Here is a 57,388-nt window from a genome sequence, read left to right as displayed (position 1 = left end):
CTGGAGAGGGATACCAAAACAGGCGACGTACGGACAGAAAAAGAAAAGAAGCTGCATCTTGTTCTTTCTCAACCGAAGCTGATATGCTATGTAGCCAAAGCATATATCAGAACAAGTCATAAGCATAACAGCTCATATTCAAAGAACTAAAGCAAAGTACACTGAGAGTTTATAAAGAAATAATTGAAGTTAAATACAATTAGAAGTATAAGGAGAGAATCACATCTCAAAACCAAAAAAAATAATCTTACTCTCGAAGCATGAGGATCTAACAATGACCAAGCTAACAATATTCTTGGACTTGCAAGGTCAAGAAAACTCAAGCCATCTTTATGGGCTTGACAGAAGAAGAAAGGATATATAAGAAGGATAAGCTCAGGAGAGATATAGCCATGACCTCTATATTAACATTATCTTTCTCTGTTTTATTTCACCTTGACTCAAGACAAACATTGGTGCTACAGTTCCCGGTTGAGCCATGGTGGGAACCAGAGAGCTTGGGGGGAGGAGGACAAAGTTTTGGAGACAATAATGGCTCTTGGGATTTGACCTTTTGCTGAACAGTGCCATGAAATATACGAGGAAGATGGTGCTGCTATTTATATGCAAAATGTGGACTCAGCATGAAATAAAGGTCGAGGGTATAAATGGCTGTTCGAAAAACAGGTGGGTTGATGTGTCATTTTCCACATAGGAAGGTGCGGCTACAAAACGGACGGGAAATAGGAATATGTTATCCTGGGATTCGGTAGCAAAGCAGCAAACTATAGCATAAAGGCTTTTGAAAAATATTCCCCTGTGTAAATCTGAAACCTAGACTCAAGTTGATGTTCTATAGTTCAAAAAGAAAGAGAAGAAAAAAAGTTCTCTCATGAGTCTAAAGTAAACTTCAAAGGATATTGAACTTTCTACAACTGATTGATTAATGGATTCTGAAAATCGAGCAATTAAAGGTGGTTGTTGAACTTTAACTTGATGAATACTTGCAAAATAAGTCTTTCAATAAACTTAAAAAACTTTCTGATATTTAAGGTAGCATTGATACAAATAAAAAGAAACATTTAAAGCAATATTTGTGTGTTTACATTAAAAATATTAAAGATACAAGAGATAACGAGAGGTTAAAGAAGAGAATATAAACTCTCCCTTCTTCTATGTGTGTTTATGAATAAGGATGAGCTTAGAGTTTAATACATATCAGATAATTCATGGGTTTTTATATACCCATGAATCACGTGAATTGCAAGTGGTTAGCTTGAGCCCAAACCACTTATGTGATGGGCTTCGACGAGGCTAATTCAAATCCATCGAAGTGGTGTGAGTTCAGGTTGGTGGGACTTGAGCCCAACCTTGAGCCCTCATTGACTCGGGTTGGTGGGCCTCCAAGAGCTAGCATAAGCCCAAATCACATGAGTGGTGGGCTTGGACGGGTCTAATCCTGAGCTCATAATAAAGAACAACTTGAAATCGAGTATGTAAGACAATGATCATCGTCTTGTCTTAATTTTAGGTTGAAATGCTTATTAAATTAAATAAAGTTTTTAGGGAGCCATGTTTTTTTCGATCCAGTATATGAAGATCTCTTATATATCATGTTAACTACAAATTGCTTGTAATTAATCTGTATATTTGTTATCAATATTATCCTCTAAATTTTGTAAACAATAATGAATAAATTATGTTAAAATTGTCAAGCATATAAAATTTTCATAGAAGGAAAATTATATAAACATGGAATAAAAAGGAAATCTTAATTATATAGTGTAATTGTCTTCTTACTGAATGATTTTAGTGGTAATTTATATAAGAAAAGATTACATCGAACCTCCTATAGTTTGATTAATTTTTCACTTTACTTTCGTGTTTTGGAAAATTAAACTTTACATTATCAATTTTAATAACTTTATAACACTTTACATCTTTCAGATTTAAAAATAACAAAATTACCACCATATGATTGTTGACAAATATTTTGAAAAAATAGTTGTTTGACAATGGCTTTAAATTTACAAATATCATTATGTTCATGTTTATAACAAATTCAATCCCTCTTCCCTCAACTAGTAAACACAACCATCAAATTAAATAACAAATCAACACAATTTTTCTCAACAATTCCCCACCATTTCAAGCAAGGTACCCCACACCATTGTATTAGTGCAATTTAAACTCACTTACAACTAAGAACAACTCAAAACACACTGCCAATAATAACCCTAAATTTTGTGGCACACACAATTGAATACATGTCGTCATATTCATCAAATGCTAATAGCCTATAAACTTGCAACAACTTGAATGGACTAAAGTTCAAGAATAGAAAGTGCACAAAAGAGCAATTATTAGGATATGAAAATCAGATGCAAGTAAAAACAAGCAATTCTATAGATGAGATGACAAGCCGTGTGACAATACATTTATTGATGGGTGGAAACCTATTTATGTTATTGAATTAACTACTAAACTGAAAGAAAGTACCAATGATATCGATTGATTAATAGATAAAGTGAAGAAAATTAAAAATGAATTACGTAGGGTTTGCATTAAAAATCACAACATGAAGGCTAGCTTTGCAAGTGTAAAGTCATTATTGGTAACTAATTTAGTGTGTGTAAATGTTCTTAACTACGATATTGTTTATCATGATCAAATGAAATGAATAACACTAGTAAATTCATATTTGAGTTGCACTAAAGATAATGTAAAATCCAATGTTTAAACCTGATATGACATCAACAAATGATCCATAAAATATTGTTCACAATATCTAATAACAACTCAAAATAAAATCCATCCATTTCATATATTGTTCTTGTACATACTTCAATTAATGCAACTAGTCTGGGTTAAGTGTTGAAATGATAAAGTTCCAACACTAGAGTGTAATTTCAAATCAAATTAATTATTAGTAGAATAATTAATATCATTAAATTAAGCAAAATTGTGTTATTTTAAGAGAAGTCTAACATATATCTGAGCCGAGGGTTTAAAGGATAGACCAACAACTTTCCCACCCCCTTTGTTAGCTCTCACACCCCCTTTGATGGTATACCTTTATCTTTTCAAACATAATGCAAAAAGGTCTCTGATGTACTCCATTCTTAATGGGTTCATATAGGGCATATAAGAACCATCATCACGTGATGTTGTTTTCAGCTTCCACAACAGTATACATAACTGGAAAAAATCCATTATTGACATCTAACCCAATTACTGATAATAAAACACCTCTATATGGACCTTTTAGATGACATTCATCAATGACAATGAAAGATCTACATCCATTCACGAACCTTTATTTCATAACTTTTAAGCACACATGTACCTTTTGAAACTATACAAGTCTACGTCAAAGACTGGCTTGCATATGTACAATATGTTCATATAAGCCATACAGTCATAGCAACAATATTTTTCAATGTATGACAAGTTGTCATTATAAGCAACAATAGATGACATTTTGTATCCTAAAATGATAACCAATGAAAAATTACATAACGTTTAACAATATTTAAGATATGCCTAATCATATTAAATGGTTAAACAGTTATAGTAGGGTTCAACATCCATTGAACAAATTGCAATCTATATTATTTAATTAGAGTTTAATGATCAGTGACTAGTTAGCTACAATTTTAGGATTTTTAAAGTTTTGTGATTAAACTTGCTTAATCAAGTTAAAAAATGGTAAAAAAAATTTTATCTAATGGTTATATATCAATTAATCATGTTTTGCGTCAATATTTTAAAATTAAGGTTTGATGAATAGTGACAAGCTAACCTAAAATTTAAGGGTTTTTTTTATGATTTCTAACAATACATGATAAATTATGTTAAAAAATGACTAACACATGTTTGGTTTGTCAGTATTGTCATTATCCAAGAAAAAAATGAATTAATTATAGTTTATTCAAATGGCTTAGTATGTACTAGTCAAATCCTTAGATATTTTGCAATTTATGGTTAAATAGGTAGAGAATAACATATAATTTAACCAATTTATAGTATTTAACATAAACAAAACAGACATCCAATAATTTTTGATATCTCAATTTGGTTAAAAAACTGAAACATACCTATCAAATAATCTCAGACTTCCAAACGAGCTTTCAAACACCTTAAGGGATAATGTTTTCTTCTTCAACCATAAACATAACAAGATTCTAAGAGATTTGGTTTAAAAACATAATTCGGTTAAACTAACCTTTTCGATTTGAGGTTTTCTCAGTTTTATGAAAAGAGAATGTCGAGGAGAGAAAGAGAAAATCAAGAATGAAAGTGAATGTCCTTTCATTTTCTTAGGTTTGCAGTATATTATATATAAAAGTTGTAGCGTTATTTAATATGGTTTGAAAATTTTGTTTGACTGAGAATACACAATATAATTTTTTAAAATACAAAAAAAAAATAAGAAATCAATTAAATTATAGGAGGCTAGATATAATTTTCCTTTTATTTAATGAAATTGGTGATAAATTCACTGCAAAAACTATTATTCCCTGCACTTATTTTTTAAATAACAATTATAATCTCTTTATGTCATCATTAAGAAATCAAACAATGAAAATAACAAAAAAGGTAGTAAATTCAGCACCAACCTCACTCCCAATATAATATATTAAATATATTTGAATATGAATAAAGGGGCAACATGAAACCAAAGATAACATCGATTCAATCAATTAGTAAAAAAAGCATCGTCGGTCCATCCATAAGTATTTAGGCAGGGGAATTATTTTGCAGTTAATCCTACATCTAAAGCCCCGCTGTTTTTAAACACACTTTTTTTTAAGCCTTTTGGGTAATATTTATTATTGCAACAATTGATTATTTTTCAAAATGGGTTTTTTATAAATATATTAAAATAATATTTTATTTACGATTTAAAATTACAAAAAATAATTTAAAATAATAAAAAAAGAAAAAATCTTCTTGAACACTAAAACAAATCCATCCTTCACCATGCCACGGTTCCCAAATTGAGTTCTCAAGCTATTTTAGTTACGTTTGCATAAGCTGCATTGGGATTCGGGAAGCAATTGAACAAGTAACCATCAAGATCACCGTAAACAGGAAATCATGCATCAATGCTCATCGGTCTAATTAAATTTCATGAAAAAATATCACACATCGAAGCTGGGACTGGCTTCCTTTTTTGCTCTTCTCGTTCAATTTTTTCATGCAGACTGGAGAGAAATTAAAAACACATTGGGGTTTGGAAATAAGAACTATTATGCTTTCACAATGCAAGCACTGTTACGTTTGACCGTTGATTTAGTAGCTCTACAAATTCCTGGTGAATGAAAGCTCTGCCCACCAACCATTTCGAAACCGTCCACATCTCTCTCTCTCTCTCTCCCTCCATTGCTGACACAGAAAGAAAAGGAAAGAACATAAACAGAACCCTAGGAGTTTAGATACAAAAGGGCCATTGCAACAAGTTCCACTTTATTGACTGTTCGTTTTGTTCCTGTCTGCATTTTAACAAAGTCCAAAGCCCTAATTCCCATGTCGTGTAATAATTATACACTGCAGTCTCAGAAAATGAATGGTGTCTGCACTCTGCGTGCATTGTAAGGTCAATCTCAGTATGGGCCTCATATTTAATGCCCCTTTAGAAAATGAAATTGCCTGTGGATGGTAGTACTACAAAGCAAAAGGAAAATAGAAAAAAACAGTGGTTTTAATTTTTTCACTGATGAAGTAAAGATTTGTAAACTAGGCCGGAGTTTGTACTTGGTCCAGTGCATGTTTGCCTTGGCTGTATATATATTTTGCTTTTGCCAAATTGTTGCCGTGTCCAGAGCCAGAGCCAGAGCCTGCCCGAGTCTTTAAAGAGGATGCCTGAGCTCACCGGCCAGTCATTAATGTTTGGTCATCATGAAGCCCAGGCGTCATGCGATGTCAACCGATTCGTTTCCGGGTCCATGTTTTCTCTCGGCAGTGACTCACTCGGCCATGGCTGTGACATGGCCCATGGGTGTGATGCTTCCACAGTTCCACTTATAGAAATGGTCAATTCATTTACCCGCCAGATAATGAAGACTTCTCTTTTTCATGGCGAGCAAGACTGGTGTTGTTAGCTATTATTAAAGGAAAGGCTATGGATGAAATATTGGGAAAACTCAAATTAGAGACTAATTTTGTAACAATCCTCGAATAAAATGACTAACTAAATTCAACACAATTTCTCAATTGGACCCCTAAAGTATCAGAAATTCCTCATTTAAGTCCTTCCATCCATTTTCCTTTAAAATTGTTGTGTAAAATATCATCAAGACAAAAAAAAAAGGACAAGATTTTCAATTAATTAGGTGATGAAATACAAGTATAATATGAAGTATGAAAAAATCTATAATAAATTGAAAACACCACATTAATCATTTTTTACTCTTTTATTATAAACATAAATCACAAATTAACTTGGGAGCACAGAGTTATTTGGATGAACCTTTACAAGTAGAAATTAAATTCATTAAATCACAGTGGATATTCAAGACAGATATTTGGCTATTTCCCACATTTTTATCAGAGAAAATATTATAAACACCCATGAATATCAAATAATCATAAGATCATGGGTTAAGTTGGGTTTACCAATAGTATGGAGTCATTTTGCCAATTAGCCTAAGATAGATGATTGGATAAAGAAATTCATAAATTAGGTTCTTCATTTTTTTTACCACCATGTAAGTAAAACTGCTGCAGCTGGGCCCAGATTCCTAGGGGCCCTTTTATGGTGCAGCAAGGGGGTAAATTATGGGCTGGGCTCATTCATTATAAAACAATTGGGCTGGGCTACTTGAGCTGAACTGTTCTCAAGTTCGGGTAAAATTTGGAGGCATGTCAAGCATGGTTGTTGACATCAAAGACATAAATTACGATGAATTCCCACCAAAACGTGCATCTTTCGCAGCACCAAAAACAAATATCTGAAAGTCGAAGCAATATTAGTACACGAGGGGATTATACTATTCTCCTCCTCACGAATCTTTATTAACTGGAATATGTTTATTTTTAATTATTTTTTTTTTAATCTTTTATTAGGCTTTTTAACTTTTATACCAAGTTGATTCAATATACATTTCATCTTAATATTAAAAAAATATCATTTTAAAATTTCTTTGAGATAAATTATATTTTTATTAGTTATTCGAGTTGGTTTTAGATTTATTTAGTAAACTGAGTTATATTAAGCTAATCTTCGCATAAGTTAATTTTTGTTGTTACTAGAAAAAATATTAGTGATATCTAAATGTTTTATTTTGTGTTAAAAAAATTAATTCTAACAGTAAAATACTCAAATTAATAATCTATTCATATTTGTTTTTTATTCAATTCCAACAATGTTCATTTTTTTTTTCTTTTATGGTGTCTGTCTTCGATCTGCCCCTTACTCGATTTGTACCTTATGCTGAGGTTCTATCATGTCTTAAAGCTTAAGGGTACATTTGTTTTGTGCCAAATACATAGATGAAAAATGTTTTACATAAACCATCTAGGTAGTAGCCCAGTGCTAAGAACTTGGGATCAAGAGGTTTGTTCCCTCTGTGGTCTCAGGTTCGAGCCCTGTGGTTGCTCATATGATGGCTACTGGAGGCTTACATGGTCGTTAACTTCAGGGCCCGTGGGATTAGTCGAGGTGCCCGCAAGCTGGCCCGGACACCCACGTTAAACTAAAAAAAAAATGTTTTCATATAAATGTTTCATGTACAACAATTTACATGGAAATTCTTTTTATGTGTAAATATTTTTACAAAAAATATAGGAACAAAAATATAATAATTATGTGTTATTTTAATGAAGTGATGGTGATTATGATAATGATAATTAAGGTGAGAGTGAAATAGTAATTATGTTAATAGCAGGTGATTATAACGATAGTAAGATGAAAATGATTGAAATTAGTAAATAATATTATTTGTAGAATAATTTTTTAGTTTGACAATAAAATATTTATGTTGAATATCTTGCAAGAAATAAACACAAAAAAATATATTGAAATTATTTTATAACAAATTAACTAAATTTAAAGATTAATTATAAAATATTTATATTTAGTAATTTTTTTTATCCTTTGCAGTTTGCGCTATAAAGTGGATTTTGTCCTCTCTTGTACAATTAATTTTTGCCACGAATCCATTAGCAAGTGTAGCTTGTTCGGTAAACTTACTAACTAAAAAATCAATTGATATTATTCTCACGGAACTTGCTCTTTTTCTCTCCGTTATTGGTCCTACCTCTGACATTGCCCCAAAGTCCATGCGATAAAATGCAGTCCCTCTCGTAAAGGTCAATCTCAGCAGCTTTACGTGAACGAATAATTTGGAAAATTTGAGTTTTTTGAAATTTTAAATTTTTTTAATTTAAAATAATATTTTTTTTATATTTTTAAATCGTTTTGATGTGCTGATGTTAAAAATAATTTTTAAAAAATAAAAACAATACATTTCTATATAAAAAATACTTTAAATTATTATCATTACTACAATCCCAAACCCATATTAACAAAAAAAAAAAAAAAAACTAAAGTGAGACAAACTAACTCGTAATAGAAAGGAGAAATAATTGCCATCACATCATAACACACAAGTTCAAGCAAATTATATAAATATGGAGTCCCCGTTGTTGGATGACCTTAACGACATCTAGTCTTGACTCTAGCTTTAGCCAATGGCCCTCCCTGATTTTCTAGGAATTGCACAAGGATCATTGGGTGGCCGAGGCCGAAGTTATATCATATGTATCTCCCTAAAGACTTTTTAAAAATAAAAATATAATATAAATTCACGCATTAATTAATTTCAATGACTTTGGCTGTGGGTTTTCGTGTACACAAACATATTTTTCTCATCTAATTTTTGCTTTCAATGGTTAAATCAAATGACAATGGCATGCTGAATAAATTCAGACATGCACGAGGTTGTCCTGTCACGATATTCATATGTCATGTCATCGTAGTTTTTGTCTCTATTTTTCAAGTTATTTGGTCCATGGGTAATGGCCAATGGGTAATGGCCAATGGGATATAAGCCATAAAATCATCAACGTGTATATATATTGGTATTAAAAATATTTAATTTACAAAACCAATTTAATTTAAAAATTTAAAGATTAAATGAGTTCTTAAAATATAATTTATATTACTTTGTAACATGTTTTTTCAAATGAAAGCTATTTAAACTTGAAACTTACGCAGGTCCACAATGTTTTATACTTAATTTTGATTAAATAAATGGAGATGATGAGATTCGAACTCGTGACTGTTTGATCATCAAGGCTCTGATACCATGTCAAAGAACTAATTTAACCTAAAAACTTAAATTGTTGGTTGAGATCCTATGATTTATATTATTTTCTAATTATTATGTATAGTTTGTTGTTTTTTCTGAATGTGTGTTTGATAAAGAAATTTATATTAAAAATCTTTGTATGAAAATTATAATTTTTTTTAAATTCAAATATATTTAAGAAATAATTTAAAATACAGTTAAAACACATTAGCAACTTTGATAGGAATCTAAGAATCGTGAGCTTCAAATATTCAACGAGGACAAGTGCAGGTGATGTCAATAAATGCACTGCTGTATGCACGTAGAGAGAAAGAAAGAAAGAAAGAAATATAAAGATTCGGTAAATAAATTCGAATGTCGTGGTGGTGAAATTTAGAAGGCAAATTTTATAAGAAATCAAATTCTACAAGTTAATTCATATAGATATAGATGAATCGTGTCAGTGCAAACTTGAAAAGGTGTGGAAAATTAAGGGGTGCCGACTGCCGACTGCCGACTGCCGACCTTTAAATATTAGCCAACCAGATTGATCAGCATTTCATCTTGAAAAGAAAACCAAAAGAGGAGACAAGCGATCCTGAAATTTAAGACTTTTGATATTTGTTTGGAGGTGACACGTTTCTTGATTTGGATTCAAAATTCGACGACCATGATTTGATGGAATAATGAGGTACAAACATATTTCAAAAAAAAAAAAAAAACACATTAGCACAGTAGTATTAGAATTTTATAAATTTTGAAAAAAAGTTCTGGTGAATTAATCTTTGCAAGAGCAACAATTATATATATATATATATATTAGAGGTGATTATTTTCGGTTCGATTCGGTTTTTATTAAAAAAAATAACCAAACTGAATTTTTTTTTAAAAAAAACCGAAACCGGTTTCGGTTCGGTTTTTTAGGACAAAAACTGGTTTGGCTCGGTTTTTTCCGGTTTTGGCTCGGTTTGGCTCGGTTTTTTCCGATTTGGCTCGGTTTTTTTGGTTTCAGGCTTATAAAACCGAAATCAAACCAAACTAGTCGGTTTTTTTAAAATTTTAATCGGTTTAATCGGTTTTTTTTCATGGTTCGGTTTTTTTAGTTATTTTTTTTCCGGTTTTCTCGGTTTAATTGGTTTTTTGATTTTTTTTCTCACCCCTAATATATATATATATGTTGTATTTAAAAAACGTGATATACAATTTAATATGTTATATTTTAAAAGCACAGTATATCATAAAATTTAAATTCTTTTTCATATAAAAAAGTACAAACAAATATTTAATGGATATCACATTTTTTGACTGTGATATTGAATTAATATTGAGGTTTCGAAACATAAAATAAGCATGCCATCAATTTAATATCCAAGACATGATATTTTAAAACGTATTACTTGACTAATTTTTTTGGTCGCTGTATTACTTGACCTCATCTTTTTACTTTCTATATTAATTGCCAAATACATCCGTACAAACAACCTTTTCATGTAAAATTTCCATACGGCAAACATACTTGAGATTTACTTCTTGTCAAGAAGAAAATCATTTAAAATTAATAGAATCCATGTTTTATCGATCACTTACATGTTCACATGTAGTTTAACAGTTGCATGTCGAGTAATTTAGCTCGGTTTTGTTTTTTAAATTATTTTTTATTTAAAAATATATTAAGTTAGTATTTTTAAGTATTTTTAGATCATTTTGATATATTAATAATAAAAAATAAAAAAATTATTTTAATATATTTTTAATTTAAAAACACTAGCGTTACAATACCAAACACATATATAGATAATACTTTCAATTAATGAAGTGGGTTTAAATTTTACCGAGTTTAATTCATTTAATTATTATATAATAAAATAAGACTATTTTCATTACGCATTTAAGACCCAATAGGTGTCCTAATAAACTGGAAAAAAAAAATAGTTTATAAATGATTTCTTTGAATTGATCGATCCAAATTACATGGAATTACAAAAATAAGAAAAGAAAACCCGTAAGAATGTATCCCAAATTTTTGTTGTTGTTGAGGTCTGAAATCCAAATATTAGAAAGGCTAAGTAAACCTTTAGACGGAGCAGAGCACGTATCCCAAAGATTATCGAGCCTCCATTAGCTTTTCCCAGATATCATAAAGTTAGAAGGAATTTATAGGATTTTAATATATAGTTGCGTATGGCAATGGGCAAGTAAAGTGATTTCTCGTTGGTTGTGTGTGTAAAAATGAATTAGAAACATGCTCTTACAACCTCTGGTAGTGGAAGGAATGATGATGACCTGAGCTAGATGGAGCACAGGAGCTTTGGACCTTTGGTTAATTTGAAGGGTTTCTCATAATCACGCCATTAAAACGAAAGGGTGTTTTTATAACCTTTCTGGTTTACAAAGTTTGCACGAATTAGAGGACGAGGAACAACCTCCAGTGAGATCCGACAGCATCGAATGGAGGACTTGTACATGATGACTTTATCTATTCGTGAGATGGTAGAGCCGCAATCGTCCCTTCTTTTTAGTTTAACAAGAGCTCAGTTTTTAGTCCATTAAGTATAATGTTAAAGCTAGCATTGGATCGTTATATTTCTAAAGTCATGAGTGATTTTTATAAATAGATAAAATTTTAACTAAATAAAATAGGTCTAACAAATATATTAGACCCAAAAAACTTGGGCTTGATAATCATTCAAGCTCAAAGTAGTCTAGGTCTGACAAACAATCCAAACCTAAAACATTTGTATTTAACAATTACTAACTTCTAAAGCTATGTGTCTGATCAAGCCTAAGGTAGCTTAAGTCTGATAAACAAGCCCGACCAAAAAATCATGGGTTTGGTAGTCAACCAAGTCCAAGACAGCGTGGATCTAGCAAACATGCTTGATTCAAAGAACTTGGGCTTGGTAGTCAGTCAAACTCAAGGAAACATGGATTTGATAAATATGCTAAACCTAAAACATTTGGAATCAACAATTACCAACTTCTAAAGCTATGTGTAGACGATCCTCTAAAATAAAAAATTTAAAGACATGATAAATCATCATGCCTTTCCATTTAGAATAATCATTCATATTGATGTAATGATTTCTCTATACTCATAGGTATACACAACGTCTCGTAAGGAACCTACAATACACACCATCTCATTAATATATGTAAGAGATATTTGTCTCATTAATACCGTCGAAAGCAGAGGACTTTTCAGTTCTTCTCTTCTCTGAAAACAACAAGATTCAGGGGTATAAAAACCCCTTGAACCATCCAAGTAAGGGTTCAGAACTTTTTCTCTTGTAAGAAAAACTCTTATAGATTTCAGAGCATTAACTCATTTAAAACTCAAGAACATAAATATTTGTTCCTTAAATTTAAGGCTTTTTAAGTCATTTATTTTCTTAAGAAATTTATTGTCTTTCCCGTATATACTGACTTTATCATTGGAGTATCTTTAAGTCGCCCCGATTGAAACTATTTTTGCAGGTAATCAAGCTTTTACCATAAGCCTGGAATTCCTTAGACTAAAGAGAAGAAATTCAAGTACTTGGACATATTGATTAACCACTATCACAAACACTAAATAACATGTTATTTACATATTTTGGATTTTGAGACATCATCAATGAGATAATAATTATAAGAGCACATGTTATTAGAACTCTTACCTATTTTCCCTAATTCTGGTAAAGTCAATTATACTTTAACTAAACTTTGATTGTCCCTTTAATTTGATTTTCTTTTTGGGTGATTATCATCCAATATCACTTATTGACAAATACATCTCTAAATAAAATAATTTTTAATTAAATTGGTCATCTATTCATAGCCCAATTAACTCCACCATCAAAATTTATGACAAAAATATTATTGTTTCAAGACAATTAAGTCCTTTTTTTATTTTAATGGAGAAAAAAGACAGAGGTTAATATAAAAATTCAATAGATTCACTACCAGAATTTTTAAATGTACCTACGAAATATTCTGTTGATAGATTGACACTCAGTTTGTTAGGAAAGCTTTTATTAACAAGCTCATAGACAAATATTGTTCATTGGAAAAACTTTCCTCGGTCACTCCTATTTTGTCTGTAATTTTGTTGGTGAAATAATCACTAATGGATTTACAAACAGAATAAGCGCGTCAGACCAAAAAAATTTACTTGTTTCATTCCATCCGTATATCCCTCAATGAATATGACATATCACTAATAAAAAAACCATATGTAAATTTATTGGTGATTTTTTTAATATTACCGACAAAATTAAGTTGTTGGTGATTAAACAGTGGTAGTGATATTTATAGTAATTCTTTTCCAACTCATTGGAATATACCAATAGACTTAATCCGTAGGTAAGATCATTAGTAATGTTTTAAAAATATATTTTTTAAAAAAAATCTATTAAAAATAGTAGAAAATAACTAAAAGAAATTAAATTAAATTAAGAAAAAAATATTTATTACAAATTTAAAAATTTATTAGTTCGATTACAATTCATCTAGAATAAAGGGGCTAACGGAGGAGGAGAAGACGGGTCTTCACTGGGACCGTGGTGCCAATAAGAGAGAGCACACGTATAACCTATATGTAATTTCACCTCTGAGTATAATTAGCAGAGTTCGACCCTCTTGGTACTAAGTCATTTTGTCTTAACAACAAGACATGTTGTTCAAGCTTTAACTCTTTGGTTTAAAATTGTATCAAACTTTGGAGTTTGAGTGCTCATAATTAATCGTGGGCATTCAAGGGTTAAAGTACTTCAGGCTATCTGCAAGTCCTTAACGATAGTGTACACTCAATTTATATCGGGTCCACCAGACTATATTGCCTCCAACTACAAATCTAGATCGAGTTCCGAAAGGGTCGAAGAATCATCTATGTATCTCTTCTACAACCGGGTGTTATATGTTTCCAAAAAAAAAAAGTCAGCAAATTAAAAAAAGTAATAACTTAAGAAAAAAAATTGTTGAAATCCAACATGCCATAAAGTATTGAGCTCTATTATCTATGAGCTGCTGCATCCCTTTCTACAGTCATCATTTCACATGTGCATATTTACAAAAAGCTCTATTGGTCTTAGTTCATGTTCAAGAACCGTAGCTTGCAAGAGAAGACTATTGTTAGTTAAACATATTCATATAAAACAACAATTCAAATAATCTTACCATCCACTTCGCATGTGAAACAAACAGAATGGATCCACCGGTATACGTGGTAATGAAAGCATGAATCTACCTATTATGGTTCGCCGATAACGAAGTGCTCGAATGTCACATGCTAAATATATTTTGCCCACACAACCTCTGAGATGTGCGGAGGTCTGAAATGCTTCCAAACCGCCATGTCCTTCTAGCCTGAAAGCTTTCTTTCTTTTACATATTTTTTTCGTTTTTTTATGCGTCTCGTACCAAAAGTCACGCAACCTATATGGTACATTTGAATTATCAGTTAATAAATGAAAAATAAAATTTTAATATTTGGATAAAAAATATTTATCTTGATTCAATTTTACTTAGTTGTAGTGTAATTTTCTCAAACCCTCTTGGCAACAGCATTGTCAACTCTATCCCAGTAAAAATTTTCTTTGCAGTTCAAATTTATAAAAGAATAATTTCATTAATATTAATAAACTAATCAAATTAACATAATATAAAAATTATTTAAGTTAATAATAACTTTAAACTTTCCGAACCATGCATCATTCATAGGTTTCCATTCAGGATTTTGGGAAACCTAACTCCATTAAAACAATGACACTTCCATCGACGATTTCATTATCGATATTATTGTTTGGACAACCTCAATATTTGTAAACCTGAAACTATATTTGTTAATTAAAATTAATTTTTCAAAGATTATTAATTTTTTTTTATTTTTTTAGTAATGCATGAAAGAAAAACAAACTTACACTGAGTGGTTGGGTTTTCATTGGTCAATGTACTTCCTAGTAAATAAATCCTACTCTGAAGGGACCCCCCAGTATGACAGCATCACACTTGACGAGCCCACGATGAGAGTGGCGGCCTGTGTATCAGGTGTCTGTTTATGTTTGGCTCCTAACGACTCATGGTCGTCAGAAGTGCTGCTAGAAGAACTAGCATCAATCTTGTTTGTATGACGCATTACTGACTTTCCCCTCAACATAAAAATAAATTAAAGGATTGAGATACTGTAAAATATTCCTGTTTTAAAAAAGATTCGGCAGCACCTATCATATATGGGAGACTACTTAAAATTTATTTACCTGCAGATACACCTCAATTTAAATTCGATTGCCACAAACCATTTGATTTTACTCAATTTCTATAGCTTCTAACTTTTCAATATAAGTTTAAATTGAAATAAATATTACGATTGATCATGTAATGGAATAAGATAAAATATATGAAAATAAAACCAACAATTAATAAATGAAATCTTATAATTTCTTAAAACTTTTGTTTTTTCAAAAATAGAAACAAGCTCAATGAGCCAAGATATATGGTTTCTCTAAAACAATTTAGTGCTAAATTAATAACTTTTTAAGCCATTTGGGATTTTATCATTTTCATATTTACTAAAGTCTTTTTATTTTGGAATTTAAATATATAAATAAGGTTGTGTTTCACTTTCTTTTTTCCCCATAAAAACATACAAATTAGTTATCAATATCTATATTAATTAGCAATTTTAGCAAAAAAAGAAAAACCCCGGAAAAATATGAAATATTTAATGCTTATTCAAGTGGGGGATAATTAACTTAAATTTAACCTTAATTTATTAAATTCATCTAAAAAGAACCACATGGAAGGTATAACCTTAAAATCTTCTAACAAGAGGATTTAGTTTAGTGTCACACTAATACTTAGTTTTTTTCAATGGTGGTTCAAAAATTAAACTAAATCAATATTATTAATAAAACAATTCAACAAAAAATAAAAAAATATAATGCAAGAAAAAACCCTAAAAAAGGAGAATTAAATGAAAGACAATTACCTCTCACTCCAACTATGAGTGAAGCTTTGCTTGCAAAGAAAAAAAGAAAACAATAAATAAATTCACTTCATATGAATTAACAGAAAAAAAAGTAACACTGAAAATAAAAAAGAAGAGAAGGACACACTTGAAAATAGCATGAAGGAGAAGAGAAAAGAAAGAGTTAAAGAGGAGAGAATGTGAGAGAGAAGAGATAAAAAGAGAGAAATAAGAGGCATGCTTTGCAAAAAAAAAGAAAGAAAGAAAAAGATAAGAGTTTTTTGTCTGTTATGAAATTAGAGATTTAGGTTTTTTAATTTGGTGTTTTTTTATGATGAATTTACCAATGAATAATTAAATATTAATATTTTAACTTTTTCATTGATGATTTTATTTGTAATATTTAATTGAAATCTTCAATTTAATAAAAATATTTCAGAAAACCCTCCAAATATCACCAATTTTTCGGTTCATTAGTTATTCCATCTGTAATGGACAATAATTAACAATGTCATTGAGAAATGAACAATTCCAAAGCTCTTGAGAAAATAAAGATGGACATTAACCATTGATGATTCCATTTGTAGTGAACAATAATTAACAGTGTCAATGAGAGGGACATACCAACAAATGGCATGAAGAAGGAGAGAAGAGAAAGAGTTAAGGAGGGGGGGGAGAGAGAGAGAGAGAGAGAGAGAGAGAAACGATGGGCGTGTATTGCAGAAAAAAAAGAGGAAGAAAGAACAACATAAGTGTTTTGTGTCTGTAGCGTGTTTTGTAGACAAAAGAAGAGGAAGAAAGAACAAGAGAAGTGTTTCGTGTCTATTATGAAATTAGGAATTTAGGTTTTCTTTTAATTTGGGGTTTTAATATTGATAAATTTACTGATGGATAATTAAATATTAATATTGTTAACTTTTTCATTGGCTATTTTGTTTGTAATAATTAATTAAAATCTTCAATTTAATAAAAAAAAATTAAAAAAACCCCCAAAATATCATCGATGACTTTTGGTTCGTCGGTGATTCCATCTGTTATGATCAGTAATGAATAGTGTCATTGGAAAATGAACATTTTCAAAGCTCCTGTGAAAATACTGACGGAAATTAACCATCGGTGATTCCATCTATAGTGAACAATAATTAATAGTATTTTTGAGAAATAAATAGTTTCAAAACTCTCGGGGAAATACCGACAGACATTAACCGATAATGCCATCGATATAAAACAGCTTATATGTCCAGATTGTATCTATATTCTTTATCTATTTATCCTACAAATACATAAAATCACAGCATAACACAACACAATGACACCAGTTCTATGTATAATAAAAAAATCATAAAAAATAATGGCTTTCTTGTTATTTAATAATAAATTCATGTAATTTTCATTACATTAAAGTTAATTTTGTCCAGAAATATTACATTGCAATTAATTTCATTACACATTCATGTTGTGCAAATTAATCATATTTGTCTTTTTCTTTTTCAATTTTGTCATTGTTATCTCCATCGCATTCTTGTAAATTGATTTCATCGCTATCATCATCTTCATTGACTTTTGTATGTCTGCTAGTTCTCAAAACATTTTTTAAATCATCAACATCAACATCAACATCAATATCAACATCAACATCAACAAAAAGTATTGAGAATTTGAATTTTATTCTAAGTCAGTCGACGAAGCAACTTGATATGGATCAATTAACTTATCAAGTTGAAAGACATTATATCTCATATTTACTTCATCATTACTATCCTGAACAACCTGAACATGACGTTTAGGTCTGGTTTTCACTACAGATAACCAATCATCTCTCAATTGATCATTTCTAAAGGAAGAAATGTATGTATAATAAACTTGTTGGCATTACTTAGTGAAAACAAAGACATCGTCATGTTGCGGAGTCTAGCCTTTATATTAATTTTGACCAAAGCATAATGGGGATCAACTATGATTCCTCTATTAATGATATCATACCAATAACATTTGAATAAAAAGAAACTATATTTTACTCGTTATGATATTGTAATTCAATGACCTCTCCTATTCATAATAGTTAACTTCAAACTCATTAGAAGTCGATCACTTAACACAAACCCCCCTATTATATGTCTATCTACCCTGACAATACTCTTCAATATGAAAAACATGTTCATTGATGAAATACATATTATAGCACTTTACCTTTTTTTTAGGACTAAGACATAGTAAATTCAAAGGAATACTAGCATTCCCTTCCAATCGATAAACTTGGTACAAGAATTACAACCATTAATAGTTAGCGAGAAATGTATAATGAAATTAAGTATTCTGAAAGATAAGAATAATTAAACAGTCTTTACATGTGTTTTGAACCACATGGAAATTGTTCATCTTGTAATCAAAAGACTTGAGATTCAGTCAGTTGTAAATTTTAGGATAGTAAAAATTGACGATGTTGCCTACGAGAAATTATTCAATCTATCAGTTTATGATATTATATTGTTTACCTCTCAATAAAAGGAGAAGAAAATGAAAAAAAATTGCCTCTCAATCCAACTGGACATTCACTTGTATAACCATGATTTATTATCATCGCTTCCATAACTACATTCCTATAAGGATTACTATTGTCATCTACAACTCCATGCATATTGCTTGAATTAGAAGTTGACCCAACCATCCTTTAAATCATGGTCTTGTAAGGAACATATGGTTCTCCGTGTGAAAACCAATACAATTATTTTTTTCATGAACTTTTTTTTGTAGAAGATGCATCGTTACAACATCTAGATTGAATTTTTTTTTTATTTTTACACCTCTTAAATAGACATCTAATACCGCTTTCACTAATATTTATCAGATTAGAAAGTGCGTAATTAATAAAACTCTCAACCCCATTACAATAATCCATTATACGCAACCTTCCTGGTAAATCTCGATACATGCATAAACAATCATCCATTACTTGCATCAAACCTCTATATAGAATATTGATGATAACATGTATTAATTAATTATGTGAACTAAATAAATTAACTAACATTGGTTTAACTCAAATTTATTCAATCTATTTTAATAGTACTCTTAAATCATTATCAATTATCTACGTAAATTCAAACTTCTATATATTTACTGAATTTTTCAACTCAATACATAAAATTGACAAAATATGAAACAGACTTGTTAAATAAGTCATTATTTATTTCATTACAAAACACTTAAGTCACAAATTCAAAATCAGTTTCATCAATTTACAAACACATATAATTTTTCAAAATCTCAAACAAACCGTAACATGTGCAAATCATATATTTATACAACAAATTTCTATGGGAAAAAGCTATAAAATAAATAAACACACAAACAAACTACATATACTACAAAAATATGCAATAAAAATTAACATTTAAAAATTGAGCTCAAACAAAAAATGGATAGTTTTGTTTACTTGATGTAGGGAACCCTCAATAAAATTTGAATCAGAACACAAATGCTAACAAACTAAATATTGAGGTGGATGAATTTGTGGTGAGAGGTTGATTTGTGATAAAATGAGGGAGGAGTGGTTCAGTTATGCTGGTTTTTTGTAGAGAGCTTATAAAGTGAGGAGTTTATTTCATCGGTAATTTTATCTTTAATAATGACACATCATTGTATCTTTTAGCTGTTTTAAACCTTACTGTAATTTTTTTGGTATAAATCGATAAAAGATTTTTGTCGGTGATTACTGATAACCCAAGAGACTAATTTGTCGGTCGAAATTTCCGTTTATGTTTGATCATTTTCTAGTAATGACTGAGGATCTATTTCATGTTCTTAATACGTGAAAGATGATTACTGTTAACACTTGATATTATTGAACTGATAGATCAACGGTGGAAGGGAATCACCCTCGTCCTATAACTTCAATGTGGGGTTAGAGACGAGTAAAATCCATGTCTCAGCGATGTGCAAACTAGAATGCGTGCGAAGTGAAGTCGTGACCTGTGAGATTAATTTATATATCATGTTCTAACAATGGGTAAAAGTATTATTAAATTTTAATTGAAAAATAATAGTCCATAAGTTTTATTTTATGTATATGTGATATTTAGAGTTGACTTTTCAAGGCGACCATCAAGATCAAAAACCGTGGTCAACATTGATGCTACAATTTGCAGCCTTCTTTTTCAAAACTTAGACAAATGAATTATCTCCAGGAATGTGACCGCAATTATTATTATTATTTATTTATTTATTTTGATGTTGGAATCTGACCGATATCGGTTGCTCTCTATGTCAAATGTTGGAAAATGGAAATAGCGTTCGTCAGATTATTCTTCAATCGGCTTAAAACAGTTTGGGAATTTCTATTTATTCCTAAACACAATTTCATTTGCTCAACTATGGTTCTTATATCGTACAAGGGATACCATCCCTTGTGTAGTTGTTGTTTAACACATTTTAAAATTTGTGATTTATTTTTTTGAATTAGAAAGTTTTTTTTTTTTTTGTTCAATGTGCAGGGGAATAGAGAATTTATAATTTAAAAGAAAATATTTTTTAAAAGTAAAAGTAAATGAAAATTAACATTATATTAAATAATATGGCTAAATCACTGTAGTCATTTCCCAAAACACTATTAATTAAAATAATATTTTGTGTTTTTTAGTTTTTATTTATTTATTTGTTTGTTTGTTTCAGCCTTCAACAACCTAGCCGCCTTTTCCTTTTTTTTTTTTTAATTTCATCCTTTAGTTTTAGGTTATTTTGTGAATTATGCTTTATAATTTTTTTTTGTTCTTTTAGTTTTTTTACATACCAATCTTGTGGATTTAATTTTTTTTTTTTTTTATTCTCAACATTAAATTTGATTTGCTTTCTATGAATTTATTTCAATATCATGACCTAACTCACAGGTTTAATAGGTTAGCCGATGTTGACCCGAGTTAGTTTTTTTGATCACTTTTTTCTAATTGATTGTTTTTCGATTTAATCCTCAATATTGAGTTGGTTGGAAATTAAGTTTCATGATTTTTTTTTATTTTACTTTATCATGATCTTGTAATTTGGGTCGTGGATTTAGCAAGTTGATATGAGTTGACTTGGTTCAATTTTTAGATCATTTTTAATTGAATTGTTTTTTCAATTTTACCCTTTAATAATTCAATTTTTTTTCAATTTCATCCTTTAATATTAGGTTTGTTTAGGAATTGAGCTTCATGATTTTTTTTAATATGCTTTCTATGGAATCATCTTAGTCTCATGAATTTAGTTTTTTTCTCCTCGATTTCAACTTTCAACATTGGATATGTTGAAAATGGAGCTTCATAATTTTTTCTTATTTGTTCTTTATAGAGTTATCTAGGTTTCATGAGCAAGGTCGCGATTTTAATAGGTTAGTCCAAGTTGACTTTTTTTTTAATTGATTTATCTTTTAATTTTATCCTTCAACATTGGGTTGATTGAAAATTAAGCTTCATAATTGTTTTTCTTTTACGGGGTTATCCCGATATTGTGATCCGGATTGCGGGTTTAGAAGGTCACTCAGGTTGACTCTAGTAGTTTTTTTATCCTTTTTTTAATTTAATATTTATTTTTTAATTCCGTCTTTCAATATTGGGTTGCTTAGGAATCGGACTCTGTAATTTATTTTGACTTATTTATATATGGTTATCATGGTCTTGAGTCGCAAATTAAACAAGATAATCAAGATCGATTTAATATGTCATTATTTTAATATTTTTTAAAAATAGTATTTAATATACATCATATTTTAAGCTCATAATTATTTTTTTAATTAAACATGTTGATAATGCGGATATTTTTTTAACATTAAAAATATTGATCCGACTCTTGGTGCAAGTAAGTTCTATGAAGAGTAGAAGAGACATTAAATGACAGAGAAATATTAAGAGACATTTAGTTGTTACCATTTTTCCAGAGTTTTTTTTTTTTTAAAAAAAAACAGGTGACAAAAATAATTTGCAAACTAGAAAAGTTGAAAAAATATTGGAGTAATAGAATAACTTCTGTAGTTGCGCTGCTCTAGCTTTGCAATTTAATTAGCGGCGCTGTAAAGAGTAACAAAAGTACCCTTAATATTTTTATCAATATATTTCCCTACTAGGAGTTTGAAAAATATATTTCAGAAGTTCTCCACATTTTTTCATTGTTTTTCAAATAAATAAAAAACATTAACAATATAAGCATTTTTTAACAATTTAAAAGATTAAAATTATTTTTTTATATATTTTCATATTTAGTTAGTGTCATAAATTTAATTCTTATTATAAATCTAATATACATATTTGTTTTTATATAGTTTTTAGGATAATTTTTAATTTAAATGAAATAAAATTAATATTCTACATGACATATTTAAATTATTAAAATGAATATTTTAAATTATGTTTTTGACTTTTTTATAAAAAAAATAGTTGTAATCTTGATGTATCTCTTATTTTATTTTTGATGACAAAATTCATTTTTATTTTTAATAAATGGACATGTTTTTCAATTTTTGATTGAAAAAGAAAAAAAGAAAGTAAAAAAGAGAAATAGTTTTTTTATTACAAAAGACACCATTAATTTTTTATAATAAAATTTGAAACTAAAATAAAATAAGTTACAATTGTTTTCAAGCTCACGTTTTTAGATTGGAATGTTTTTTTCATTAAATATATGAGTGGGACGAGATTATTACTAAAACAATTAAAAGGCATGAGGTTGATTTAACTATTTATATAAACAATAAATTATGTTAATATATTGTCTAAATCATTTGTTAATAAATTCGTTACGTGGCTCAGTTAGCTATCATGTGGAACTGTTGTAAAGATGGTATGGGCTGATGAAAGTGAATCTAGCCTGTTTTCTTTTTTATTTGATTTATTTTTTATTTGAATATATATAATTGACTAGGTAACGCTGATGCAATTTTTTTACGATTTAATTTAAAACCCCGACTATATAAAAAGTTGGGATGAGATTTTTTTTATTATTTTTTTCATTTTCATCATTGAATTATTTTTTTTATTAAATTATCATTCAGTATTGAGTTGATTATGAATATGTATTAATATTTTTATCATATAATAAAATAAAAAATTTAACTCAACATAAGATTTCATGACCCGAATCATAGGTTTAATAGGTTGACTATGATGAATTATTTGTTTCATTTTTTCCTTTGATTCTTTTAATTGAATTTACTTGATCAACAAGGTTATTTCTATACAACTCTCTCACGATTTAATTTAAGATTCGACTTAAGTAAATAGTTTGGTTGAGATATTTTTAAGTTTGTATCGTTATATCGAGTTCAATAACAGTATGAATTGTTTTTTGAATATTTAGATTTTTTTTATGTTTGAAGAAATTTTAATATTTTTATCTGTAACAAATCTTGGTACAATCGAGCACTACCAGAAAACCGGAGAAAAGCAACGGAATTACCGACGGAATATTTCCGTCGGTAATTATTACCGACGGACATAATTCCGTCTCCAAATCGGTCGGTATATACCGACGGAAATATTCCGTCGGTAATTCCGTCGGCATATACCGACGGAATATTTCCGTCGGTATATACCGTCGACTTCACCGACGGAATATACATTTCGTCTGGAAATACGCAACGGCATGGTGACGTCAGGGGATTTTACCGACGAAAAGTACCGAGGGATTCAAACTGTGATAGCCGTACAGTGACGTGGCGCTGTCACCGACGGCATCACCGACGGTATCACCGATGGATTCCTTCCGTCGGTGATACCGTCTGAAAAAACCATTATATGCACCCATCTGCCGACACTCTCATCCTCTGTTTCTCCTTCTTCTTCTTTCCCATCCCACCTCTCCCCTCCCAAACTCCTCCCAAACTACAACCAAACACCCATCCCAAACTCTCCACTATTCTCAACACGAGCACTCAAGTTTCTTATATCTTGTACGTGGTCACAATATCCGTTTCTTGTAGATTTTATCATTTTTTTGTAAGTAAATCTATCCTTTTTAATTAGTTTTAATATTTAATTGTGAATTTTATTGTTTTAGTATATGTATTTTGTTAACGTTTGTACTTGTTTAATTGTTATTTGTCAAAGAAACTTGTAGTATGAATGTATAATTTTGTAGTTGTTATAGGTTGTTTTAGATTTTGTCAAATTTTATTTGTTTGTAAATTGTTGAAATTTTGTTTGAATTACACCGAATTAAATGTGTCGTTGTGATGAAATAAATAATTAATAGCTTATTTAAGTGTCTTGTTTAATTGTTATCAATTATATTTCGAAGTTGTGAGTAATTCTGTAAATTTATATATGTATAAATTTGTATGTATGAACGTTGATAGTTGATAATTGATAATGAATATTTAACATAAGTGTTGTTTTAGCTTGTTGGATAATGTCGGGGAAAACCAATATTTTTGTTATGTTTTATAGAGGTTCAATAGAAGTCATGGATGATCGTTCATGGATGTATCGGAACTCACCCCAAGGATTGCGGAGGATGGATTATTGTAACGGTGTCCAGGGTTTTATTAATTTCGCAACATCTATTCCGAGGAATTTTACTGATGGCGGTATTAGGTGTCCATGCAGGAAGTGTAAAAATTTAAAGTTTCTGCATCAAGATGTTGTAACGATGCATCTTCTAACCAAAAGGGTTCATGGAAGATTACCTGTGTTGGTATGCTCACGGAGAACTATTTGTTCCTGATGAGAGCATGGAAGAACAGGTGGTTGGGTCAACTTCTAGTGCTAGTAACATGCATGAAGTTGGAAATGAGAACAGTAATCCTTACAGGAATATGGTTATGGATGCAATGAGAATGAGTGAAGATAATGTCAGGGGATGTCCAATCGTAGAAGAAGAACCTAATGCAGATGCAGCAAGGTTTTTTGATCTGTTGAGAGATTCTGACAAACCATTATGGGATGGCTGCACGAACCACAGTAAATTATCAGCCGTAGCACAGGTGTTCACCATCAAGTCAGATCACGGGTTGAGTGAGGCCGGTTATGACAAGATTATTGAATGGGCGAGAAGCATTTTACCTGAAGGGAACAGGCTGAAAGAGAACTTCTATGCTGCCAAGTCCATGATGAAACCCCTCGGTTTAGGATACCAGAAAATTGATATATGCCCTAACTTCTGCATGTTATACTACCTTGAAAATGCCGAGATGACCGAGTGCATGACGTGCGGGCATTCCCGTTACAAACCCAGAACTGGTAGAGGGAAGACTCTCGTGGCATATAAAAAACTTAGATACTTCCCAATCACACCTAGACTGCAGAGGTTATTCATGTCACCAAGGACTGCTGAGCACATGACATGGCACCAATCACACCATGCGGTTGATGGAGTGATGGTTCATCCTTCTGACGGTGAAGCCTGGAAACACTTTAACAGTATGCATCCTCCCTTTTCAACTGAATCAAGGAACGTGCGTCTTGGGTTGTGTACAGACGGATTCAATCCATTCGGGTCATTTGCTGCTCCTTATTCTTGTTGGTCGGTCATACTGACGGTTTATAACTTGCCACCGGGGATGTGTATGAGGCCGGAGTTCATGTTTTTATCTATGGTCATACCAGGTCCGAGCAGTCCGGGGCGGAATATAGATGTTTGTCTTCGTCCGTTGATTGATGAGTTGACGCAGTTGTGGTCCTCTGGAGCTTTGACTTATGACATCTCGAGGAAACAAAATTTTGTTATGAGAGCGGCTTTGATGTGGACTATCAATGATTTCCCAGCTTATGGAATGGTTTCTGGTTGGAGCACGCATGGAAAGCTAGCATGTCCATATTGTATGGAGAACAACAAGGCATTCACGCTAACAAACGGGGGTAAAGCTTCTTTTTTTGACTGTCACCGTCGTTTCTTGCCACATAACCACAGGTACAGAAAGAACAGAAAGGATTTCTTTGTTGGCAGGGTTGAAAATGATGTTGCACCCCCGCGTCTTTCCGGTGAAGAATTGTTTGATGTTGTGTCAGAGTACGGTGAAATTGTGTTTGGTCTCCAATCAGGTAAGCAGAAGTTTCCTGGTTTTGGTTTGACCCATAATTGGGTGAAGCGAAGTATATTTTGGGAGCTTCCTTATTGGAAGACCAATCTTCTCCGCCATAACCTTGACGTCATGCACATTGAAAAGAACGTGTTTGAGAACATTTTCAACACCGTCATGGATGTGAAGGGGAAGACAAAGGACAACATCAAGGCTAGATTGGATGTAGCGCTGTTCTGTAACCGTAAAAATATGGAGTTGGTTTGTGATGGGTCACGGGTCGCAAAACCAAGAGCAAGCTTCGTGCTAGAGAAAAACGCACAACTACTAGTCTACAAATGGCTTAAGAGTCTGCGTTTCCCCGATGGACATGCCTCGAACATATCAAGGCTGGTTAATACGGAGGAATGCAGATTATATGGAATGAAGAGTCATGACTGCCATGTGTTTATGCAAACACTCATCCCATTAGCTTTTCATGATTTGTTGCCAAAGGGGATATGGGATGCACTAACGGAGATTAGTCATTTCTTCAGAGATATATGCTCCAGCAAGTTGAATGTTGATCACATTGAGAGGCTTGAAAAGAATATCGTCGAGACAATATGCAAACTTGAGATGATATTCCCTCCATCATTTTTTGACTCAATGGAGCATCTACCCGTACATTTACCGTTTGAGGTAAAAGTTGGAGGACCGGTCCAGTACAGATGGATGTATCCATTCGAGAGGTTAGATATTACAGTTGCTATGACATTTATAATTAAATGTTTTTATTTTAATGTTTTTAATTGATAATTATATATATATATATATATATATATATATATGCAGGTACTTGTTCAATCTTAAAAAAAAGGTTAAGAACAAGGCGCATGTTGAGGCGTCAATATGTGAGGCGTATATTGTTGAGGAGATCTCAACATTTATCTCATACTATTTCGAACCTCATTTGAGAACGAGGATAAACCGTGTTCCACGGCATGATGATGGTGGTGAAGTGCATTCAAGTGGGAACTTGTCAATATTCTCCAATCCTGGACGACCCACACCTAAAAATGCCGTGAGGGGAAGATATTTGTCTGAAATAGAGTTCAGACAAGCACACAATTATGTCCTATTTAACTGTGATGAGCTGAGACCTTTTATTAAGTAAGTAGATGTTCGACTTAAACTTTGTCAAGAGTATACTATTTATGTTTTGTGATACCATACACTCATATACTTTGGAACAACCTTGCAGGCAACATCGACGATACTTACTGTCCAATAACTCACAGCTGACCGAATCCCAGATCTTTCAATTACAAGATGAACAATTTGCCACATGGTTTAGAACACATGTAAGTCCTAGCACAAACTCATTATCTCTTGCAATGTAATTAATTGTAGTCAATGTTACATAATATCCGTTTATTGATTATTGTTGTATTTAATTTACAAGCTAGGTTTATCAAATGGGAGGTAGTGCTGCTATTTCACCGTCTTTACTATGTCTGGGCCCTGAAAGAAAAGTCAAGTGCTATAATGGATATTTTGTCAATGGATATGTCTTTCATACTGAAGAATACGGGCATGGAAGAAAGACATACAACAGCGGTGTTTGTATTAAGGGATCGACTTCTAGTGAGTTTGAAGTTGACTACTACGGTAGATTGGAAGAGGTCATCGAACTGCAATATCATAGCGAGCAAAATAGAGTGTTTTTATTCAAATGTTATTGGTATGACACAACTGACAGAGGAATCAGAGTAGATCCTCACTATGGTCTCGTTGAAATCAATTCAAAAGCTAGACACCGTAACGTAAACGACGTCTTTGTTTTCGCAAAGCAATGCCAACAAGTTTATTACACATACACCCCTTCCTTTAGAAAGGACAGATCAAGAGTTGATTGGTTATCCGTTTTAAAAACAAAACCCAAGGGTCGTGTCGAGGTTGTTCAGGATGAGAACGAAGACACAAGTGTGATAGATGAAGTCTTTCAAGCTAGTGAGTTGGTTGAATCATACCGAGTTGACTTAGAAGAAAATTTGAATTTTCGCGTTTTCAACGATAGTCTTGTTGATGTTGACGCAGAGGAGTTGAATGTTGTTCTGAGCTCCACTAGTGGAAAAAAGAATGTTGTTGAAGAAGATGATAACGAAATTGAAGAATGCGATGAAGCTGATGATAACAATTCAATGGAGGACGAAGATGAAAATTCCGACTAACTAAACATGTTATAAAGCCTTATTTTTATAATGTAATAATTTGAAACATGAAATATTTATTCTTCTTTAAGGGTCAGCCGTTGTTATTGTGTTGTGTGTGTTTTTTAGTTAGCAATTCAAGATTTTTTGAGAGGGTTACATATAAAAATTAAGAAAAATTACGGGTTTCCCGACGTATATACCGACGGACTATAACCCGTCGGTAATTCACAGAGAGTTGCAAAAACAATTACGGGATTTTGCCACATTCACCGATGGATATACCGACAGAATATAACCCGTCGGTATTTCACAGAGAGTAGCAAAAAAAATTACGGGATTTTGCCACATTCACCGACGGATATACCGACGGAATATAACCCGTCGGTATTTCACAGAGAGTTGCAAAAAAATTACGGGATTTTGCCACATTCACCGACGGATATACCGACGGAATATAACCCGTCGGTATTTCACAGAGAGTTGCAAAAAAATTACGGGATTTTGCCACATTCACCGACGGCTTTTCGACGGCGTTTCCGACGCCAATACCGACGGCATCACCGACAGAATTGTCCGCACGCATGTCTGACACGTGTGACGGCATTTCCGACTGATTACCGACGGATCGAAAAGTTTGGCGGGATTTTCGAACTTTTTTGGTGCGCATTTCAATTAATTTCCGACGGAATTACTGACGGAAATTAATCGCACCGACAGCAATTAAGGGCCGTCGGTAATTCCGTCGGAATTTCACTATATATACCGGCCCCCCACCCCCCCGCACCGTCTCCTCCCTCCCCTCCTCTCCCCCGTCGTCTCCCCCTCCCTCTCCTCCCTCTTCTCCCCCGTCGTCCCCCGTCGTCTCCCCCTCGTCTCCCCCTCTTCTCCTCCGTCTTCTCCCCGTCGTCTCCTCCCTCTTCTCCCCCGTCATCTCCTCCCTCTCCTCCCCCGTCGTCTCCCTCTTCTCCTCTTCTCCCTTTCTCTTCTCCTCTTCTCAAGTGTGATCTTCTTCTCAAGTTTAGTTTCAAAAGGTATGTATTTTTTTTTTCTTTATCTTTGTATTTTTTTTATTTTAATTATGATTATTTTTTTTGGTGTTCTTTGTTTTGTATATTGTTTGTAGATAAAATCTTAAATTCCACACATTATTAAGGTAAGCATTTTTTATTCCCAAATTTATTTTGAATTGATATAATGTTTTTTAATTTTGTGTGTTGTGTAGTGTTTTTTAGTTTTTTAATTTTATTTATTAATTTTAGTTTTTTAGTTTTGATATTATTGTTTGTATTGTTATAATTGTTATTGTTGAATTTATGTTAAAAATGTTAGTTTATAAATATAATTGTTATTGTTGATTTATTTTAAAAATGTTAATTTATATATATAGAATTGCATTTAATTATTAGTTTATCTTAATTTAGGATATTATTGTTTGTATTGCTATAATTGTTATTGTTGAATTTATGTTAAAAATGTTAGTTTATAAATATAATTGTTATTGTTGATTTATTTTAAAAATGTTAGTTTATAAATATAATTGTTATTGTTGATTTATTTTAAAAATGTTAATTTATATATATAGAATTGCATTTAATTATTAGTTTATCTTAATTTAGGATAAAATAATTAAATGAATGTTCATAGTTGTAATTCTATATGATGTTATTGAATAAAATGTTGTGTTGATGATGATGAGTTGGGTTGAGATCCAGGATGATTGGATCGGGATGTGAAATAAAATTGGAAGTGTAATTTGATTTTGTCGACAACTTGGGACCCCCCAGTACAGGGGAGACTCTGTCGATTTTTTTTTTAAATAATCGAAGTTAATTATTCGTATACATGTGTGTAGATGCGTAGAATGAAATCTACAGCACGTCGTCAGAAGACGGTTGCAGCTAGTTCTTCTAGCAGCGAGGAGGACGTATCCTTAGGTGCTGATCACGGCGAGGAATCTACGCCAACTTGTGATGCTGCCTCTTCTAGCGCGGTTTCACAGCGCAGAAGCGGTGTGCCTTCACAGCGGGGTCAATTCACCCGCAAGTACCAGGCACAATGGAAGGATGACCTCTCAATGTAAGTTTGTTTAGGTTTTAGATTTTTTTTTATATACTTATAACATAATTTATGAACAACTAATTAATATTAATTACTACTTTTATTTAATTTCAGGTTTACAAACATTGAGGCTGCAAGGACTATAACATTGGCGTTTAAATCGTCGATGGAGATTCCATTGTTTCAATGGAGCCAGGTTTCCAAACATCCTGAGTGGAAACCTAATATCGATGCATGGTTTAAGCGATTTCAGGTCGGTGTTAATTTTTAATTTCCAGCTTATTTTTAATAAATGATTTTTATAATTTTATATCTTGTACTATTTTTATTTTATATGAATTATTTATATACACAGAACAAATTTGAGTGGGATAGGGCGGACAACAATGTTGTGAGGAGGGTATGGGAGAATCACGCGGCAACTAGGTAACATCAAAAATAATATTTATTTTTGTTTTATAATTTAATGTTTTAAATTCTAATTTGTTACTATGGAAGTAGGTTGCGTGATTTTTGGCATGACACCCAAAAAAAATCAAAAAAACATGCGAGGGATAACGGTCTTGAAGGATGGAATGAGGTGGCGGTTTGGCAGGAATTCAAACCGCCATTCATCTCGGGGGAAATATGAACGGCATATATTGAGCACGTGACCTCAGAGCGGTTCTCACGGCGCTCACAGTCTGGCGCCGATAACCGGAACCGGCAAATTTATGGTTCGGTGACCACGCACACTGGCGGATCTGTCCCATTCAGCGCACATGCAAAGCGGATGGTAAGATTAATTTTATTGAAATATATCGATAATTAATTTGTCGTTCCTTATAATATATTTAACTTTCAACCTATTTTTGCCTTACAGGCTGCGTCTCTTGGACGTGAACCGAGTCCAATGGAGCTGTTTCTAGAGACGCATGTGCGGAGTCAAGACCGCCAAAAAGGGGTGCAGCAGTTCGTGGACAACCGTGCTCAGCACTTCGTGGTATGTTCGTTCATTCATTTTATTTTGTAAGTTATTATTTTCTTGAATTGCATCTTGAATTGCATTTGATGATTTTTTTACCGATGGAATTTTCAGGAGACCTATAATAGCCGGTTGAGGGAGAGATATGGGGACAATCCGTCGACCCATCTAGATTTTGATCCAGATTTGTGGATGGAGGCGGGATCGTCTGGTGGACCCGATAAAAACAGGGTTTACGGGCTCTCCAACACTACAGCTGACAACTTGCGTTCGACTCGTAGTGTCTCAACTGTTGGAAGCTCTCCATCAGTATCGAACACCCAGTCTGAGGAGTTCATTGCGTTGAAACAACAATATCAACAACTCTCGACGAATTATGATGAGCTCCGTCAAATAGTCATGGAGATGAGATCAAAGATGGGTGACGATACTTGTGCAGCTTCTTTTTGGCCGTTTGGTCCCGGGAACAACCAGCCTCCTCCTCCTCCAGCTCCGCCGCTATTCTAGTTTAATTTTGTTTTTTAAACACATTAAATTTGTAATGAATATTATTACTTTTACATTTTTAATGTTTAATGCATTTTTATTTGTTTATTAATGTTTTTTACAATTAATTCATTTTTTTTATATATATTTCAAATACCTACCGACGGATAATATCCGTCGGTATTTAACAGAGAGTTGCCGAACAATTACCATCCATGCCATCTTTACCGACGGCATCACCGACGGATACTATCCGTCGGTGATTAACTTCCGACGGCCTTACCGACGGATAATATCCGTCGGTATTACACAGAGAGTTGCAACAAAATTACAAGCCTTGCCATACATACCGACGGAAAACCCGTCGGTGATGCCGTCGGTAATTACCCTTAAACTTACCGACGGATTGGCCGTCGGTAATGTTCCCGCGAGGAATTTTTTTTTTGGCGCGCCTATCCGTCTGTATTACCGTCGGTGTTTCCGTCGGTGGATGATTTTTTTTATTTGCGACAGAATTAGTGACGAAAATGGAATTTACCGACGACTGGTTTACCGACGGATAGAGTCCGTCGGTGAATCCGTCGGTATTGGGTTCACCAACGGATTTCATTGCTATCACCGACGGAATTAATCCGTCGGTAAAACTGGATAATGTTGTAGTGGAGGTACTAAAATATTATGAAGATTGCTTTATAACCATATTTAAATTATTTAAATTATTAAAATGAATATTTTAAAATATATTTTTGACTTTTTTATAAAAAATAGTCTTATTTTATTTCTGATGACAAAATTCATTTTTATTTTTAATAAATGGATTGGACTTTAGATTGGAATGTTTTTTTCATTAAATTTATGAGTGGGACGAAATTATTACTAAAACAATTAAAAGGCATGAGGTTGATTGAACTAGTTATATAAACAATAAATTATGTTAATATATTGTTTAAACCATTTGTTAATAAATTTGTTACGTGGCTCAGTTAGCTATCATGTGCAACTGTTGTGAAGATGTTAATGGGTTCGAGTGGCAGCGCTGACAACATTTTCTGTTATGTGGCAATTCATTTACCACATTACTTAAAAAATAATAATAATAATAATTTGTGAGTTTTTTTTTTTAATATACCTAGTTAAGAAGGTCACGCTGATGCAACTTCTTCACGATTTAATTTAAAACCCGGACTATATAAAGAGTTGAGATGTGATTTTTTTTATTTTTTTTTAAATTTTATCCTTAAATTGTTTTTTTATTAAATTATCATTCAATATTGAATTGATTATAAATTTATATTAATATTTTTATCATATAATAAAATAAAAAATTTAACTCAACATAGGATTTCATGACCCGAGTCATAGGTTTAACAGGTTGACTAGAATGAATTGTTTGTTTCATTTTTTCCTTGGATTTTTTTCATTGAATTTACTTGATCAACAAGGTTATTTCGAGACAACTCTTTCACGATTTAATTTAAGATTCGAGCTAAGTAAAGAGTTTATTTGATATTTTTTTAAGTTTGTATCGTTATATCGAGTTCAATAACAATGTAAATGTTTTTTGAATATATAGATTTTTTTTTTATGTTTGAAGAAATTTTAATCCAGGCCGCAACAAAAAAACAATCAATAATCCAATTATCCTTCTTTTCCGATTCCCAATCACTTGACTAATTGAACTAATTTATAATAGGGCTCAAGTTTTTTCCTCCACTAGCATAATAGAAAAGAAAAAAGTACTTTCAAACTAGTATAACTGAAAAATAATTCCCAAACTAACACGATAGTTGATACACGCATGTAGGGTATGCACAATTAAGTGTGAAGCTTATGTAGTGTGTGCACAACTAACAAAATTCAATTCAAGTTTTTGCTCTCTCAATTAATTCATTTATAGAGGAGTTAATTTTTTTTTTTATAAAGATCCAATGAACATGAAATAAATCAAAATAATCTAACGACTAGAAAAAAAGAAGATGTTATGTAAAAATCAAAAAGAAAGAAAAAGAAAAGAAAAGAAAAGAAAACATGAACAAAACATCATAGATACACTAAAATTTTAATGATAAAATTCTCAATATCACCATAAAGATATCGACTAAATACACTAATAAAATTTTACTAAGAAAAAAAAAAAATGAATAAGACATCAGAGATAGACTAAAATTTTACTAATAAAATTCTCAATATCACCAGAAAGAAATATAATACATAAAATTATAATTATAGGCACCAGAAAACCAACTTACCTATTAGCCTCTTATCACCATCTTCAAAATTAACTTTCCATAATCTTTATAAATTTGTCTTATCGGTATTTTCCTTGTTATACGGAGAATTTCATCTCCGGAGAGCTTTTCCGACAAGAAGCTGGTCGATAAGCCGGCCAATTGTCCTTTTTTTTTCCAATTCCCAATCACTTGACTAATTGAACCAATTCATGGCAGGGCTCCAAGAAAAATGACTAAGCACCAGACACATCCTACTTCATCAAAACAATCGTGTCTCCTTAGCCATTTCATCGAAAGTGTCTTCTTCGTCAATATCAAGTCACCCATCTTTTCGCACATTCAGCTATTCAAATGTCCAAACAAAACACAATCATTAATTATTTAAAGCTCTTTTTCAAGACAATTTTTCCCCTAAGAGCATTGATCTAGCTCGTTCACCATTTGCACGAGCATTGCAGGTTCATAACCTTTTCGAAGACGAAAAAGAAAATTTGACTCAAAAAATCAAGAAACTATGAAGAATTCATGAAATTAGAGGTTGTTTGGCCGGACGGTGCAACCACCATTTCATGATATATATTATTTAATACATTATAAAAAAATTAAAAAACAAAATCTATTAATATTATAAACACCTTAACACTGAAAAAGAGAGAAGCAGAAATAATGAGTAAAGGTCAGAGAGAGAAAGAAGAGAGAGATTAAAGGGCCAAATTCTTTTGTTTTAGTACACTTTTTGTGCCCTTTCTGACGTGGGATTTTTGCACAGACAAATCACGAAGAAAAAAGTACGTGGCGCAGGGCTCTCGCATCGCATCTCCAAAACCACTTCCCTCCAAATACTTTCCCATCAGTCGCTCATGCTCTCCCCGGATATTCTTTCGAATGTACTCTTTATTCCTCTCCTCTAAATTATTATCAATTTAAATATTATCAAACACTTACTCCTATATTATTATTATTGCCATGAACTAGGATGCTCTTTGGTGTTCCTCGTTGTATTGTGCATTACCTGGACCCACCAAGTTGGTAATTTCAAGAAGTGGGACGGGAGTCGTAGCTATTTTTTCTTGTTTCTAAATTGTTTTCAAAAATTTTAAATTTTTTATTTATTATTAACTTTTTGATGTTTTTATATTATTTTGATGAGTTGATATTAAAAATAATTTTTTAAAATAAAAAATATTATTTTAATATATTTTTTTTAATAAAAATTATTTTAAAAAACAACTATCAGCCCACTTCAAAATATTTTTTAATACGTGTGATGCTGCCGGTCTCAGAGTCGTCTAGTGTAGTGATTTCAGTTGTCAAATGTTTGTAGTGAGGAGAAGAGTAGGCTAACATACCCTTGTCATTTTGGGGGAGAGGTGCTGACTCGAAGAGGGAGGCACGAATGGCACGCTCTTTTGAAGCATTTTAGAACCACGCTCTGCCTAGAAATTAAACCTGGGTTGTATCCACTGTATTTCACGATTTTTTTGCTTTTCTGTTTGCTTATATATATATATATATATATATATATAAAACTCAGTAACTCACCAGTTATATGAGAATTGAGGTTGACAATGACCGCGTGTTTAGACTTTCTGGGGCTTTGACAAAGGATTATAAAAATCAAGCTGTGGTAAAACTTCTAGATTGAGTCACGGTACCATTTTGTGATTGAAAAATATTTTTTTGAAGACTTTTAAATTTGTTTTTGATTTAAATTATATTTTTAATGTTATTAAATTGTTTTGATGTATTAAAAATAAATTTTAAAAATTAAAAAAACATAATTTTAATTTATTTTTAAATAAAAAATATTTTAAAAAACAATTAATATCGTAAAACTAAAGGCTTGAAAAGCTCATTGTGTTTTTTTTAACATTTAATTAATTTAAAGTTCCCGTTTGCTTTTGGATAAAGTTTTCAACTTATATGAAAAACTTCAAATTATTTAGTTGGTGTCAATGCCTCCAACTGTCTTAAATTAGACAAATCCAATTTGACTGTTGAATTATAGATGTAAGAGATCGATGCATCTTCTTTCATGCGAAGCCATCTTCTGACTTTTATTTTTCTTTGACATTTTCACTCTTACATATAACCGAAAATACCTAATTTTCATAGCACGGTTTGTATGATAGATGGCATTTATAATAATAATTAAATGGAAAATACCTAAAGAAAAGAGTTAAGCTGAAGTTGACCCGACGGTTTAACTCAGCAAGTAAATTACTCGGTGAAAACTTGGTTTCATTTAAAAAATTTCCCTTCAAAACGACGTAGTACAGGCAGTAACCGCATGAAGTTTGCTTGTATCAAGCTATCAGTATATAAAATGTTACGTGGTTCAATTATTGGCAGCTCAGGCGTGGAAAGAGGCGGAGCCAAATAAACGAGCTTCTATGTTTTTCTTGTTTCCCTAAAAAAATAACCATTGAAGTTTCGTTACGACACGCATACAGCACGCGCGTGTGGTGACTCCTTCTTATTATGTGCTTCCTGTTGTTTCCTTCTCTTCTCTCCTTTTAAATTTTATTATCATTCCAATACTCTATATATTTTTTTCACTCATATTATTTTATTTTGAACTTGCCGTCTGTTAATTTTTCTTTTTTTTTTTAAATATTTCCACCTTTCTCTCTCTTTCCTTTCCGAAAAAGAAAAGAAAAGTCTACGAGTCGAGCTCCAAAAAACACTCTATAAATACCCATGGTCACCTTGCTACTTTTCTTATAACTACCAGCGCCACCCATTTTTTACCTTCCTTTCGGCAAAAGCAACCTCTCTCTCTCTCTCTCTCTCTCTCTCTCTCTCTCCCCCCCTCTTTAACTGCCAAACAACAAAAAGTTCAAAAGCAGTAGCAGTACAGTACCTAACAGAACATCCCTCGTGATTCTCTCTAAAAATCTTCTCACATGAAAATTGACCACAACTCCACCACCTCTGCCACCAACGGAGGTGACACTACCGTCTTCAGGACTATCGAAGTGGCAGTTTTTGACCGCCGCGATCTCAGTCCACCTCCGGTCGTCGCTTCTCCTTCTCCGGTTGTCGGAGACGAACTCAATCTTATTCCACCTCTAAACTTTGCTATGGTAGATAATGGCATCTTTAGGTCTGGTTTTCCTGACTCTGCTAACTTCGCTTTTCTCCAAACTCTCGGCCTCCGCTCTATCATGTAAGCATTTTCTTCTTACTTTTCAGTTAGTTTTTTTTTCCCGTATAATATGGATTAGTGAAGCTAGGGTTTTTTTTTCAGATGTCTATGTCCTGAGCCGTATCCAGAGGCGACCACGGAGTTTCTAAAGGATGGTGGAATCAGGCTCTATCAATTTGGGATCGAAGGTTACAAGGTATTTAAGCTAGATCAACCGTCGTTTTGAATCTGATTTTTTTCAAGTAGTGGCTTTGGAGTTCACGTAATGATCTCGATCTTTCATTAATTTTTTTATTTGATAATGAAATTTAATTAGAATTAAATAGAGAATTTTATTCAATGTGGCCATGTGGGGACATGGAATATTAGGAGATTTTAGAAGAGGTTTTTTTCATGAGGTCCTGGGTTACTGCATTATTCACAACTTTTTTTTTTTTTATATGTATATATCAGAAGCCGTTCTTTTCTCTTTCTCGTAAGGTGATTGTTCAGAGAAAGAAAAGTATGGTTATCATCTCTATCTAGGAGTTTCTTACATGTGGGTAGTCCTATCCTTTCTATGTGTACATCTATACATTTCAGAAGTAGCAGCAGTTATGTATTTGACAAAAAGGAAATCATCAAAATAAGAACAATTGAAAAAAAATGAGAATCACTGTAATACAGAATCCTTTCAGGTGGTAGACATGTGAATTTATTCTTCTTGTTTTTTTTCCCGAATGATTAATTGCCACCTGCAGTTTTTCATTGAATTGTGATGACTGTATTATCTGATTTTGACAATACGCAATGCACTTGTTAAATTCGGTGGAGACCAAGTTTCTTGTTTTTGCTATAAAGGTTTTTAATTATATCCAACACTATTGATGACCTTAATTGTTTCTTATGCAAAATTATGTTTTTGTACTATCTTGTTCCTTCTAGCACTTTTTCATAATAATTTTTTTATTTTGGTATTTTAAATTTATTTTTTCAAAGCCTGAAATCTATTTTGTTACTTACTATTATTATTTTTTCCGAAACTAGTTAAATTGTGGAAGAACTTTTGAAACCTTTTTTCTTTCTATATTTTTTCCTCCTGCGACGTTGCCAAAATTTTGATACAGTTCGAAGGCATGAATATTAAGCTCTTTCTCTAAATTCTTGCAATTGAAGAATCCTAAGATTGTTGGTATTTGTGGTTGAGATGGAAATAAGTAACAAGAAATACTGACATTTAGGATCATGAATATGTTATCGTCAAATGGAAACACAAATCATGGCTATTGTTATAGAACATATCCGAATCAGGTGAATCTAAATCTATTTCCTTTAGGGAATTGTGTGTACAAATCCACAAGTCCCTTCTGGCATCTTCTGGCCTTTTCAAAGAGTTGCGAAGTTTTTTCGTATTTTTTTTTCAAAAAAATAAAAGGAGTTGCCAAGTTTGCAGATGATCATACTGGTCTCTACTTCAACTGGAACATCAAGAAATAACCTATAGATGAAGTGTAAAGAGGCTGGATCAGTTCTTATGCTTTTGAATTTTAATTTGATACACAATTGGATTGGTTAATATGCCTGTGTGTGAAGTAAAGTCATCTTTTATGCGCATTCAAACATTTAATACTTAGTGAGTTTGTCAAAAAAAGAAGAAAGTGGATCTGTTGTCAACTCTACTTGCAATTAGTTACTGATTGTTAGCACATCTATATTAACAAAATTGTATGCTCCAATAACTGATTTTGTTTAGAATTTAATATTTTATGGCTTGAATGGGTATTAGCTCTTCTGAAACTCTTCAAATTTGAATAGATTTTTGTTGATTTACCATGAAATTGTCTGGCTCTGGAGTTCACAACTTTTTATACCAGTAACTTAGGTCTACAACTTCTAGATAGTTGTCCTTCCAGGAGATGCAGTGTCCTTGGCTTCAAAAGAGAAATGTTTTCTGCAATAAAAGCATTTTTCAGCATTTTGTTTATTCATTCTTAACATACATGTATGTAAGCAGCAAGGAGCTCTAAAATGTGAGAGAAATTTGTATAACCTAATAGTTGTCTTAGGTTAATGGCTACCAGTAGTGCATGACTACAATCCAATTTTAGTACAGTTTACCTCATTTCATGTTTGTTTATGTGTGGTTTTTGTCCATCTGCTAAAGTGCAATATTATATATAGATGTCTTCTGCGGGTTCGCATTTTTTATGAGATTGCTTTTGCTTAATTTGAATCAGAAGTTTGATTATCAAATACACTCTACCTTCCATCTATCATTATACACCCAAGTGGTATTCAAAATTACCGACAACTCAAATAGATTCGAATTAGCACACGGAACTACCCCCTACATGTCTCACAAATGCACATGTGCGTATAACGTTCCCGGACCCTGTACCATGTTCCGAACACTAACAAACATGAAACTGAATGTCTACTGGCTATGCTGTCTTGCTTCCGATAAGGGCAATGCTCGAAGCACACTATAGTCATATTATGGTAGTGGCGAGCCAGAAAAATTCTTGCATGCCAGTAATCCTTATGACCCGGTGCATGAACAATTGGATAAGGGCATAGTGTATATTTGGTCCCTGTGAGATGACTTTCCACAAAAAGGGTTCTAGGTCAAAACAAACACAAACTGCAATTTTGATTTGACCGACACAACACAAAATCATGTTAGAAGGCTTCCCTTGTGTGTGGGGCTTGTACAAAAAGTCAGAGATTGTCAATTAGTACATCGAATCAGTAGATAAATTAGGACAAGTTTGATGAAATTTGTGCATCATTTGCATGTTTGTCTCAAAGAATAACACTGGAGGTAACTTTTTTCATGGTTAATTCTTTTTATTGATTATATTGGGGGTCTTGGAAGAGGTTTTTTATGCTGCCACGTGATGTTTCAATTATGCATCCAGGAGCCATTCGTAAACATCCCAGAGGATACAATTCGTGAAGCACTGAAAGTGGTCCTTGGTAATGCAAGCACATCCAAACTATCTTGTTTTATATCTGTCTTGATTAATTGCTATTATATATTTGAGGGATATAAAAATATCCTTTCATGTTTGTTTCCAATGCAGATGCAAAGAATCATCCGGTTTTGATTCATTGTAAACGAGGAAAGGTATGTCCTCTAGTGGTTTCTTGGAGTTCATACTTGATTCTAGGGTTAACACCTTCTGAGTTATGCTTGCTTTTCTTATATCCAGCACCGAACTGGTTGTCTTGTGGGTTGCCTGAGAAAATTGCAAAAGTGGTGTCTCTCATCCATATTTGATGAGTATCAGCGGTTTGCAGCCGCAAAGGCTAGGGTTTCGGATCAAAGGTTTATGGAGTTGTTTGATGTTTCTACCTTAAAGCATATGCCAATGTCATTTTCATGCTCGAAGAGGTAAACCACTAGCTGGACTAAATTTTTCTTGCTTATCCTTTCTTTGTTAGTGGAAGAGAATACTAGGTCCTGCTTTGGAATGAATAGGAAAGGTGGTGAGTTTCTGGATCCATTTCTGCGGCAAAAGGAATAACTCTTGGAGTTCAATCTGGATTTCTGCTTCAAGCTCTCTTAGTTAGCCTGTCTCAAGGTCTTAGATGACGATGAATTCTGAATATGAATAAAACAATTCCTGCTCTCCTCACCCTTAGCTGCTCCAGGCAATGATTATTTCAGGCCAGGCAGAGTGTACAATGATTTCGATCTGCTTAGTCAAAGATGGAAAGAAAAAGATTTTCTCCGTATAATGTATTTTAACAAATAATAGAATCATTGAAGCAAATAGATTCCATTAATGCTTAGCAGTGTTGAGTGATAGATCTTACTGTCTCTGGTGTAATATACGGCATGCTGATGATGGGATGGATGATAGACCTTTGTACAAACTTCCAATAAAAAAAGAACAAGAAAAAGAAAAAAAAGAAACATAGCGCTTCTGGTGATTGTTGGAAGCTCTTGCAGGGCGATAAATTCATGTCAAATAGAGGCATATGATTATTATGCTCAGGTTTGGCTTCCAGCTATTTGCAGAGGATATTGGTGAGTACAATAACCTAATTGCAAATCTTTTGAGATCCTTGAGAAACATTAGCTGCGGGCTTCTCTTGTAAAGCAAGTTGTAATACTTGAAGATTTTAACAGGCAAGCAGGGCTAGTGCAACTTTGGTAGGAATTACAACTTGAACATCCAGTGTTTTTTTTCAGAAATTTCAGCGATGAGTTATGCTGTCCAGTGCTCGAGGAATACTCTGGACCGAAATGGTTCTTGTGTTAAGAAAGTCCATCCATTTGGTGTTTTTCCTACATGGGAGGCCGCTGTGGAGGATGAGAAGGCACAAAATACCTTTTGCCTATAAGGTATTGTATGCTACCCAACTTATTTTTCAACCTACGTATAGTACAACCAAGTTGGAAATTACATATGAAAACCGTCTTAACACTTTCCAGCAAGCACTTGGGCAGTTCACCGCATTTTTCCCATTAAATTAGTGATTTCTAAGACACCCTAAGCCATGTCCCGCATCAGTCAACAAGTCCTCCATGATCTAGCTAGTTTTCCTCCATAACTAGTCATGCTTGTAATCTCCAATAACTACCCTGTACTTTGCTGTAACTTCCGTGGTTTTTCCACCCATAAACTAACTAGCCAATTGCTAACACCACTGCTGCTAGAGTTACTGTGTTCCCGCTTGACTTAGATAGTTTGTCCATGCCCACGTTCGTGCCAACATGAACCCACTGCTCACAAGCTATTGCACGTTGTCTATAGATTTCACCAATGTTCTCGTGGTTTGCCAGTGCCTAAGGTATCTTCCAGGTAATGTGTTCGTTGGCGAGCCGTTGCCCCTGGCCCCTAACAAACCTACTTCACTAGAAGATTTCAGTACTTCAGTTGAAATAGAATCACCTGCTCTTTGTTTTCAAACTACCATAAATTTAGATCTTTCTCCCACAAAACCTCCCGGTTCTACTCCCATTTCACCACGAACTCGGTTCGTCGATTTTTTTATGCTGGCTAAGTCTACAGTGATCTAGGATTTTGACAATTCTATTGTCAAATTGTTTCCCAATAGTAAGATGGTATGTTGTGTCTTGCTCCTCTCTTGGTTCTCCTTATCTAGCTCACATGAAATGCAGGGTAAAATTTCAACTTATATATATGCTATTGTTCCCATCTATTCCATGACTTCAAATGACCCATCATATCTCTGAACCAATCCTTGATGCCTAGTCTTGCCAATGATCTTTTTCCATATTTGCATAGTTAACTTAAGTAACATATCATCACCTTTGTTAAACTTTATGGGTCTTCTCTTCAAGTCTACATATTTTTGTATCTGCTTGTTATCTTTACTCAAGTTATCTTGAGCCTATTCAAACAACTCTTACCTTTTTTTTGCAAATTTACAAGCAATTAAACTCTTTCCACCAAATTTTTACATTGGTTTCTCTTTAGGAGTTTAGGATTATGCCATTAATACTAATTGGAATGGACTTGCCTCCATTGCATAATACTTATGGAAGTTGTAACAACAAAAATATCATCTAACAATTCTAACCAATTTTTTTGCATTGCAATTACATGATGTCTCAAATATTTCTCAAATAAGGTGTTATTTCTCTCTATCTACCTATTGATTTGAGGATGATTAATAATAAAGAACTTCAGCTTAGTTCCTATCAAGTTAAACAATGTTGTCCATAATCTGCTTGTAAGTCGTACATCCTCGATCAGTAACAATGTTTGGTGGAACCTCAATGTACTTCAACATATTTAGGTCAAACAATCCAGCAATTGCCTCAACAGTGCATACTGTTGAAGTAGTAATGGATACTATATATTTGGTAAACTTGTCCTTGACCATCATCGATACACAAAACAATGTAATCCATAAAAAATAACACTTATAGCCTCTTTGGTATGGGTAATATTTGTAACAAGTCTGTCACTTTTTGGTATAACACCCTATGTTATAAGCACACATTATATATCTACATGTGTAACTCCATTTCCTCCTCCATCTTTTGCTAATAATAAGTTTATGATAAGAGAGCTACCATTCTTTCCCTTCCTGAATGACCTTCCTATTATGGGTCATAAGTCTATCATCATTTCATTTATTTCCCTCTAAGCATGTATATTCAACCTTTTATTGTATAAATAAGGATATTTTCCAACCAATACATTCATATTATTCATTTTTATATGAGGTTAATTAGCTTCATGTAGGTTGTGTCTTTCTAAATAACTTGATGTAATCTCTTCAACTTTTCAGATTCCATTTGTACAATAACAAATAGAGTAGCAAAAACTTTCTACCTACTTGGAGCATCCATAACTCAGTTGAGTCACCCGGTTTATGTTCCTATATAAAATCTTTTTTGGCTAGAAACTCTTGCAATTGAGCATGTTGCTATGACAACTTCTTCAAAGTTTTTTTTAAAGTATTGATTTCATTATCCATCTTTATTGTAAATTTATGCTCTAATAGATACACTTTCCAAACACTAAGATAACACACCACCGCAATCATTTCTTTCTTATATGTATAGTATCTTTGTTTGACCCTATTTAGTTTTTGACTTTTAAGTGTCAAAGATATCGTTTCATACCAACACCCATAAATTTTCCTATCCAAAGCATTTGTATACACCTATAAAGGTAGCTTAGAATTTGGCACCCTTAGTATTGGGGCAAATTTCATTGTTATCTTGAGCTTTTTGAAAGCTCATGACATTTATCTTACCATTTAAAATAGTCTGTTGTTAGTACTAGTTTGTTGTTATCCCTAAAAAAGATCACAACTAAGAAATTATCTTTGGTTTTGGCCAATTTAGAATAACATGTACTTTTCTAGGATCCATCCTCACCTAACCCTCACTCACTATATGACCGAAGAACATAATTTCTGACCTTGTAAACTCATATATTGCTTTTTTTACATACAATTTATATTCCCCTATCATCCTTAACACTTTTGAAATATGTGTTATGTGATCTTCCAAACTCCAACTATAAATTGCATTATCACTTATTTAGGTTAAGGCAAAATCATCTAAGTAATCATATAACACATCATTCATCAAGTTGCAAAATATACCTAGAGTATTAGTTAAACAAAAAAGCATGAACAAAAACTTGTATGCACCATACATCATTACACATATAGTTTTGTATTGCTCTCCCTCAACAATCCTCACTTGCCAAGAACTTGATCGCAAATCTAGTTTTGTAAAATGGACACTTCTCTCATCCTGTCCATTAATTCTTGAATTAAATGCACCTTAAATTTATTTTTGATGGTAACCTTATTCAATGTTTGATAATTGAAACTCATCTTAAGGCTTCTATTTGCCTTCTTCTGAAACAAAACAAGGGTATCATAAGGAGTTTTAGAAGGATGAATGAATCCAATACCAATCAACTCTTCCAAGTTTTTCCTCAATTTAGCCAACTATATTAGTGATATCTAGTGTGGGGTATAAAGTGGTGGTGTCACTCCTAGCACCAACTTAATTCAATGATCTTTGTGGAAATTTTTCAACAACGCCAGAGGCATCAAATCTTTATACTACCCAAGCACTCGTGCAATAACACTAAACACCTTACCACACTAGTTCGATTTCTCATATGCTATCATTATAAAAAACACCTCCCCACCATTTCTCAAAGCTTTATCAATTTCAAAGGTCGAAACCATGTTTTTCCCTTTCTTATTACTATTAGCCACCAAAAACTTGTAACAATGAACAAAACAATGACATACCTCATTCATAATGATGATGTCGTTAAGGTATGACATAGAGTAACCTTTTTTTTCTTTAAATAATCCATGCTAAGGATGCTGTTGAAGTCATCCAAATTCATCACCAAAATATCTTGTTTCCCCTATAATCAGGATATAACTAAAGACATATATGTTAAAACCCAATTTTTTACCCTTATTTTTTTAAAATTGGATTTTTAAAAATAAAATAATACTTTCACAATCAAAATTCACAAAAATAGTGTTGTCTAAATAAAAATACTAATAATAGTCAAAGCACAAGATTTTCCAATTTGGGGTTAAATTGGATAAATGATTACAATTTGAAAGGTCAAAGGTTAATTTTGAACAAATACAAATACTAAAAAATAACTTGGAGTGCAATTGGTGGCTTACTTGAAAAGAAAATTGAAGATAAGGGTTGAAAGTAGCTTAAATATGAAGAATTAAAAGATCAAGGATCAAAATGAAAGAGGTGGTAAAGTGTAAAGGTCTTATTAATTCAATCAAGGGTTTTATTGAAGAGAAAAATTAAAATTTAGGGCTAATTTAACCAAAAACACTTAAATTAGGGAACTAAGGACTTCATTGAAACATACAAGAAAATATTAGGGCTGGATTAAATCAGATAAGGGAAAAAATTAATCTAAAAATAAAAGTCTAATTTCGTTCGAATTGCAAATTTACAAAACCAAAGGCTAAAACCAAAAAGACCAAATAGGATTAAAAAATAGCATTGTTTTGTTCTAATTAAAAACCCTAATTTAAAAAATGGTTGAAACATTGTTGTGTGTTTTAAATGAAATATTGAGTTTTATATGAAACAACATCGGGAGAAAAAGATAATAAAATAATAATAAATAGGGAACATTATCATTTCGAAGGCCATGAACAATGCCTTTTTCATTTTTATGACTTAGCCATAAATGATTAATGTAAAAATATTTTGTTGTTAAAAATAAATCAATGAAATCTCTTATTTTTAGAGATTGCTATCAATTGTTTTGTTAAAGGGTCAAAATCAGGGAAATCTTATACTTTTAGGGATTAACGTTAGATTTTTCCGCTAAAAATCCAAATTAAATGAAATCTCTTATTTTTAGAGATTAATGTCAAGTTTTTTTTTGTTAAGAAATTAAAATCGATGAAACATCTTATTCTTAGGGATTAACATCATTTTTTTTGTTAAAAGATCAAATCGATAAAATCTCATATTTTTAGGGATTAATGTCAAGTTTTTTCGTTAAAACATCAACATTTATGAAATCTTCTGTTTTTAGTGATTAACATCACTTTTTCTTAATAAATTAAAATAAATTATGAATAATCTTATAAACAAATTTAAACAACGAATAACATGTGTAGAATAAATTTAGGAGAAAATACATAATGAAGGTAACCTTTTGTTTGAAAGGATGTAGTATGGGTAATGCTTATCTTCCCTTAAACATAATTAACTCAATATGTGAATATTTAAGATCAATGTTTATTTTTAGATTTCTAATTTCTTTCAATTACTAGGTGATAACTTCATTTCTTTCAATTTTCCTATTAATTTAAGAGGTCCAAAGATCGTGCTAGGTGCGACAATACACAATGTCTTTTTTGTCTTGGCATTCATTACTGTAACACCCTTTAATTTCATATTTGTTTTTACTTAATTTCAATGACCGTAGAAATTCAGATAATCTTTATATATATATAAGAAAAGTCTCAACAACCTTTTAAAAGTTTTATAAATGTGCACAATTTATTACAACTCTTGTTAAAATTACATCCATATTAACTATTTATAAGATTTTTTTTCCTGAAAATATAAATATTTTTTTATGTATAATACTAAATAGCTCAGCAACCCTAAAAAATGAGTGTCTCCAAATAAATTTACCTATGACATATACAAAATTATAAAATAAGTCATTTTAAACATTTGCATCATCCTAATTACCAATGTTTAATAATTATATGATCAAAACCAATTTCATAAATATTTCTTTAAGAATATTGATCTTATATCAACTTCCAACATTTTAGATTTTTCATTATTCCCTTATCATTTTTCTTCTTCACATTATCATCCTTGCATCATGATAATTGTTCCATTCATTAATCTAGTTTAAATATCACTATACAATTTATTCCTTACAACTTTAAAATTGACTAATCTTATTCAAATACTTTCATACAATGTTCCTCTTTATATCGAGATTATTTCATAATTATTTCCCCTTCATGAATATATTCAACTTATATTAATATTATTATTTCACAACTCATGCAATTTACCTCATAATTTATTTTCTCAACACATATAAATCATATTATATTTTCCTCTCTCAACCACTTTTATTACATACTGTAACTCATTGCATAATTATATCTAATTCTCATTATTATTTAATTCACAACATATGAACTCATGTTATCTTTTTATTTCTCTAGCATTTATTACATCTATGTTACATCATACTTTAGTCCGTATAACACCGTTGTTATATTGAGAAATTTTCTTGATTCATTATTCATTTCACTTAATTCATGTTCATTTCTATTATTTATAATTTATCACATAACCATCCATTATTTTTATACTTACAAGACATGCTCAAATCATTTTTGTTTTCTATTAGACTTAATTGGTAGGGATAATTTAATACTTAATCATTAACTTGTCAATACAGTCAAACTTTATACATGTTGCTTTATTATTGTTATTGTTGTTGTCAATTGGTCAGCCAATTAACTTATTAATCACTTTATATGACAATCCCTACTATTTGGGTACAATTTCGCATAACTATCTTTTAAAATAATTTAATATACACTCTATCAAATTTTGGTGGAGTTTTTCTTATACTTGGACTATACCAAGTTATCGACATCTTCATTAGTATCTCTATCTAACACTATAATCATGGTTTATACCCATCACAAAGCGGCAAGGTACCTAAAAATTTCTTTAATACCAAATAAAATCAGCTTTATACACAATAATTATTTACTATCATCTCTTCTATATATTTACCACATCAATTACTAAACAGTTAATTCCTTATTTTACCCTTGACCCTACAAATTAATACAATCAGCACAATTTAAGGACATACCAATGTCCTCTCTAGTTCAAACCGAGCATTTATTCCATGACCAAATTAACTAGTTTTTCCAATTACTCATTAACCAGAGAATTGGTCCCATTAACAAAGGTAACTAGTTCTCAAATTGTCCATTAACCATGGTAACTAGTTTCTTCAATTGCCTATTAACCAAGACACTACTCCCATTAACTAGGGTAACTAGTTTCCATACAATATCTGTTTACCTGTCGTTTATCTCACACATAGGTTATTTTAAAATTGTCATCACACACATATATATTTTCTTACATTAATTTATTTGGGGTAGTTTAACATAAATTACACGCGATTTTCACTGTTTCAGTTGGTAACAAATCATACTTTGAATCCGGCCAATACGGTAGATAATAATTCTTGCATAATCATTCCACCATTACGGTCAAAAGTAACACATACAAGGTTGTTCCGCCATTGTGGCAATTCAAATCCCATAATGTACTTCACACTATCGCATGTGCGATTAACTACAAATTACATATCAATTTCTATCTTGAAGGCATATACCTTTCATTAACAATAACAATAATAATACACTATTCAATTTAATTACCACTGTAATTCTAAAAATTATAAAAGCATGTATAAATAATTAAAAAGACAAGGGAAGATCAAATCCCTTACCTTGAAAATCCTGTGATACATACTCCTGAGAAGTTGGGTCCCATTTCGAACGCCTCTCCTACATTTCAATAGAACATCCCGAATCAATATTCAAACATTTTTAGTCCATTCATCATATTCGTTAGCTCACGTAATCGAATATCTTTAGAAAACAATTCATGGATATATTATTTTTTTGTTTATCATTTCAATTTATTTACATTAATATCTTTTTACACTAACATTAAATGTTCGAATGCCTCCATTTTTCAATGATGATTTTTCATGTCCAACTGACTCAATTTTTCATTGATAATTTTCAATGTCCAAATGACTTGATTTTTCGTTGATGCTTTTCAATGTTCAAATGACTTAATTTTTCATCAATGAATTCCACACAACAATTTAAGCCAAGTTCGACATAGTCCTTGCTATCTTGTTCAAGCCAATCATTCCCTTTATCATATTCATAATTTTGGCCAAGTTTTTTTCTCATCTTTTAAAATTTTTCTCCATTAAACATCTCAATTTACATATTCATCATGAAAGACTTCAAATACAATCAAGTCAAATAATCTCTTACATAAAGATGATACATATGCAATCTCCATAAAACATCATAATTATTCTCTTCTCATCAAAATCAATATATGATCATTCCTACAATTTATACAACACGTGATGTGTAATTAATTTAAACCACCCTTTATATATAAGAAATGTTTATACTCGATCTTCCAAACATAACCACAATAATCTCACACATCATTAATCAATTTACAATGAAAACTATATATTAAATTTATCATTATATCATACAATTTACATAAATTCCAGAACACAAATTCAAGCATTAATTTCACATATATAATATTCCAAAACACATCCATAATGATTCCACATATTATAAATAAATTTACAATGATTCTAATCACCATTGCATACTTAATTCATCATTATCACATATAATTTACATAATTTCCAGCACCAATTATACATATCAAATCTTCCAAAATATACCAACAATGGTCCGGCACATCACAATTCAATTTATAAACATTCCAATTCATCCTTTACCTAAGGAATACAAACTCAATATTGAATCAATTTCAAATTCAAATAAAGTTAATTAAATCTTAATAATCCACCATCCATAAATTTAAATTACTTGTTGGAAAACATCTTAAAAATCATCTTTTACAACTAGGGATCAAATTGCAATTTTCCTAAAATTCAGGGTTAAATCATAATTCTTACAAAATTGAAGGACTAAACTGAAACTATTATAAATCAATGACTAAACTGAATTTTATCATGTTCAATCCCACAATCAATTCTGCCCAGAATTCCAGAATAAGTCTCAGGGTCAAATCATAACTTTTCAAAGTTTTAAGTTCTAAACTATAATTCTCATAAATTAAAAACCAAAATTAAATTTGATCATCTTCAACCTCAAACGTAGCTTTGCCTATAATTTTCCAGCAAAGGTTTCTTCATAACTCATATAAAATGATTACCTACTAACAATACATTAATTAGTCAAACTCAATCTCAAATCATTATTTTTAACAATCAACCCAAATCAATTAATATAATTATTAACCATAAGAATCATTAATCAATTTTAACAAAAAAAACTTAAAATCTTTAGAAACCCCAATAAAATCAACATCACATTTATCATACATACGAAAACTCGTTCTTACATTAACACTTAATTCCTTCATCATTCATCTCTCAACTTTTTCTTCATTTCTTCCTCCTCTTTCTATTATTCACCTTCACCTTCTCCGTCTTTCTCTTCCTCTCATATATGGTCTTCTCTTCAAAATCTGATCTCTCTCTCTCCCCCCCCTTTTGACTTTATATATATATATATATATATATATATATGTGTGTGTGTGTGTGTGTGTGTGTGTGAAAAGATCACAATGCCCTTTATAAATATTTATATGTTCCTTTCATCAAATCAGGGTATGTTGATATTTTTATGAGGCCTTTACGGACCCCAGTTGACCTAAAAATTTAACCAAAGTTAAAATAATGTGTCAAAAGCTACTTGTAAGACTTTAACCTGATCCAACGGTCAAATTAAAATAAATGATCGATACCATAGAATTAGACGTTGGATAATTTTACACCAAAAATATGAATTTTGCATGCCATTTTATTTACTTACACCATCATTATTTTTAAACTAATTCATCAAAGACTCCCATACAGTACCATCATAAAAATTTGCTCAAAGTTTTCACCACTTTCGATCAAAATAGCATGATTATACACGAGACTTATTATTGAAAATCAACGTTTTTGCACGTAAAATCATACATTATTTTTCTTCTTAGAATACCACTCTATTATTATTATTATTGTTGTTATTATTATTATCATCGTTTTTCTTCCCAATGTATATAAATTTCCCTTTAGATAATTATTTCATCCATTTAGGGAATTTACATGTTTCGTCATTGGGTTAAAATTCGGCGTATCGATTTATTGCTTTATTTCGTCCAAATTTTAAGTCAAATTTCTAGAAGTTTATTATCTTTATATATAACAACTTTCCTTCCTAATTATCATTTTTCAATCGAAAATTTACCATTTCTAACATTGATTTATCAATTTTAGGCCATGGGTTTACAATTATCTTCATGGTAGTGTGACTATTACTCAACCACAAGTCAAGCTCTCTTACTAATTTGTTGGCCATAAAAGAATGTGTTGCACCTAAGTCTAACATAGCAACAACATTTTTGTTATTTACCTTGATCCTTACATACATCAATGTGTGAAAGCATCAATTTTTCTTGCTTAATGGATCAATCTGTATCAAATCATACTTAACAAGGTTGCGCACCTTAATTGAATTCCCTCGCTTAACTAATAAGCAATTTAATACATGTATTGGTTTAATGTATATGACTACTTCCTCTTGATCACCATCATTAAACCAAGATGGCATTGGGTTTCTCCTTCTTAGAACATTCCCTTATGTAGTGTGGTACACCAAAAATAAACTTCTTGTGTTTGACTTGGCATTCTTTTTGTACACCCGTGACTGTTTAGCCTTTTCTTTGTCAGTAATAGGTTTGGAACCACCCCTACCAAACTTTGTTTTCTTTTACTCTTATCTTGCCTAGGACTTTGAGAAGGTTATAACATCTCTGTCTATTAGTTTTCTTGAAATCCACCAACCCATCAGCAGATGCAATAGAAGAAGATAGATTCTTCACCTTTTATCTTCTCAACTTCACTTGTGCCTACACTTGGAGTCCTGATAGAAAGTTAAACAACCTAACTTCTTAAGACATGTTCTCAATATCAAATAGAGAACTAAACTCATTATTTATATATTCTTGCACATACTTGTCTTGCTTCAACTTCTTCAAGTCTTCGTGTACAAGTCAAGAAGTATTATTTGACAAGAATTGTGTTGGAATATTGTGATTCTTTCCTTATACGGTGATTCTTGCTTTTTCTAGTACTAATGTAAATGTTACTATAGCTTGATTATAGGATTAGTGGTTTAATTATAGGAAGAATAGTTGATTGTAGGATCAATATTATTAATCCATTACTATATATGTACATGGACATCTCCAATGAAAATAATTATGAAAAAATATTCTTCTTGATATTTGATTTCAAGTAATTGTTCTTTCAACTCCTACTTCGTATGTTCCCTAATATCAATCTTGCGTCATTCAACATTCAGATCGTCTTTATGTGTGTGTTTGTATTTGAGGTGGAGGTTGGGTGTGGGACCCATTAAAAAAGCCACAAAAAGCAAGAAAAATTAGCTTTTGTGGTTGAGTTTTGTGCATAAATGGGTTGTACCCTACCACAACCTCAACCACAAAAACTAAAACAAACACACTATCTTGTCTTTCACAACAACTTTACATCTTCTATAATTGTAGCAATGTCCACTTACTCGCGTAAACCAATATTGGCTTCTGCCCATAACAAGTTTTCTAATTTCTTGGAACTCCTCACCCTCACCAAAAGGTTTTTGGACTCTAATAGTTTCAGTTTTGAAGTGCACACACTACCCGAGGTATTTGCTACTGCCCTCCTCCAGATTGAATTTTTTTTTTATTTACTACTTGCAACCGTCGACTTGTTTCTGTCGCAAGATCAATGTACTACCTCTAAGCCTTTTCAGTGTTTTCCATGGCTATGATTAGCCTACCATTTATTAAGAAATCTTCGTCCTTTGTAATAGGCCCTATCAAGCCTTCAAGATGTGTCTGTAGTCTCTCTCAAACTGTTTCAATAGTCACGTGATTACATGGCATACGAACTTGGGCCACAAAGCTTTCAAGGCTTCAAGGCAGAATTGCACTATAATACCACCTGTAATAGGAGTGAATTTTTTTACTCGAATTTCAACGCACTGCGCGTCAATCTATCCCCAACTAGATCCAAGCTTTTCTCATTTACTCGCTAATATGCTTGCTTAGAACTAGGTGTTTCACATCTCGATGGTGGTTTTCTACACTCTCACTCGTTATAAACAAGAAGAACACACAAGCAAACAAACAATGCTTGGGCAGTTCACCGCATATTCCTATGAACTTGGTGGTTTTTAGGACACCTCCAGCGATGTCCCACGTCAGTTAACAAGTCCACCATGATTTGGTCAATTTTCCTTCACAACTGATCACGCTTGTAACTGTTCGATAACCACCCACTAATCTATGTTGTAACTTCCTTGGTTTGCCACCCATAAATCAACTAGCCAATTGTTAGTACCACTTGACTTGGATAATCCGTCGCCCAACTCCACGTTCTTTTCAGCATGAACTCTTTACTCACACAAGTCATTGCACGCTGACCGTCGATTTTGCCAGTACTGTCCGCGCGGGCTACCAGTGCTCCATGCGTCTTCCAAGCAATGTGTTCGTTGGTGCACTACTGTTGCACCCAGGCCCCTAACAAAAGTACAATAATAGTATGATAGGCAGCAATTCTTGAAACTGGCTTCTAACTTCTATCTACTGGGAGACAATAAATGATGGGAGAATCTGACAAGACGCGATGGTGATTGGAGCTTTATCAAATTGCTGAAGGAATGTACTTACTTTACCTGTATTTGGTTTCTTTCAAATTTATAAGAAAACTGAAATAATAACTATGGAAGTAAAAGTAATTGATACTATACCACTTTCCTCGAATTACTCATATTCAATCAAGATCTAAACGCTGCACTTATCCAAGTTTCTTATCTTTTGTTTTCATGGACCCCCAACTCGAGTACCGCAGCAAGTGTGGATGGACAGAGATGGTAGGTAGCATGTCAATGAGTTACAGCTCACTGTCCAATTAGTAGAAGTTACAACAGCACGATCTAAATATCGAAGCAAGAGGATAGAGAGTTAATAACAATATAACGTGGACTAAACTATGCCAAGTAAAGAAAACTCGAACGTAAAACTATGTAGTATGGTGCGCCTTAATGTCGGAGAGGCCCATTACATATCCTAAACCCAATGATAATGCTGACACTAAAACACGCTGATATGTTTCTGAATTTATTTTGTCTTTGAGAGTGGACCTGAGAGGATTCCAGTTATGATTAAAAGCAAAAGAGAGGCTTTGTTTGGTGCAGAGTGGTCTTTATTCTCAGGGATGCATGCTAGCTTTTCCACTGGATTTCAAGTTCCTTTAACATAAAGAAGCTTTTTTGTGGGACTTAAACCGTCATCTTGCTGGGTGGTAAGCATAAATAATTATCTTAAATAATCATATTATCTTTTGTCATTAACTTATTCTATTACGAATAGTAGCTACGGCAAACTTCAATCATTGGACATGAACCATTGCGGACTCTAGATTTTTCCATTTCTTTTTTGGCTTAACTATACAATGGATTGTAGTGACGGTTGCTTTCTTGGGCAAGAGACCATGGCTGTCCCATGAAATGGTCACAAGCAATTTAGTGATGCATGTGCTGCTACTCTGCAAGATGCAGAGCACAACATCGCTTGGATAAGAATTTCTACCCAGCTCATAAATTAAGCAAAGATTCCCTATAATTGATAATGATTTCCCCTTGATGCAATTTGGGTTGCAGCCATCTTAATCCATACAAACGATTGATCTTTTTTTACGGAATTAGTTGCTAACTGAAACATTTTAACATTCATTTTCTGATAGATTATAGGTTAAATTGAATAAGATGGAAACATCATTAGATATATGTTCTTTAACTACCTGAGAGTTTCGTATGGTTCAAGATGAACTCTTACAGTAACTCCTTGCCTAGGAAATGAAATCTAACGAATGGAATGAGGTTTTTATGAAAGTGACTGTCACATGTGTTTGTGCTTGCTTTCCCTTCACCCCTCATCTTGTGCATCTCATTCGTTATCTTTGATGGTTTATTTATGGTAACAGAATGTACTGCTAGGTTGCATTGTTCTTGTGTTTCCTCAGGGAAGAACTTGGAAGGAGCTTATGGCTTTACACACGAATAGAAGGATAGCTTGAAGGAAAAGGGCAGTAAAATATAAATTATTTCTGTGAAATAATGTTTATTTATAATATAGTAATCAAGGTAATTTTCTACATGGAACAAATTGACACTCGGTACTACACGAAACTGATATCTTTATGGAAGCAACAGAATCTACTAGAAAGACCTTGGACGACTCTTAAAAAATAAAAATAAGACGACTCCAAATCCTCCTCGAAGAAGATTAAGCAGTTGCAATTGGACCCAGATTGACAGTGGTTTCTACAGCTTTCATGGCTTCAAATCTTGGCTCCTTGGCCTGGAATTTGAGGCCAGCATACAGCTTCATGTAGTCATCAAATACAAATTTTGGGTACACGTTTTTCTTCTCTTCTGCTTCCTTCTCCACCAAAGCTGGTGCTGGATAGATAACTGCTTCACTTCCAGGGTTATAGAAAGAAGCTACTGACATCCTAGTGCCATCCGTTTGAGCAATCACTCTGTGCTCCACACTCTTATACTTGCCATTGGTGATTACCTACATATCCAGAGAATTTAGTATGGCTAGAAAATGTAAGCTAGATTTGATTCTAGCTAGGTTACAGTAGTTTAGGCAGAGTATAGGGTATATACCTCGAGTTGGTCACCAAGGTTGACAACAATGGAGTGGCGCATCGGGGGCACATCAATCCACTGGCCATCCTTGAGAAGCTGGAGGCCGCTGACTTTGTCATCCTGGAATAGCAAGATGATGCCACCAGCGTCGGTGTGGGCCCTGAGACCCTTCACCAGGTCTGGTTTGGGGCATGGTGGATAATTGCTGACCTTGGTGCCAAAGGTTGGACTACCGTTTGATCCATAGAAAGCCCTTTTGAGGTACCCCTTTTCAAGTCCAAGATTCTCACATAACAAGTCCAGGAGCTCCTCTGCCAGTTTCTCCAACTTCAATGCAAATTCTTTCATCACCTTCCTGTATCAATCATTTTTTTTTTGCGGTAAATATCAAGGTGTGTTAGTATTATACCTAATCATGCCCCTTCAGGCCACGCGATTACTTGTATTTTTGAGTCACAAGGTGACACGTTAGCAACTAACAATTCTGATAGCAATAATTATACTAATGATTTAGATTAACATTTACTACCAGACAAACACCTCCATTAACTACCAATCATGACCCTTTTAGCTTCTTTTTTGAAGGGAAAAAAAAAAAAAAAAACCTTGAAGGGACACATTCTGACCCTTCTTTATACGGAAAAAAACTGCAGCACAGTCGATGAAAATATTCCTTAAGATACATGTATTAAATAGTAATATATATATACCTGTATTCATCATCGAGATCGGGGATCTCAGCAATGTTTGACTTAGGGAGATGGCGTAACTGGAAGGTGCTCTCCCAATCCAAGTCTTTGATCTCTGTTTGGACACCGTCAAGGGCTTTGCTTGCCACCAATTCCTTGAACCTTTGCTCCATGCATTTCTTGTAGTGCTCCTTTGTCATCCTCTCTACGGTGTCCAAGAACTCATGGGATATGCCATGGTTCAATAGCTAAAAGAGTTCGAAACAAAACAAAAAACACCCGTTTTTAGAAGAAGAGGAATGTTGGAAGGCTGGGAGATAGCATTTTTTAAGAAAAGGAGGTTTAGACATACCTCAAAGAAGCCCCAGTTCTCACAGGCATCCTTGATCTTTTCCATGGTGGCTGCTCTCTCCTCGCCATTTAGCTTCTCCATGCTAATCACTGGGAACTCCATCTCTCTTCTACTCACTCTGCAGCTTCTCTCCAAAGTAAAAGCTTAATTAGTTCTTTCTTGCTTCTTTCGGATACCAAGGTGTGGTGGTATTTATAGGGGTGCAAGGAAGATTAGTGAAGTGGGGGTGGGGCCAAAGAGAGAAAATTACTAACGAAGGTAAATGGAAGAGTAATGTAATACATGTTTTTTAGTTTTGATAATGAATGTTCGGTTTCCTTGTTCAGCCATCACTCCTCTAATAGTGGAATTGGACCCACTTTGGTGCCTGATCACTTTCTTTCTGATTTTTACCCAAAAAATCAACGTGCCTTCTTCACCACCTTCCATGCTTTACTCCTTTATTTATTTATTTATTTATTTATTGAATACAGAACGGCTTAAACTTTTCTTTTTGCTCCCATTAAGGAAAGA

The 57,388-nt window shown here is 32.4% G+C and overlaps 3 protein-coding genes across 6 annotated transcripts; 2 read left to right on the top strand and 1 right to left on the bottom strand.

The window, feature by feature from the left end:
- Nucleotides 1-29,901: 29,901 nt before the first annotated feature.
- LOC127904246 (uncharacterized) lies at nt 29,902-30,869 on the top strand. Its single transcript, XM_052446701.1, has 2 exons — nt 29,902-30,471; nt 30,568-30,869. Exons 1-2 carry the CDS (start codon nt 30,248-30,250, stop codon nt 30,722-30,724), a joined length of 381 nt encoding a protein of 126 aa, XP_052302661.1. The 5' UTR covers nt 29,902-30,247; the 3' UTR covers nt 30,725-30,869.
- A 6,002-nt stretch (nt 30,870-36,871) lies between these two features.
- On the top strand, nt 36,872-41,072 carry LOC7468529 (tyrosine-protein phosphatase DSP1). 4 transcript variants are annotated; one of them, XM_024584255.2, is made up of 6 exons: nt 36,872-37,303; nt 37,385-37,478; nt 40,180-40,237; nt 40,345-40,388; nt 40,474-40,589; nt 40,706-41,072. In XM_024584255.2, the coding sequence occupies exons 1-6, from the start codon at nt 37,041-37,043 to the stop codon at nt 40,719-40,721; spliced, it is 591 nt and encodes a 196-aa protein (XP_024440023.1). In that variant the 5' UTR covers nt 36,872-37,040; the 3' UTR covers nt 40,722-41,072. The 4 variants fall into 4 exon arrangements, with proteins under 4 accessions (XP_024440023.1, XP_002321153.2, XP_024440022.1 ...); XM_002321117.4 differs by having other exon boundaries at nt 36,875-37,303; nt 40,474-40,655; nt 40,743-41,072; XM_024584253.2 differs by having other exon boundaries at nt 36,885-37,303; nt 40,474-40,655; nt 40,748-41,072.
- A 14,195-nt stretch (nt 41,073-55,267) lies between these two features.
- LOC7468528 (1-aminocyclopropane-1-carboxylate oxidase) lies at nt 55,268-57,051 on the bottom strand. Its single transcript, XM_002320451.3, has 4 exons — nt 56,876-57,051; nt 56,545-56,771; nt 55,853-56,189; nt 55,268-55,757 (listed from the first exon to the last, which is right to left on the bottom strand). The coding sequence occupies exons 1-4, from the start codon at nt 56,975-56,977 to the stop codon at nt 55,464-55,466; spliced, it is 960 nt and encodes a 319-aa protein (XP_002320487.1). The 5' UTR covers nt 56,978-57,051; the 3' UTR covers nt 55,268-55,463.
- Between the last annotated feature and the right edge of the window lie 337 nt (nt 57,052-57,388).

The sequence above is a fragment of the Populus trichocarpa genome, chromosome 14 (assembly GCF_000002775.5).
Source record: "Populus trichocarpa isolate Nisqually-1 chromosome 14, P.trichocarpa_v4.1, whole genome shotgun sequence".
NCBI classification, from domain to species: domain Eukaryota; kingdom Viridiplantae; phylum Streptophyta; class Magnoliopsida; order Malpighiales; family Salicaceae; genus Populus; species Populus trichocarpa.
Note: the sequence above shows the minus strand (reverse complement) of the source record. Positions and strands in the feature narration are given on the sequence as shown.

Coding starts and splice junctions, on each gene's coding strand:
- LOC127904246 (XM_052446701.1), top strand. CDS start 30,248: ATGCGTAGAATGAAATCTACAGCACGTCGTCAGAAGACGGTTGCAGCT. Junction 30,472..30,567: donor TGGAAGGATGACCTCTCAAT/GTAAGTTTGTTT, acceptor ATTTAATTTCAG/GTTTACAAACATTGAGGCTG.
- LOC7468529 (XM_002321117.4), top strand. CDS start 37,041: ATGAAAATTGACCACAACTCCACCACCTCTGCCACCAACGGAGGTGAC. Junction 37,304..37,384: donor CTCGGCCTCCGCTCTATCAT/GTAAGCATTTTC, acceptor TTTTTTTTTCAG/ATGTCTATGTCCTGAGCCGT. Junction 40,238..40,344: donor AGCACTGAAAGTGGTCCTTG/GTAATGCAAGCA, acceptor TTTCCAATGCAG/ATGCAAAGAATCATCCGGTT.
- LOC7468528 (XM_002320451.3), bottom strand. CDS start 56,977: ATGGAGTTCCCAGTGATTAGCATGGAGAAGCTAAATGGCGAGGAGAGA. Junction 56,772..56,875: donor AGAACTGGGGCTTCTTTGAG/GTATGTCTAAAC, acceptor GAACTCTTTTAG/CTATTGAACCATGGCATATC. Junction 56,190..56,544: donor GATCTCGATGATGAATACAG/GTATATATATAT, acceptor TGATTGATACAG/GAAGGTGATGAAAGAATTTG.